General features: G+C 38.2%; 1 protein-coding gene across 2 annotated transcripts; it reads right to left on the minus strand.

Annotated features, from left to right (window-relative positions):
* Positions 1 to 4790: 4790 nt before the first annotated feature.
* LRIG3 (leucine rich repeats and immunoglobulin like domains 3) lies at positions 4791 to 50246 on the minus strand. Of its 2 annotated transcripts, none has more exons than XM_081309683.1 (19): positions 49400 to 50246; positions 43797 to 43868; positions 43533 to 43607; positions 23614 to 23745; positions 22600 to 22743; positions 21417 to 21560; positions 20941 to 21084; positions 20409 to 20552; positions 19436 to 19516; positions 18125 to 18196; positions 16000 to 16071; positions 15333 to 15496; positions 12712 to 13032; positions 11007 to 11288; positions 9601 to 10053; positions 8731 to 8856; positions 7004 to 7147; positions 6633 to 6908; positions 4791 to 5442 (listed from the first exon to the last, which is right to left on the minus strand). In XM_081309683.1, the coding sequence occupies exons 1-19, from the start codon at positions 49642 to 49644 to the stop codon at positions 5201 to 5203; spliced, it is 3333 nt and encodes a 1110-aa protein (XP_081165809.1). In that variant the 5' UTR covers positions 49645 to 50246; the 3' UTR covers positions 4791 to 5200. The 2 variants fall into 2 exon arrangements, with proteins under 2 accessions (XP_081165809.1, XP_081165808.1); XM_081309682.1 differs by having other exon boundaries at positions 8698 to 8856; positions 49400 to 50245.
* Positions 50247 to 72089: the final 21843 nt, after the last annotated feature.

Below are 72089 nucleotides of genomic sequence, written 5' to 3' on the forward strand. Positions count from 1 at the left end.
GGGCCCCATCTCTTATAGGTACTACCACTTAATATCACCACACTGGGAACCAAGCTTCCAACACATGAAATCTTGGGAACAAACTCCTTCCAAACCATTGCACTCTCTTTACTTCCTTCTAGAAAATTTCCTATTGACATACAGATTAACTGTTTTTATTATTTGCCATACGACATCATAGCTGGCTTTGTAACCAACCACTTCCCTTATTTTTGCATGATACTTCCTATAGTGTCCTATGGGCAGGGGGGAGGGGGGAGTTTGCTGTGCTTGGGGTTAAAGTAAATGCAGGGGCAATGATTTTGTCATCTAGGAGTTTCCTAAGGGAAGAATATTTATTTTAATAGTTATCACATCCATAGCATATGACAGCCCCAAGTACAGTAGTCACTCAATAAATGTTTACTGAACCAAAGATGAGATATTTAGCTTGTGCAAGGACATTGTGCATAGGGCTGATAAGGAGGACTGGATGGCTGAGACATTGGGAGTGGTGTGGGGGTAGATGAGGGCAGCAGGGCTTGAAGAGTGGGCTGGGTGGGATCAGAGTGTGAAAGGTCTTCTGTGCCTTAACTAGGACTTGAAATTAGCCACTGCACATTTTAAACAGGGAGGTGACCTGTTTGGGGATCTCTTTAAAAAAATATCTCTGGTAACAGTGAAGACAATGAATGGAATAAGACAAGGGGTGAGAAGAGGCCTAATGACTCGGCTGTAAGAGGCAGATAAGGGTGTGAACTTCAGCTGCTGCAATGGGATAAGAGGAAGCCACCAACAGCCTGGAGAAAATTCAGGTGCAAAATCAACAGGAATGGTGATTACTGATAATTAAACAAGGAAGTACCAGAACTGGAATTGTTTGGGATGCAGGTGGAGAAAACAGATAATCAGCTTAGTGTCAGACATGCTGGGTGAGGTGAAGTAAGGCTTCTAGGTAACTCAGGAAGCATTTTAAATACGAAATCAGTGCCAGTTCCAGTGGTCTACTAAGCTATGACATTATCAGTTATTTAATTATGAAGCTGCATCCTGTGCCACTGATAATTAGGACAAGGATCATTTTACTGATTTTTACATCATCCAGGCAAAAAACATGACCAAGCCTGTAAGAAACTATTTGATAATTGTTACCAAATTTTAACCCTGAATTGTAGATATGTCAAAAAAGCCACATGCAAAAGTTTGAAAATAACCACTGGGGATATTGGGGCTGGAGATGTTACTCAGCAGTAAGATACTTGCCTAGCATTCTTAAGGCCCTCAGTCTGACCTCCACCAAAACCATGACAACAATCTTGTGAAGGTATTAGGTGTTGTATTCAAAACTGATTTTAAAAATACTTCTTAAAGTCAAACTTAACCATAAAACCCAAGAAAAAATATATGAAAAGGAGAAAATACAGAAATCCAAAAATTTAAATTTTAATAATTGTGAATCACTTTATTCTTTAAAAAGTATTCTTACAAATTCTTTAATTTAAAAAAATGTGATTCATTAAAAAACCAAAAAGCTGCACAAGAGCATTAGTTAAATTTTTTGTATGCTCATGGGTATCTAACCTATAGAAGGATAAGGAATCCGGCTTTGGAATTCAGATACTAAATAGAATTGGAATGGATAATGAACTAGAAATCTTGCAGTAAGAACAGACTAGCCAGGCACATGCCTATAATCTCAGCCACTAGGGAGGTTGAGGCCAGAGGATTACAAAGTCTGGGAAAAAATGAAATAAGGGCTAAGGATGTAGCTCAGTGGTGCAGCACTTGATAGCCTGTGCAAGGCCATGGGATCAATCTCTAGTCTCTCTCTCTCTCTCTCTCTCTCTCTCTCTCTCTCTCACACACACACACACACACACACACACACACACACACACACTAAACTGTGTTAAATCAAACATTTTATCAAAAGATATCTCACCCAGAACCAGGTGTGGTGGCACATGCCTGTAACCCCAGCAGTTCGGGAGGCTGAGGCAGGAGGATCACAAGTTCAAAGCCAGCCTCAGCAAAAGCAAGGTGCTAAGCAACTCAGTGAGACCCTGTTTCTAAATAAAACACAAAATAGGACTGAGGATGTGGCTCAGTGATTTAGTGAACCTGAGATTAATCCCCAGTCCCACCCCCCTCAAAAAAAGGATATCTCACCCAGAATCAATTTCTTTAAACAAAAAGAGGGATACCTAAAATATTGAAATTGTTCCATGGATATACATGGACAAACCCTCTATACACCATTAAAATAAAATACCAACTAAAATGCCTCTGTGTCATTTTAGGTCAAATCTGAATTTCTCCAGACTGTAGAATACTCTCTTATTATACATAAAAAAAAATACTGTCTCATGGAAAAGATAAGTTTTGGTAACTGGATATTCTAGAGTATTGAAATGATTCAATTCAAAAGAAATTGTACTCTTCTTTGAAGACTAATAGTTTTTTTTTTGGCAAGACATCGTATAATCCAACGTGTCAATAGAATGCTGTCTTAAAAAACGGCAAGTTCTAAATTATCCTCTTACACAAGGTCAATCGCTGCCGTTTCCCAGAGTGGGAAGGACAGAGCAGGCATTTTGCAATGACTTTGGTTCTTATTCTCTTTGAAATATATTAAAGTAGCCCATCTATTATAATATTGGTTATGAATTACTTCTATCACATCATCATCAGGACTAAAACCCCTCAAGGATGTACAAATACCAAATCACTTTCCTGTTTTATATCAATATTTTAAAAGTAGTGATTGGCTCTATTCTGAGAAATAATTTTGGCTTCCTTCTGTGGAATGGCTATGAAAATTAATTCTACATGTTCCAAAGATATTAACTTTTTTTCTAAAATGTTGCCACTATTAAGTAATATTTCTTCTCTAGTATTTTAAATGGATGAGATTATACATAACTATCTTATTAGGGTCAATGATAGAATTCAGAAAAAAAATCACAAAAGGTGTGAATATCTATTAAGATATGCTCTATCTTGAATGGTCTTCTATTAAGAAACATAGGAAAATTAAACTGAAAATTTAAAGCATCTTTTCTAACAAATAAACCAAGTGATTACAAAGTTGGGGACGTAGCTCAGTGGCAGAGTGCTTGCTTTGTATGTGCAAGAGCCTGGGTTTGATTCCCAGCATCACAAAAATAAAATAAATACATAAACTACTGATCTAACATTTATCTATATTTGGTTGTTTCTCTTAAGTTCATACTATTTTAGGATGTCTTAATACCTACTAGTTCATTTTGTTAATTCAATATGGAGTCTCATATTAAAGACTCACATATTATTTTCCTATAAACATCAAAGAAAAATCAAGCTCCTTTTCTTTCCAATTAAGATTATATTTAATTCTAAGTTTCAATACATAGGCAGAGTTAAAGGGTAAAATCATATTGATGAATTTTTGAATTTCAGGCATTGATTGAACTTTTGTGCTTATGTCTGGAAAAAACGAAATCCTTTAAAAGCAGTTCATAATCATTGTAAAACCCCAATCGATGTTTGCCTCACATCTGGCAATAATGAAAACAAATTAACAATAAGATTTTGAAAATCTGGCAGTACGATAAAGTCAAACATACAAAATTATTTCTCTGTTCTTAGTCACTGGTGGTCCAAGAAAGGATCAACTTCCTGTCTTGGACTCTGGCTTCTAAATTAAAGGAGGAAAATCTTATGGCATTTGGGTTCAGACTTCTGGCTCACAAACAACTAAGGCCTAAACTCACTGAGCAGGAAACCTTTACCTCTAACATATCCTCAGAGAAAAATCTGCTTTTCCAATAGCTGCTTTCAGTTTAGTTCAAAGAACTGCAAATGGCATAGATTCACCCCTTCAAGTTTAGGAGATTTTAAAGCTTAATATGCTATATTAAGTTCTTTCATGCCAATTTAATTTATCCTGGGAAAGAGGGCTTTCTTCAAACTACACATATGAACAAGGATTTACTTAAAGAAAAAAGTCCAGTTTTGTCACCCAAATTATCAAACTTAATAAGTTTATCTCATTTAATTACTTTAAACTAGGTCACCTAGTTTTGAAAATATGACTATGCTCATTTTTCTGTGTGTATAGATAGGTCTGTCATACTATAAAACAAATTTTTGTGTGTTTAAGTAACAAATTTGATGCCTAGCTTTTAACCAATGGAGTAGCAATGACCAAATTAGGAAAATATTTTTAATTCTTAAAGAATGTTGCAGAGTAGCTTGGAAGTGCCATTTATATACAAACTGCTCATATAGCAGAAAAATTAATAAGAACAGGAAAGAATTCTATCAGTATCCTATTATGACCTAGAATAGAGGATGGAATTTCATCTCTATTATAGCCCTTCAAGCGACTGAGAGGTGCCATAAACTACTCTTGTTACAATCCAAGGATGGTGGATATGAACTATTTGGATAGCAGAAGGCATCAGAACACAGAAGGCATTATTGTAATTAAGGAGACATGGGTTGAACAGTGATTTAAGTAATGGTGATTGTTCTGTTTTACACCAGACGACAACAGCAGTTCTTTATTTGTTTGTAGAGCTAAAAATAAATGGATTTTTCTCAAAGCTTTGTAGGTCTGTGTTGTTTACAGTGTGCTTTCAGGGGTACCAATATGATTTGAACCTGTATTACAACAATCCTGAGAGGCAGGCAGAATGGTCATTTTTGTCTTGTCTTTAATGGGCTGGATATAATTTTCATCAATTTGTGATGCAATAATATGGACTAATTAAGTTTTAAGTGTGTTGAAAACCAGAAAAATTACTATGATATAAATGGGGCGTGGCATAAAAATGACATGTTTTATTAAATGTAATGTGCAAAATTAAATGAAGTGACCTCTATTCAAAAAAGGTACAAGACAGGAATTATTTAAAAGGCTTTAGTACTCATTTTCAATAAAAAGAATTCTGGCATTATAAAAATACATAAAATAGTTGTGGATTTATACCATTAATTTACATAAGGTTTTTTTTTTGCATAAAACAAAGTTATAAAATACTTTAAAAGGTATTTTTATATGAAAGTTACTCCCAGTATAAAATTTTTATAACTTTTTGTAATTTTGGTTCATCTGTATAAATAAGGCATTCTGTCCTTTTAAAATTCATAACTCCATTTAAAAACATAGGATTCTTTCTCTTTTAAATAAAGTCCACTTGAGGTAGTATGTTAAAGCTTTTCTCTGATCCCATTCAGTCTATGTGTCCAAGTCATAAGACTGAAAATTTGGAGTCCTGTAGTTTTCTAAGGTCTGTTTATAAGTACAAGGGTGATTTTCTTCCTGAAAATCTGTCCTTTCTTTCTCTTCCTCTGACTCACAGTCCAAGTCAGGGGAAGAAGGAGCTTTCAAGCAAAAGGTTCTGGGCTGAAAATCCGATGTTTGTCCAAAGCTTGAAAAGGCATCTAGGTGAGGTCTCCTCAAAGGCTTTCCAAATGTACCTGAAAGAAAAACATCCCTTGAGCTCGCAGGTACTTTACTAGCATGTAAATCAACATGATACACAGCAAATGAAGAAGCATCTTGCTGCATCAACACAAATAAGCTCTGTATACATTCCACATTTTGCTACTTAGGAGTTTGTACATCTGTGTTATGGACAGATATAAGAATACATTAACATATAATGCAGAAGATGACATCAAAACTCCTTCTTATTTATATCCACTGAACAAGTGCATCTACTCTTTACCATTTTTCATGGCCTATAGTAATATTAATTATTGCACAACAAAGTGCCTGAAACACGCATTCCCCCAAATCCTCCCTTCAGTACTGAAGAGCCCGCAATCTCCACAGAAGTCACATGGATAGTAATGCACAGCTAACTGTGCCTGAATATAGAAAGTTTCTTTTAAAATAACCCTGTGCCTTACCCTTTCTTTATTTTCATTTTTCCAAGAGGGAGAATAAACAATCACACCATGACAAAACACATACATTTCTTAAAAGCTGTGTGAAATAAAATTCTACGTTTTTTCAACAAAAAACCAAAAAACACCAAGGCGAGTTGTGGCTCATTTTCCCACAGTGCTCCTTTCAGTGAAAAGAGGATCTCAGTTCTTTCGTACCATTGTTCCCATGCACTGGACCAAAAAATCCACAAGCTTCTCTTGGTGCCAGCCAATGTCTACCACCACCAGCTTGGGCATTCAGGCTGGATGGCCTCCTTAGGCAAAGGTAGTTCAGCTTGTCTGACTAAGCAGCTGTTGCTAGGTAGGATGCTGTTTTCCACCCCTCTTCTGTGGGTTCAGTTAGGAGCCACCAGACATACCAAACCGCAATCATGCAGAGCACACAGCTCCACCCCAAAAGCTGCCAGAGCCCAAAACCACTTTTTCCACATGGCTGACAAGCTCAGCTCCTAAGTCATTCCCTAAACTCTTGTCTTCTAGATGCCACACACAGAGTTACCCAGAAAGCTCCCAAGTCTTAGTTATAGATTAAATACAGAATCAAGTACCATCCCCACCTCTGACTCTACATTTAGAAACATTTATACTAGCTCTTTGGATATCATGGTAACATCATTAAGGGGAAAAAAAAAAAACACGCTGACATCCAAGCTCTTGCTACATGCAACTTGGAGCCTGGGTTGGAAACTAGGCATCTAATAATTTAATAAACTTACCCATGAAAGAATTACTTGAAGTCACTGACGCTGGCTCTGGATTTGTACTAAAATCTAAAGAGGACTTGTTCAGACACACGTTTTTCATCGCAGGCCCTTCATTCTGAGAGTAGCCGGAGTGAATGACCTTCCTCATGTGAGAAGGCCACCCTAGGTTACTGAAGCTCCGCTCACAGGGTTCTTCTGAGGAATGCGAACACGGGTAGCACTCCTTTTTCTTTATGTAACCAGGCTCATAGTGGTCCATTAAAGCTGTTCTTGGGTCTGGACTGCAACCTTTTTAATTGGGCACGCATATCAGAAGGAGATATAGTTAGTGCTTCTAGAAATCTTTCTAGGAAACAGAAGAAATAAGGATGAATGCCACACACCTGCATGATAGGCTTCAAAGGGATCTGGGCCATACACGTTCCCCTTCAAATACACAGGGCCTGAAGATCCCAAAAAGGGACAGAGGAACGGATCTGTGGCAGCTTCCACGTCAGCTTCACTGCTGTTGTCAATGTGGCAGGTCCCTTTAAAACACAAATCCAAGTCACTGAGTCAGTTTTACTTCAGTGTCATTCAAGGTTTTCTCCAATTTTAGTATTTTACATACTTTAAGATAGAAATTTGGATAGAACATGATATAAAAGAAAAGCTGCATAAATGTATAGGTCCCTCCTCATTTTCCCCAATTTATTGAAGCCTATGGATTATACCCAAGTAATTTGGGGGCAGCTCACTGAAAGAGGGTCCAATTGGCACTGAATAGGGCATCTGGTTTCTAAGGGAAACTGATCTGTGTTTGGACATCCTGCAGCCGAAGCACTAAAGGTTTAAACCACATCCTACAAAATATCACAGATGACCAGAACCAGGGATTGGCATTTGATTCATGACCTCTTAGCACCCAGCTCAAAGATGAGGCCTGGCAAAAAAAAAAAAAAAAAAAAAAAAAAAAATCACTTATAGGCAGTTGAACTAACAGCACAAAAAATGATATGTCAGTTAGTAAAAGATACAGAAGTCCAAGGATAAACAACAATGTCAAGGCTTAGGTTGTCATGATAGGTCACATGCCTGGGAGGCAGAAAGTGAGGGCTTAGAAGGTGGGTGAGGGTCTGAGAGAGAAGCAGACACGCAGAGTGACCCAGCGATGTTGGGCTTCTAGACCGCCCTTGGAACAGACCCATCTCCTGGCTGCATCTGGGCAGCTTGACATTGTGCTCCAATTCTGTCCTTCAGGTTTTCATACATGTCTCTTTAATTAACCTCATTATATTTGAATGAGTTTGGGGCTCTGCTTTTTGCTACCAAATGGGTCTAGCCAGAATATTCATGCCCAGATATTCTTTTATCTCTACAGCGCTAGTACCAACTTGCCAAGCGCCCTGTTATGCTTTATGTAATTGTTTGTCTCACCACTGACTAAACTGAAAAATTGAAAACAAATACTCTTCCCTCCTGACTAGGAAGTCTGGCATAGAGCAAATACTCAATAAATGCTTGTGGTTAAAAAAAATGGTAAAATGTTTGAAATAACATCAATGATTCCACTTGCTGAGTCCTTGGTCTGTGCCAAGCACTGTGTAGTTTTCCATTTTCACAACCACCTCGCCAGTGAGGATTGTCACTGCCCAACCTACATACAGAACGGGTATGTGCCAAGACTGCTCCTGTACCATCCTGCCTCCACCACTACCCTCAAAAACACGGAGCACCTAAAACAAGGGTCAGAATAGATATCTCTAACAGAAGGAATTTAAGTCATTTGACTTTGGAGACCATGTATGAAACTATTTAAGGAAAAAGAACATTCAGGGCCAAATATAAAGAAATATTACACTGCATGGAGGAATTAAATTTTGCTTAACCTGCCTGTCTCCTTATATTGCCAGAAACAATGATTATTTTCTAGTATTTAAGAGAAGAATATAAAACCATATAATTTCAGTTTTGCTAGTGATCTTAGACCATGTCCTAAATATCAGTGTTTCAATTTCTTATAAAAGTTAATATTACAGATGAGCCTCCTACCATATGATTTCAAACAACTACAGTCATGGTTATTTTACACACTCACCAGAACTGTCATGTTGTGGTAGGAAAAACCCACCTCCTGATGAAGTGACGAACTGGTGGTGGCTTCCACTTTCTGAAGAGATGTACCCATCCTGTCTGTCGGCTAATGTTCCCTGAGATGACAAATAACTAGGGATATCTGCTGGCAAGTTGGTCTCATCTGTAAAAAAAAAAAAAAAAAACAGCATTCTGTCAACCAAAAATGAATGTCATTGTCCCCCAGGCTTTCCAGATGAACAGGAGATACTACTGCTTTGGTCACTCCACAAATGAAGTAAGGGAAGATCAACTCTGGCAAAACTATCCAGATGTGTGGTATTCGGGAGACGCAAAGGAGGGCTTTTGGGCTCTGGGAAACATAAGCTGATGTTCTAGTTTATCACCTACTGGACGCAACTCCAAATTTCAAAACAAATATATAAAAAGATAAAAGGCTCAAGAATTTTCATAGGATAGTAACTAAATCTTTGAATGATACTTGATTTGATATCTCAGTTTGCACAAATTAGTCAAGATGGTCCCTTCCTGATTTACAATTACAATCCCAGTGAATTCCCTTTACAATCCCCTTGACAAAAATGCTGTAAAGGGGAATCCTGGGAAGTCTAGGGTCACTCGTGGCTCTCCACCACCGTCCTGTGAGACTATTTTACTCTGATTTAGATTTTATCTCACAGCCACCAGGATAGTCTAATGAGGTTTTAATAAAAAGTATTGATCTTTAAATATTAGCTTTATTCCAGGCTGAGTGTTATTTTTAATTAACAATATTTCTGCAGCTTGAAAGGAATGAATCACCCTTCTGAAATGGGCTCAGAGTATAAGACACACAATCTAGAAAAAATGACCGCAGAACCACAAACACGTGACCACAGCATCCCGTGCCACACTTCTGCTGACGCACCTGTGTTGGTAATGCTGCAGTCCTCGTTCCTCCGCCGGGTGTGGTATATGATGACCACCCACACCAGCGACGTGCCCACCACACAGCAAACCACAGCTATGATCACCACGCCCACGGTGGCCCAGCCATCCTCGTCCAAAGACGGGGCAGTCATCTGAGGAGAGTCGCAGGTGGGAGTGGGGATCACACTAAGGCGCACGTTGCCCCTCTCAGTGCCAAGGGTATTGGACATTTCACACGTGTATTTTCCAGCATCGCTGACATCAGAGTCCACGATAATCAGCAGCTGATTGCCTGCTGCAAAAAAGTGTCTTTCGGTCACCACCAAAGGGCTGTCATCCTTGGTCCAGTTCAATCTGGGCGGAGGGCTACCGCCAGCGATGCACTGCAGCACGGCCGTCTCGCCCTTGGTTACCGTTCGGTCTAACAGAGGCCGCAAGAAGGATGGCGTTTCTGAAAGGGCAAGTTACGGTTTTAATTTCCTAAATGAAATCTGGTTTCCATATCACTGACAATTAGCATTTTTATTCAAATTGCAGCCTAAAATCTTGAGCTCCCCAAAGAGGCTGGACATATCTCTTAAAGAGCCTAAAAATAATGCAACCTTTGGATTTTTGTTACTCTGCTTTCATTTACTCCTAACACCAGGTAAGGAAGATAATTACTACTTTCAGCTCAATCTCCTTCCTTCTTGCCAAGGTTAGGAAACGGGTAGTGGCGGGGAGTTGATAAAATAGGTTTTAAAAATAAAAAAAAAATATGAAAATAATTTGAAGAACTAGAGTGTGTTGGCAGATTTATAAAACAAAAAACAAAAAACAACTCCAGAATGCTTATATTCTTAAGGTGAAACTTTGTATTGTCAAATGCGCTTAGGTCTAAATTAAAATTCTAAAAATGATTTACTTTTATTATTTGATATCTTAATAGGTTACTTTAACTTTTTCAAAGATATGTTATTACTATAAATGTAATCACAATTGTAAGAAGCATTTGTTTAGGTAAAAGATTAAACAAGAACCTTGGTTTCTAGAGTGGTATGGGAGGCTGAGAAGGGAGAACAGGTCCTTCCCAATATGTTCATACATTTATTTTTTGTTCTTTATATATAGTGTTAAAAGACTGTGGAGAATATGCAACATGCCCAGTAGAAGGCAGTAATCCTGGCAAAAATGAAAGATGTCAAAGCTTTTACTTGTTCCCTCTCCTAGAGACGGAAAAATTCACCTCCTGGGCCATTGATGTAGAGGTGCAAAGCTCTGCTGGTTTCACAGCTTCGGGGAAGCCCTTTTTTCTTTCTAGCAACAGACAGTGCCCTATGATTTTCTTCCCACCAAGGCTCTGGTGTGAGCCCATAATATTTGTAGGACTAACACAAACTGCAGAGTGGCCAGGAATCCTCTTACCCAGCACAGTCAGAGTTGCATTTGCAGAAATGCTTCCTGCACTGTTCTGAGCTGTGCAGCTGTACACCCCAATGTCCTCTATCTTTACGTCTACGATGAAGAACACGTCGTCCTCGGGCATCACATGCATGCGTCTCTCCCTTGCGGCAGGAAAGTCAGTACCTCCGTCCTTCTGCCAGGCTATCTGAGGAGTGGGGTGTCCCACGGCTGCACACTCCAAGCGTGCCATGGCCCCAGCTCGGATGGTGAGGTCCATGGGGGTTTTGGTGAATGAGGGAAGCACTGAAATCAAAAGGCAGCGCAGGCATGAGTGTCAGGGCCTTGGGAGGGTCTGCCTGCATCCACCCAATTCCTTCGTATTCCAAATGCCCCTGACAAAGGTAGGACAGGCTTAGTGCTGACTTCAGGACAGGGAAACTGAGACAGATGCAGTAACCTGCTCAGGATTACACAGGGATAGAAGTGAGGGAGTCAGGATGAAAGACAGGTCATGTGATCCTCAAAGTGAAGGGCTCCCTGCTATAATTCTGGCCACTTTTAGTTTAATCAATAACTAAGATCTTCAGCAAGTCAATTGATCTCTTTCTACTAAGAGTATTCATTTCATCTAGTTTTTTAAATTTTTTCTTAAGTCCATCTTAGAGGCCCTAACATTTTAAGACTTTAGATATGTTCTATACTATGATTTTAATTCAAAATATTCTATGTGCCAGGCCTCAATAATTATTTGTTGAATGAACGTGTTAATGAATCACACAAAAAGCTTCTGTCATGCAGATACTAAAGGTTAAATGATAAAGTGATAAGGGTCCTCTTATAAAACTATGCCTGGGGTTGGGGTTGTGGCTCAGCGGTAGAGTACTTGCCTAGCAAGTGTGAGGCACTGGGTTCAATCCTCAGCACCACATAAAAATAAAATTAAAGTTAGTGTGTCCACCTACAACTAAAAACCATATATATATATATATATATATATATATATATACACACACACACACACACACATACATATACATATATATATACACACACACACATATATATATATAAACACACACACCCATATATATGTATATGTGTGCATATATATATCTGTATGCCTAAAACACATAGGAAATAGTGATATAACTTTATTAACAATAGCTGACATTAACTGTATTTATAGGTACTAACTAGATTCTAATGCATTCTGCTAAGTACTTTATACAGAATATTTCACTTAGTGTAAGTGATCATAATATCTATGAGGTGGGCACTATTATCCTTAATTAGAAGACTGGAAACAGAGGTACAGAGAGGTTGAGTAATTTGCTGAAAGCAACACAGCTTTAGCCTGGAGTGGCAGGATTCACATTCAGATCTCTGAGTTAAAAGCAGTGTGTTTTGATGATACACTTGGTGGCCTCTCCAATCAGGGTGGTAGATTGTGAACTCCCACACACCAAAACATGTCTGCTACATTTCTGAGTCTGATTCATCCTATCATATTGAGTGAGGTGTCAACAGTGTAATAACTGCTGGCTTAGATAGAAATAATTGAGAATCTTAATTTTGTGGAGTAAGAGGTAGTAAAAGGAAGAGTTAGGTGAGAAACTATGAGACAGGAAAGACAGGGTTAGGAATGAGAGAGGGAGAAAGAAAACCATGTGTTTTCTGTTTCTACAAGTTGTCTTCCAATGCAAAAAGGAAAAGTAGGATTACATACTATTCACTGTAAGCTTGGCTTTGACAGAGTAGGAGGAACCAAAGTGATTGGAGATGACACACTGGTATTTCCCTTCACTAGCAAATTCCACATTGCGCAGCCGAAGAATGGTGGTGTATTCCATCAACTCGCCACCCTGGGCCCGGAGGTGTGCATAATTTTCCATCTCAGCATCGTGCAGTAGTTCATTGTCTTTTTTCCAGGCGAAAGTCATTGGGGAATCACTGCTGCTGGCAGCTGAGCAGATAAAACTCAGATTGGAGCCTTTTATTGCTGACTGTGTTTCTGGCTGAACCGTGATCTGGGGTTTGGGAAAATCATCTGTTTGAAATGGAGAGGAGGAAACAACAATGTGAAGGCTCCAGAGTCTGAACACTGTTCAAACCTGAGCACCAAGGAGTGCAAAACCAACAGCATCTTAGGCTCAACCTTTGTGTGTGTTTTACAGACAGCCCAGCAGATGCGGCCAAAGCAATAGCCTGGGACAATGTTTGTAAAGCAATCTACTCATGTCACCTGGAGACAGACTGATCTGCCCGCTGTGGTTACCTGGGAAAAGACTGCTGTCTTCAAGCTACCAGAAAACCCAGTTTTTTCCAGATGCCTTGTGCTTTGTATAAATGTAAGAAGAAAGCAGTTAAGAAGTCACAAGGGAAATGAGCCAATATTTAAAACTAAGCAATGTGGTAGGATCACAATGGTTGACAGCAATTAAGTGATTATTTCTAAAGAGCCAGCAGAGAGGATTTTCAATGTTCCCACCACCAAGAACTGGTGCATGTCTGAGGTGGCAGATACACGTCACCCTGATCATGAACTATAATTTGTCCTGTATTCTCCACAAATGAGGAACAGCAAAATTAAGAAAGCAAATATCAATCGTAATAATCAGTATCACCAAAGAGAGTAATTAACACCCCATCTACCAAAAACAGAGCCAATATTAAAAACAAGTAATTTAGGTAGAGCCAAAAAAAACAACCAGAAAAAGAAAAGAAAATCCTGTAGTAAATGAGAAGCATCTCCAAGTCTAACAGTGAGACACTAGTTCTGGCCTGGAGTTCAGAGCAGCCAATCAATCACGCTGCTGTGCTACCCTGTCAAAGCTACATTATAATTAGAGCTGAGCAAGTCTTTCATTCTAAGCCATTATTTTTAGTTCTCTGTTACTTTTTGGAAAAGTCACCTTTATTGAACTTCAGTTTCTCAGAGATGGAATAAACCCAGAAGGAAACTGATCTCCCAATATGTATTATTTGGGTGATCTGAAATAAATAACCTTTTATGTGTGTGAATGAAGCATGGAGGATACCCTGAGAAAGCCAGTACTGCCAATTTTCAATGCTATTCTGCAGGTTGTAAACAAGATTTTCCTAGAATTCTCATCTGATAAAACAGGGTTCAGACTCATAATAATGTATAGGTTAATGTATAGGTATTTGTTTCAAACTAATAAGGAGCTTATTCTTAAGATTAAAGAGCTGAGAAATAAGGAACATGGGAAAGGAGTAACTCAGGCCTTTACAGACGAATGCCAAAAGCTTATTTGGATCCAAGAGCTACATCAGAGATTTCATTTCCAGAAACTACTGATACTATTTAATGCTGCAACCAAAAAAAAAAAAAAAAAAAATATATATATATATATATATATATATATATATATATCGTAGGCAAAGCAGTGTTGAGTAGATATGTAAATGCTAGTGTAAAATATGGTTCTGAAGTATCTTCACACACATGCTTAAATTTAAGCAAATTTGGACTGCATGTTTTATACACACATTTATTTTTATAAAGATTTCCCTAGTAGCTAACAGTGAACAGCAGTGTAGTGTTATATAGTAGATAGAATACTACATCAGAGATGGAAACCTCAGTTTTTAATTGCAATCTGCACTGACTAGCAATGTGAACTTTGGATAAGCAGACTTGTAATGCAGCTATCCTCAAGTGCTAGAACAATGGACCTTAAAATCATTTACCATGAATTCAAATTTGCTATTACTTGTAATGCTTTACTCACCAACAGTTAATTTTAAAGCACCCTATAAATCCTTAGCTACAAAATTTTCTCTTTCTACAAGTTTTACAATAAACCGTAGAGTTGAGAAGAGCAGAAAGCAGTTAAGAAACTTCTAGGCTCCTGGTCTATCTTTGAATGCTACTATCAGGAACTGCAATTTCTCCCATGTTCTCCATAATGAGGAACAGCAAAATTAAGAACACAAACATCAATCATAATAATCAGTGTCACCAAAGACAGTAACACCCATCTACCAAAAACAGAGCCAATATGAAAAAGCAGTAACAGAGCCTTCACTTCATAGATGCAGAGACTAAAAAGGGCTGGGACGATCATTCAGTGCTCTAAGATCCAATTTCATTCCCTTTCTACTAAACTACCCTGATGCCAAAACAAAGATGAAGAAATTTTAGAAAACTCTCTTTCCCATCTGTAAAATCAGAATAATCAGCCAACTAAAGATCCATTTTCGTTAACCTCAGCAGAAATAAAAAGCTTTATTAAGAGAATGCAAATCTATTCAGAACCATTATTTGAACAAATGGGAAGAAAAAAAAAAGAATGAATAAAAATCAAGGGCAATATTTATACTCACCACACACAAAGCCATCTGGGCTAACAGCAAAAATACTTCTTCCTTTTAGCAGCTGAGGATGGGCGCAACTGGCATTTACAAAGCTCTGAAAGTTGTTCTCTGCCACCCACTGTGGGAGCCATTTTAGTTGGCAATCACACAAAAGACTTGATGTATTTAGATGCCTGAGGAGAGTAATTACATTCAATTTGTTTTGTATGAAATGCAGATTTCTGCAAGTAAATTACATTCAAGTAAATATTAACAAAGCAATGAATTTGGAAACCAAATACATATATCCCATTTATAAATATTCCATAGTCTATCTTAAAATGCAAGTTTACCTACCCTGGTTTTTCTTTTTTCCTGTCCCTATTCTTATTGTCTGACTGAAGCAGAAGTGCTGATGTATCGAAATTCCTTACTACTAAAACACTGCCACTATATTTAAGCACCATACTCCATTTGGTACCACAAATTTAAGTTGCAAATTCAAAACAGAAAGAAAAAGAAATTCCTCATTGCAACAAAGAAAGCAAAAAATCAATTCCTTTTCCAGTATAAAAATGAAGTCACGTTAGGAAAGTGCTAGTCACTTTATAGACACATCAGCTGGGATGACACATTACAGGACAGCTGTCCTTGCTATGATTTACTTGAGGCTCTTGGAAGGAAAAGAAAAGCTTACAGTTGTTGAAGTTTCTTCATTTGTGAAAATGCATTTCCTTGTAATGACATAATCGCATTGTCACTCAGGTCTCTGAAAGAACCAAATCAAACACACCATGGTCATTTTGGGTCATTGGGCAAAACACTGCCCATCCCATTCACCAAGCAAATCCTCTATACTGAAATGCAAGAAGGGGGCGATCCTAGAAGAATCTATTACAAAGCATGGGACTGAGGAAGAGGACGTGTGTGTTATAAGCCTCTGTGATGGTAAGAGGTACTTTCTGTCACCACCAGGTTATTTGGCTCCTAAGGGCCTGAGATGTTCTGCTATATTATTTTATTGTACTTTTCATTATTCTAATTAGTAACCTGAATTTTTTAAATACACAAACAAAACTCCTCATAATTATGTGTTCTAAAACCATCATTTAGAGAACATTTTCTATGACCTGTACTTTGTTTAGTGATGCACACATATTATTGTTTTCAATTCTAGAATAACTCAGAAGAGGGAGGCATTGCCCCCACCAGCCCAGTTCTGCCAAACACAGCTCACTCACATAAGAGCAGTAAGCTATTCAGACAAGATGTACTTGTTAAAACAAACACTCCAGGTAGGACATTCAAAACATAAAGAGAATCTTCTGGGCTGGTTTTATTTTTAACTAGCACTTATAAATAGTTTGAATTAACATATCGGCCACAATGATTGCTACTGTTTTTCTTTACGGAGGTCAGAGTATGCAGAAGGCATTTTGAATGAGACGAGTGGCAAAAGAAGACAAAGAAACAAGGTGCCAGACATGGCTAGGGAAAGAGGCTGGGAGAGTCAAAGAAGGTTAAAGAAAATTGAAGCAGAGGTTAATACTTCACTGATCCACTAATTCTACTTTCCCAGAAATGGAATGGGCCAAATGACAAACCCTTTTGGCTAGTTTTCCTTTGAAAATAATCTGTTTCAATAAGTTCAGCAATACTAGCCCAACCTTCCAGAACTCAGCTTTGCAGAATCATTCTTCTACAGTTTTCTCTGCTGCACTGGCGGCAGGGCTAGCAATCCAAATCTCTCTCAAATTAACAGGTAGAGTCAAAAAATGACTACAAGGTGGCGTAGAGATAACACTGAAATCTTTGCTTTTTACGTATGGTCCTAATGAGTATATAAGCCAAATGCATATTTTAAACAACTTATTTTGTTCAAGTTCATAGATATTAAAAATTTTGGTTATAAGCATTTCTTAATAGACACATTATATATTATGTTACCATTTTACTGTACAATTGTAAAATGTATATACCCCTGGGTATGAGCAGTTGGTGGGTTCAGTTAGTAATAACACAGTGTACAGGCAGGTTTGGATTCCTCTCAATACCAGCCAGCTTTTCTTTCCTCATGGCTGAAAATTCTGAACCCCTAAATCTTATTTCAAGAATGTGTGCTGGGAGGTTCCTGAAGAGAGGTAGAGATTAGGCAGGCAAAGGCAGAGGGAGGCCAGGACTCCATGAAGGAGGAGAGAGCCCTGCCTTGAGTCCTACCTTTGCCAGTTGCTAAGTTATGGGTCAATAATGAAGGAGAATGAGGAATGGGGAGATGGCTACACATTTTATACTAAACAAAACCAACAAAAATATTCTGAACATGTGTTAAGATCTCCAACGCTATTCTTGGGGATTAAGGAGAACTGGATTTTTGCTCTTCAAAATGCAGTTCATTGTCTTAATTGTCCAGTGGAATTAATGAACTTCTAGGACTTCTGTTGAACTTAAAGATAATAGGAGCTACTGAATAATATCCTCATAAGGGTTGAATGAGACCATATACAAATACATCTCACCATGTCCAGCATGCATTAAGCACATAATAGGTAGGTTTTTTTTTTTTTAATTAAATGTATCATTACTTAAGAAAAGTGAAGAAAATCCAAGAATGAAGTAGAGCAATGTCCTTAAATGTATAGGAAAACACAGACATGCACACCAGCAGACAGATCAATAGGCAAGCAAATAGGCAGGTAGAAAGATAGATATATAAACACATTTGTGGTCCTGGGAGAATGACAACAAAATTGCACTCTAGTTTGTTTTATCTTTCAAGAAACACCTCAGACTACCTTTAAGGTAACTTAATTCCATCTACTCACAGATGTTCTAATGCATCCAGGCCAGTGAAGGCTTTTTTGGTAATAGACCGGATCCGGTTCCCCTGGAGTATTCTGGGAGGGTGGGTAGGCAGGAATAATCAGAGAACAGAACAGTTAATTACAAAAAGCCACTCTGCTGGTGGAACTCTCATAAAAACAATTGCTCTTTCAGTCATTTGTGAGCAAGTATATTTTCATCAATTCAACGATATATCTTAAAAACTATATTCATTGTATAATATGATTGTCAAAGCATTCAACACTAAAGCTAAAAATAAGAAGTTACTCTGATGGTGACATTAAAGCACTGCTTTTTGGTCTTTTTAGGAATAGGAAGGAACTTTATTTTAAGGAAATTCTTTCAGATAAAGCACACAATAGTGGAAGTTTTCTTCTTCCCCTCCTCTTTGGATATCTTCATAGTCGGCTTAAAACAAATTTTGGCCATCTGTAAGAACGTTTTATGGTTAAATGTGTTTTCATTCTGTATTTTGGGGACCTTCTGCAGTATTAATCACTAGATCACTTTGTTTGAAAATTCATGTGAGTAGAATGTAACACATAGGGTTTAAATGTTCACGTTAGTGTTATGGTTTGGCCATGAGATATCCTCTGAATTGCTCAGGTGGCAGTGCAGTGATGTTCACAGGTGAAATGACTGGATCTTTATCAGTGGATTAATCTGCTTGACGGATTAATAATTTAATATTGGGTAAAAACTGTAGGCAGGTCACTGAGAGAGTACGCTTGGGGATTAAACCCTATCTATCCCTGGCTCCTTTGCTCCTGCATGCCCTCTCTGTTTCCTGATTGCTATGAGCTGGGCAGCACTCCTCCACCCCCTCTGCATCTTCTCAGGCCCAGAGCAATGGAGTTGGCCATCCATGGACTCAACCTCTGAAACCATGCACCCCAAATAATCTTTCCCTACTCTGAATTGCTCGTCAGGGTTATTTTGGTCACAGCAATAAAAAGCTGACTAACAGTAAGTATGCCTACTTTTACCCAATGATAATTCCCAAAGTCTAAGCAGTGAAAATAATTAAAAATGTAGTTATATATTAGTAGACATTGAGATCAATTGTACACCTTAAATGTTAAATTTTTTTCCCCTTTTATCCAAGGAACAAAAGCTAATTATTATATACACATCTTGTAGAACACTCATTTGGGGGAAATGATACAGGGTAGCAACAGGATTATACATCAACTTATAATCTCTTTACAGTGTTAATTTGTGGAACTGACTTCAATTAAGACAAAAATTTTAAGTCAAAGACTGAGCCAAATTATGAGGCAAATAATACTCACAGGCGTCTCAGTTTGTCAAGCCCAGAGAAAGCACCATTCATGTCTTCAATAGTCCATGAAATCTCATTGTTCTTCAGGTCCCTAATTAAAAAGAGCATTATCTTTAGAGAGATGCTTCAGAAACCCAAGATCACCACCCAGGTGGCATGCCCTTTGTAACAAATTCCTCATAATTCCCCCTATCATCTCCACCCCTTTCAAAATCATAAACTCTTTGCTTCCCAAGGCACCTCTCATAGTCTATACTCTTCCCTCAAACTACATTTTAAGTTTCTGCCCCAAATCCAGATAGCTGACTCTGGCCTTATTAATTCCTGTATCAAGATGACTAAATTCTGAAAACTTGAAGAGTCTGAAAACTGCATTAAACTTTAAAACCACAGTTCCAACCACACAAGCAGGAGTTCGCCAAAGCATACAGCATCTTTCAATTATGTAATGCTTCAAACAGGGAACAGAGCACAAATTTCTGACAGCGCAAAAATCAAAAGCCCATTGCACAATGTTAAATTAATATCTGAGAGATTTTTCAAAGGTCAATTAATTCAACTCTCTTTTCTTTCTCTTAGGACAGCTATCAGGTTGTAGATGTAACTGGCAAGAGAAGCAGGCATCATCCTCCACTGCCCTTTGTCTATCTTTTTGCTCTGGGTAATTTTTAATCTGCATTTTATAAAGAAAAGTTAGTGGATTTAAAACTGTGTCCCTCTTCGGCAGTTATCAACTTCCTGGAGATCCTGAGACGGCTAACCATAATCACCCAAAAAATCTGATCACTGTCCTTTGAATCCCTTTATGAAACACATGTGGATAAAATGGATCCATTTTAATCAAACTGTTCTGGGAAAGATTAAGATGCTACTTTTGAGGCTGTACACATTTCCTTGACAACAAAGGAAATCTGCTGGGAGAAAAGTGGGCGCATTTAGGAACCAATTAGGTTCATGTACCGAAAGCAGAAAGTGTAACTTACAAAGTCTTTAAACTGGAAAGCCCCCGGAAGGCACAGTCAGCGATGTAGCTGACTTTGTTGTTCCCAATGTGCAATGTGTTTAGTAGGCTGAGGCCAAGGAAGCTTGAATCATCTAACCTCGATAAGTGGTTGAAAGTTAGGTCCCTATAAAGAAAAAAGGAATTTTAGAAAATGGCTTTGACTTTTCCATTCAACATGACGATTTGCTTCCTGACGGACAGGTAATAAATGTAACTATGACAATCCTTATTTTAAAATCTGACCTCAACAATACTCAGGGTAAACATTATTTTTATTCCCAATAATTAAAAAAAACAACAAAAGAACCATGATTACTTTTGCCCATGCACCACGAAACAGCAGAGTTGGCTTCAACTTATCACAACAATAAATATAAGGACGAGGTTGCATGTGGAAAAAAAAAATCTGTCACCTTGGAAACTTTGTTATGAAAATTTCACAGATCAGTGGTAAGAAGCTCATGCTCTGGCATGATCCCTGCTCTCAAACCTGAGAATAAAAGGCAACTCACAGCTCACTGAGTTTCTGGCAGAACTCCCAGGCATCAGGGCTGATCCTGTTGATGGCATTCTGGCTGAGATGAAGTTCCTGCAGCATCAGCAAGCCATAAAGCCAGCCTTTGGTAATCTCTGTTAGGTTGTTGTGGTCCAGCTGCCTACATTTATAAGAAGAATCAAAGGCAGAATCCAAAGTTCATTATTGAGTCTCTTCTAAGGGGACAAATGATTCCATCCGAGGACACATTCCTATTATTTAATAGATATTTAGCTCTTGCTATCAGAAGATATTGGCAGAAAATACTCTAAAATCTTTCTTATAGGTTTATGTGCTTAGGAATTTTCAACCAGATTACCTGAAACAAAACTCAATAGTAAATTATAAATAAGATTGTGCACTATGAGATTTTAACACGGTATTTCAAGTGGGAACTACTGGGTGTTCTACCTTCTTGCTCGCTGAGTGGGAACTGTGGGAACCCACACTTACAAGATTTCCATGTTGCTGAGGCCCCAAAAAGCTCCATCCATAAGTTTTGTTACTCCGTTCCTTTGCATTTTCAGAGACTTCAGAGCACTAAGCCCTTGGAATGAGAGTCCGTCTACATTTTTAATCTTGTTTCGGTTCAGTTCACTGCATTGGATATGACAAATTAAACGGTTAGCTTATATGACAATTAAATTCTGGAGGGAGTAATAAAATGTGTCATTACTACAATATATTTAACCCAGTCAGTGTTAAATTACATAGAACGTTTTAAATTTCTAAACATTTTTACTGAGAGGAATTTCAGTTTATTAGCAGTGAGTGAATTTCTGTCTGAAATATGTGATGTATTTTTGGAATAATAAAATATTGAAACCAGACTGCACTTGAGTTTCTAAACCACAGTCCACTCAGCATAGAAGCATATCAATTAATATTTGTTTTTAAATGATCCAGAATGAGGACATTAAACATTCCACTAAAACGTGAGGTCTTTTCAGGATCAGGGCCTTCAATAGTATCCTGCTCCGTCTGCTTACAAAATTGGTTACTCTCTTCCCTGACTTTTTAGGTTTAATTATTTCTTTTAAGGCTGTATGTAGTTCTCAATCTTGGCTGCACACTGGAACCACCTGGGGAGTTTTAAAAGTTACTGAAGCCTGGCTCTTACTCCCAGAGGTTTTAATGTAATTGGTCTAGGGCGTGGCCTGGGTGCTGGGATTTTTAAAAGCTCCCCAAGTCTCTGTAATGTGCAGCCAAGGCTGAAAACCACTACTGCAGGAGCCTGTTCACAGATCATTCTCCCATTATTAACAAGACAGTTCTTTACAGCCTCTTAAGCTATCGGGGCCTCCTGGAGTTGTCGGCATTATTCTCATAAACCGCAGCTGTTGGGAGCCCCATGATTTCTTTGGTGCCACAATGGCACCTTTGTAAGGAGGCCATTCAATGATAACACTGTTCCCTCCTTCATTATCAATCTACAGTGTCTTATCAGGCAGCAGCTGGTAGTGGGTGATGACTAAGGATCCTCCCAATTCAAAGATTCTACAACCCCAGCTCTCAGAGGAAAGGTGGCCATGTGCTTGCTTCAAAATGCCTTTTACCAGAGTGTGAAGTTTGGAATACAGACATCAGGATTTGGAGGAGGTGAGGGAAACAGTATCCAAGAGGACACTGGACTTACAGGTGTTGCAGCTGGGGCAGTTTAAACATCTTGGGTGGAATAGTTGAGATTCGGTTCCTGTTCAGCTTCAACACCAAGAGTGTGTTGGCCAAATTGTCAAAATACCCAGGTTCCATGCATGTGACTCGGTTGCTGTTGATATACCTGTTGAACGTTTGAGGATGAGCTGCTCTTTCTGGTTTCTCTGGGAGTTTAAGTGCATGCAACCGTGCATTATAAAGAATCTCCAGAGAGCCTAACATTCAATGGATATTTACAATAATTACCCTTAGGTCCTTGTAGACAAATGTTGATGTGAAGATTCATACACATGGGCTGGGGGGTATAGCTCAGGGGGTAAATGCATGCATGGCATTTGTGAGGTCTTGGGTTCAATCCCAACACTCAAATCCATAAGCAAATAACAAGAATATCACATGTATTGCTGGGAAAAGAGTGGGAGGCTTGAATGTTACAAAAATCTGTTAAGATAAGCCTCTACTTTTGTGACATTCATTTATTAATTAAAACACAGCAAGCCAGGCACAGTGGCACAAGCCTATAATCCCAGCAGCTGGGGAGGCTGAGGCAGGAGGATCGCAAGTTCAAAGCCAACCTCAGCAACTTGTGAAACCCTGTCTCAAAATAAAATATAAAAAGGACTGGGGATGTGGCTTAGTGTTTAAGTGGCCCTGGATTTAATCCCCAGTACCAAAATAAATAAACAAACAAACAACCCCCCTAAAAAAAACAATAACAAAAACACAAAACAAAATGGAAAAAAAACCAGCAAAGTTTAACTTTGATTTTTTTTTAAAGAAACATTTTAACACAATTTTTTATATAGTCAAAGATAATCCCAAAGTGTCAGAATAAAATGGAGATTGAGGTTACCACAAATCTCAAATCAATAAGAAAGTTATATTTTTTGATCCATCAGTAGTTAGGCAGTGTTTGTTGTATCTTTTTTTTTTTCATTATAACATGATATTTTCATTGGAGATAAAAACTTTTGGTAGATAAAACTTCACTTACAGATATTTGAGTTGAAGGGGTGGAAATGCAGTTTTAAGTTCCGAAATATTGTTGCTGCTTAGATCCAAAGTTTCAAGGGACTGAAATTGTTTCAGATGTTCAGGTAATATCTCTGCAATCCTATTTCCAGCTCTGGAATTAAAAGACAGCAGAGATAACTGGTTTAATGGTACAAAAAAATGAAAGGAGAAACATATTTCCTATTTCTGCTGAAGAAAGAAGAATCTTCTCTGTTCCTAACTTGTTCTTAAAAAATATGCAACGGTGATTAAAACAGTACTTTTGAAAGTTAAACAGTAATTCCACAACCACTTTAATTTATTCACTGAATCTTAAATCATATCATATTAGAACATATGAAACACATTCCTATAAGTCTGATACTATTTGGCAGTAGCTGTCTAAGCACTATCCACTTAAGACAACATGCTATTTTTCAAAATAGTTCTTCTTCATCTTCTTACATGGTAAGTGAAAGTCCTAGTATCAAGAGGGATATAAGCACTGATGAAATTATTTCCCATTTCTTCTTCCTGATTTATAATCTAATTCTTCTCTTGCCAAGTACCCACACTACAGGTGCCAATGAATTTCAAATACTCATGAGAATGGGGCTTTTTTAAAAACCATTCTGGAAAGATGTTTTTTTTCCTTTTAGCAACAGCAAGTTTCAAGCATTGCCAAAGTTTCAATGCCAGTAGAGATGTTCCAGGGCTTTCAATACTTTCAATAAAAATATTATGTAAGATCATACTAGTCTAATCCCTGGGCAGTTAGGTTAAGACAGGTTTGACATTAACAGTCTAAACCAAGATGCACAACCCAGGAGCCACTAGTCACATATGGCTCTTTAAATTGTAGTCAATTAAATGTTAGAATTTAGTTCCTTGGTTACAGTAGGCAGTAGCTATCAAAAGGGACAAAACTCACAGTTCTGTCCCACCATCGTGGACAGTTCTGATAATGTTACTGGACTTTACATGGCGGGAAAAACAGGAAAACAAACCAATAAAATAAAAAGAGGCCAAGTCAAACTTCTTAAAAGGACATCAATACTACCGGTCCCAACGGGAAATTCAGCTAAATGGCAATTTTGTTAGAAAACAGGAATCGAACAGACATGCAAGTCATCTCCACTGCCAGGTAGCTTGGTCATCTGGGGGGGGGGGGGATTAACATATCAAAGCAGAAAAGTTGGGAAGATAAGAGCCCTCCTACAAATCATGAGAAGGTCTTCTCTTTACAACCCAAGGAATGGTGAAACTATCTGTATGTTGTAGGCAGAGCTGTTACAAAGATCACACCTTGTATTTCTTTGGTCTGCAGTTAATCTTTACTTAACAAGAAAACTTAGAAGATATATCTCATATCTGTATCTCCTTTATCAATAGCTGGATTCTATAACACTCTGAGTTTATTAAGTTCTTCTGTATTAGTATATGTCTCAGGCATCTCCCAACCTCAGAAGTTTCCTGAGTTAGGTATAGCACTTACTTATATTCACCAAATCCTATACTGCATTCTGACATAGTATGTCCATAGCTGGTCTTCTTTGCCATATTGCAAGTTTATTAGAAGCAGACATATATCTTTATCTCTACCCTGGAATGTGTATGAAATCTAGTAGTGTTGAGCAAAGAATAGGGGTCAAGTCCTATGCCAAACACTTCTCATATACTATGCTATTTAATCATAAAATAATTTCTCTGATAGAGATATAATAGATGGTTTTAAAATTTAAAAATCAGGGCTTTTCATGTAACAAGCTGAGTATTTCTAAGCCATCTCAGAGCATAAGTCTAAATTGGTCCCAAAGCAATTCCTGAAGGCTTGTCTCAAAGAATTCAGAGTATCAAAGATATTTTGGCAATTAAATTCTTACTGGAGATGTACCTTCAGAAAGATCTAAAATGTTTCACCTTGCAAAACTGCTCAACAGAAGTTGAAGCCAGAAGGCTTGAAGTGAACATAGGACTCCACCTGGTTCACCAAGCCTTCACCGTGCCAACACTCACAAATGCCCTAGAACAGGACCTCTCCCGTTTACACTTGACCCTCTGGAGTTAGAAGGTTGTATTCCTGATTATGTGCAAATGTCAGGCGCTATTTTCTCCATAATAAAGAACAATAAGGAGGAGAAAACAGGCCCTAAGTTATGTATTTAAACAAAAAACTAACACAACTTCTCAAAATATTGCTAAACCCCACAGCAAATGACTTTTATGTCATTTTTGATCTTTAAAAATCCAAGCCAACAGAGAATTTAACTCCATTTTTTAAAAAGTAATCCTATACAAGCCTAGAAATACATATTTTAAGAGCTGAACTTGGCAATTAACAACAAAGTTAAAAACAAAAAGTATTAGCAGTTCTGTGTACAAATCACAAATTAGCAAACCCCTCAGATTCCCATAAAGTCTTCCAGAATTTGTTTAGAATCAAGTCAGCCATGACCTCTGATTTTGACCATTTCCCACATCTGGATTCGCCAGTGCGTTAACTCCTTGATCTAGTTGTGAGGTAAAGGGTAATGCAAGAAAGACAATTAGTCAATTTCTAGGTCCCGGAGATGGAATCAATCCAAGGGACAAGCCACAGGCCTTCAGGGTCAGGGTGTGTGGGTTAAACAAAACCACACTTTTGGGGCACACAAATTTTTTCTAAAATACATAAACCAATGTTTGCATTATCAGGATGTCCTCCCACCAAGAGTGCAGTAACCCTGAAATGTCCAAGTGCCCCTTCTCTCCAGACCTTGCTCTGTCCCTAGCTACATCTCCTTTCATAAATCTGCATCTGGTTTTGGCCCCCAGGCTGTCTGGGTCTAGTATAGCTACACTTACACAGTATTTAAAAACAAAAGAAAAAAAACACTTAGCCAGAGATTTTTGCAATAAATAGAGCAAATTAGGGTTTCAGGGGAGGGAGAGCGAGACTCACAGGTGTCTATCACCCTGGTCAAACAAGGCTACAAGATAACAGACCATACAATCTTTGGTTTATATATTCGTTTGTTTATAAGGCAATTATGAACAAGGTATTAAAACTGCCAATTACTTGAGTGACGAATAAAATTTTCCTTGCAGTAAAAGTATACTCCAGCCAAAGCCAGCAATTTCCTGAACTGCACACCTCCTAAATTGCAGTGTGAAAGTGCTCAGTTATAGATGGAGCATGCACAGTACAGTCTTTGTCAGCTCTGCGCCCCAGCACAAAAATCCCTTACAACTGCCAGGATAATAGCCCCTGTATCACAAAAATTTAAATCTGTCCTAATGGAACTGAATTAAATCCAAATGCCAGTTTCTTATTAGCACTTAAAGTAACTGGCAAATAACCACCTGATATGTACCAGTTTAAAACACAAAACAAACCCCCTCCTAAAAAAAACTTGCTTTATATCATGAAAGAAAGGTAAAAAAGCAAGATTACAGTTAAAAAAATTAGATTAAAAAAATTTCTATCATCTGAAACTTCCAAAATAAGTTTATATCACAGAGTGGGTCAAAATAGCCACTTCTAGGAGACAAAGATTCAATTCAGCTCCAGCTTTCATTTTTCTTCAAATATGGATAAATGCCAAAGTCGATCAACATAGTAAAAAGCATTGCAGTTAATTAATATTTTTGGCAGGATGTGTGCAACACCTGAACAAAAATAAAACTGTGTCAATACTTTTTCTGTTATTTAAGCCACGTAGAAATACCATCTTTCCATTGTTCAAAAAATCAGAACATGGTACTATAAGCACTGAAAGGTGCTTTAGGTTCATGCAAACCCACCTAAGAGACTAGAAATATTTTGGTCTTCTCTGTTTAGAGTACAGGGAGTTCCACAGTCAAATCATTACTGAGATGAAGTATAATTAATCCCTGTGGACAAACAGAACTGGGGGCATGGTTGTGGGGGGAAGCAGAAGGTTCCTTCAGGCTTCTAAGGCCACGGGAAAAAGAGGAGTCCCAGATATTTCAGCCTTGGCTTCTTAGGTTCAATAATAATGGCTTCATTCTCTTGCCAATTCCATCTTTCGACCAGCTTTGCCAAATACCTTTTTAAAATGTGGAGGCAGATGTGGGTACCCCACTGCTGTCTGATGATGTAGGGCTACAGGGAAACCTATCTATTAACCAGGATGGAGATGCCTTTACCCCACCAAGCCTGAAGTCTAGGGGAGAGAACAGGCAAACAGGAGAGGTCAATAGTGTGGTAAGCGCTGTGAAAGGAAGAGGGAGCAGAGCAAATAGAGAGGGCAGACTCCTCAAGAGCAGTGGGAAGAGTGAGGGTGGGCATGGGTCACAAAACTTGCCAGGGGAACTATGCTAAGACCTGAAGGATGAGGGGTTAGCTTGGCGGCAGTGAAAGTGAAGCAAGGCGTCTTTTCTTTGAGGAAATGAAAAAAAAATGTCTCGATGGCTGGAGTTCGGAGTTCCCGGCTAGATACTGGAGAAATATGAAGCTCAAGAATGAGTTGGCCGAGAAGAGAAGAAAGAGTAGATCAAGCAAGGCCCTGGAAACCATGTCAGGCATTTAGCCTCTATCTCAAGATCAGCTGTGAGGAGAAGCCAAAGCATTTCTAATAGTGGGGTCACATGTGCTACACAGTGGCTGCTCTGGCAGTCATGGGTATAAAGACTGGATGAAGGACAGACAAGAACAGGTGCAGGGGCACCATGTAGAAGGCTCCTAATTTTTGTGGGTTTTTTTTTTTTTTTTTGGTCAGAGGATTGAACCCAGAGGTGCTTTAACCACTGGGCCACATCCCTAGCCCTTAATATTTATTTTTTATTTTGAGATAAGGCCTCGCTAAGTTGCTGTATTACAGCCTCACTAAATTGTTAAGGCTGGCTTTGAACTTGTGATCCTCCTGAGGAGGCTCCTAACTTGATGTGGTGGACACAGAGACTATGCTAGCACCAGGGTGGTGGCCTAACTAGACACAGGCTCTGGGGTGGGGACCACTCTTCCAGTTTCCTGAGCTCTTCTCCCCTGCACATAGGCCTAGTTTTTTTTTTTTTTTTTTTAAGATCTGTAGCTCTGTCCTTGGGACTAAGGTCCAGAGTTGCCATTAACTCTATTCTTTACCATTGTGTTCTACATTTTTAGTTGTTTCTGTTGTTTTGGTTTGAGGCCTTCTAAGGCATGTGGGGCAGACTAGCATCTCCCTCTTACTCAGGTGTAAGATGCTACTGATCAGACCAGCCCAATTCCAGCATTACAATATGATCATTAGGAAAATGAATTGTGTTATTCTCATATATTAGAAATGCGCTCATTTCACTAGCTCTGAATGCAAACCTGGACTAAACTAATAAAGGTAAAATATAACTGAAGAAGCTAGTAACAGGACCACTTTTTGACTCACTGTAATCATCAGGAAGCAGAAGTGTCTCAAAAGCACTTGTACAGACTTAAGTGAATATAAATAAATAGTGCTATTTTATTTCTGAAGTTTAAAAGGAGACCCCCGGGAGGAGATAGTTTTTGTTGGTGAGGAAGCAGAATATCAGATTTTTTCACACTGAATTTTCTGAATCAATCAAGCTCTAGCTTCTTAATGACAGTTTCAACAGTCTCCCACCTATTGCACAGACAGCTCAAGATCTTGCAGTTGTGAGGTGTATAGACATACAATCTTGTATGAAGAAGGTATGAGACAGTGTGGTGGTGCACGCCTATAATCCCAGCAGCTCAGGAGGTTAAGGAAGGAGAATCAAGAATTCAAAGCCAGCCTCAACAATTTAGCGAGGCGTGAAGCAACTCAGACCCTGTCTCTAAAAATACAAACAGGGGCTGGAGATATGGCTCAGTGGTTAAATGCCCCTGAGTTCAATTCCCAGAACCCACCCCCCCCCCAAAAAAAAGAAAGAAGGTATATACATGTGTACACTATGGCATCTTCCACTTGGAGAGGATGTGTGCATGGAGTTAATTTGAAATCAATTTTTATACATTTGCAATGTTCTCACTTCTTATAATGTACCAATCTAACCCTACCCCTTAATTCCAATTTAGTTATTGCAACTAAGAATTGCTTAACCTCATCCATTCCATACAAATAACTATCATGTAAGCATATTAAATGTATTGACTGGTATGGTCTGGCTGAGTCAAGGAAATCCTGATTTCTACGTATAATTTGCAAGCAACCGGCTTAGCACCATTTATAAAGAAGTTATAAGTTGTTAAGGAAAATACCACATTTTGCAAATACATTAAGGTCTAACACTACAGCATTAAAAAAAAATGGTATCCTTAAGGCTCCCTGAAAACTACTTTGGCTGGAATAACTATCATCCCATAATACCAGGCTTCTTTTAACAGAAAAATTTGGCAAGCAAAGAACCTTTCCCATACAGATAAAAATAAACTGTCTCTGCTCATCTCTTTTCTAAAAAGATAATTAAGAAGTTTCATTAAAAGAACACATGTTTGGACTGGTTCACCAGTAGTGTGGGATCAAAGAATAAAGCCAACTGAGGAAACTTCTGCAAGGAGACAGATTCTTGATTAAGGACTAATGATGCTAACCAGCAACTGAGCCATGGTGTAAGGAGCAAAGACTCAGTTCTTTCAGCTCAAAGCCAGGTCAACATGAAATGTAATTATCTCTTGGATCACAAACAGGATAAAGATGGCTACAACACAGTATTTTAATACTCAGGTCCTACAAAATCAGGACCCTATTCATGTGCCAGTTAGAACACATGTTAAAAATGAAAAAAAAAATCATACCACATACAAAATAACCCTTCTTTGATCAACAAATGTAAATTCAACTTAGTCCTCTGTGTAAACAGAAATTTACAAGCAAATCCTAGAAGACAACAGGATGATAAAGAAGATAATTACCAAAGATATTTTAATCTGAAATAATTTATGTACAATAAGAAGCTCTCCTTTGATTAAAAATATTTTTAAGTTCTCCCTATTTTGAGGTAGAGGCCTTCCCCAGCCATTTTCACATGACAGACCACTGGTATGGTTCACCTGTTTGAGTGTCTCCACTATCTCTGATTTACTTGTGAGTGGAGAGAACCTCTAATTTGTTTTTAGAGCCCCAAAACTCAGGATAAAATGAATGGGTTCAAGACCCTGAAGGAGACAATCCTGACTAGTCCAAAAACTTCAGATTGGCTTTAGATTGGCCCATAAGCATTGATGCATACATCCATGTGTTCAAGATGCTTATGCTCATCAGGAAATATTATGTCCACTATAGCTGCCAGTCAAAAAAGTAAACACAAAAACAGTGGTTCCCTACATGAATCTAACTATTAAAAGTAAGATCTCCAGTACGGTTACCTAGAGAGGGCATTTTGATTCGATTCTCAGTTTCATGTCTTGATCTACTATATTCTCTGAATCTTGATTTTCTCCTCTGTTAAAAGGAAGAAAATGGAATGATCTCTTCCACACCGAATGAACTGAGATTCTAAGTAAGCACTGGATATCACCAGATTTACTAGACACAACTGCATGATGTAAAAACTGTAGCCTCTTCTAGAAGCTACCCTCCCTTTGGGAGGATTTATCTCACCTCTCCCCTACACTGGTGTCCCATCACTTGAAGATTAGTTCTCATCTTTATTGGTTTAATCCCTCATTTTCCTGGGTCACATCTTCCAGTAGTTTCCTCAGAAACCAAGTATACAAGCTTTTTGGTACCCCCACCACACACACACACACACACACACAATTCTTTATAGGCTGACAGTTCAGGTGTGCACTGAGATTAAATCAGCAACCCTTTTAGTACAGAGAAGGCACCATTTTGTTCTATCACAGCACTCCCGGATGCAGTTTGATGAGCCAGGGGCCTCAAATGGCAGTACACATCAGAACTGGAGGGGCTTCTTGAAGCACAGGTTGTTGAGCAGCCAACAATTCTGGGGTTTCCGTTTCACTGAGTGTGGGGAGGGGCTCAAGAGTCTGCATTTCTTTTAAGTTCCCAGGGGATACAAATGCTGCCAGGAGGACACTTACAGAACCACTGTCAATCCTAGAGATCTGCATATATGCTTCCCACACCCCATCCCAGAACCTGTTTTACCCCAAGTATTCTGAAAACATAGTTTACTGTAGGTTTTTTCCTTCTTTTCAGAGTGCTGACGCTTAGCAGACCCTTTCAATCTAGACAAATGACCCCTCCAGTATGGGAAACTTTCTTTTCTCTTCGAAAATTTCTTCCCTTCTATTTCTATCAATGACTTTGATCTAGGGAGGTGTGAAGACTTCCTTTGTCTTCTAATCCTCCCACTTGCTCACTTTTTCTTCTCCTGTTTTCCATCCCTTGGTCCTTGGGTTTTTCTTTCTGACAAATTTTTTTCAACTTTTTCCTGACACTTCTATTGCCTTGCTACATTGTTTTTTTTTTATTGCATTCTTAAATTCTATTTTCAGCTAACTTGCTGAATATTCCTTTTTTTATTTTTTTCCATGCTTCTGGTTTTGTGGATTTAGCATCTTCTCTTCTCGCTCCAAAGATATCACATTTGTTCTTAAGTACCCTTTTCCCACTGCCTCTGACTCCATTTTGCTGTTTCAGACTCTGACTTTGTTGTTAGAAACCCCTTCGGATGTCTGCTGACCAATGGCCATTCACTCAGATTTGATAAAAAGGAGCACTAAGCAGCTTAGTGAGGGCTGCATGTGACATGGGCTTGCTAAGCAGTGAGTCTCTGCACTGGTGACTGTGGTATGTTCACATGTCACTTTCTGTGGGTCTTCCCTCTTGAATCCTCAGTCTTCAGTTGGTGGTGGGGGGGGGGGGAGCACATCTCTTGTCATCTGGGAAGGCTATCTGGGAATTAAGTTGAGAGCATGGGTGTCACCTTCAGTATTCGGGAGTGACTTAACATTGCTGATTTCCAAAGAGGGTGTGCACAATCCCTACCTGAATTCCAGAGACTTTCTTTCTATTCCAGTTTTCATGAAAGTAAACTTCCAGTCTTTTGTGCTAGGGAAAGGGCTCTGCGTTCTGGAGTAGGAATGTGAAGGGAAGTCTGAATACTTCTTGTAAAAGACTATTAACTAATTCTCTATTTTCAATTCTGTTCTGCACCTCACCTTTATAGGTTCTGAATTCCAGAACCATTCTGAGGATCTGCAGTATACTAAAAAAATAAATAAATAAATAAAATGCCTGTGTTTTGGGGAAATCAGCTGCTTTCTCCTTCTAAGTCAGTTGTAATTTATCCATCTGCTTGCAAAATTTTTATGGCATTTTTTATTTCGACTGTGTCCTCTCTTTGTTCTCTATTTTCTCTTTGTTCCTGTTGGTATAACCCTTCTTTTTCAATTCTTTTACTTTCATTTTAATGGGGTGCAGGAAGGAGCAGAGTAACATGAATGCACTCAGCCCACCATGCTTAACAGGAAGTCTCTACCAGCAAGCAATTCAATCCATCAATAACACCAGTTTCACTTTAAATCCCCAAATAAGCAAACTCTTCCCTCAAAAAATTTACTGTAATTTGTTTCTCACTGAAAAGTCATTTGACTCAGACTTTTGCAAGGTAATTTAACAAAAAAATTTAGTCTATATAAAGAACATTCACTTGAGATGATAGTACAAATGAGAAAATACTGCATCACTATTCTGAACCTCAAATTAATAAACAGGCATACAGAGCATTAATTCAGTATGAACACATCAGGCTAAATTCATTTCATTTTATTTTCCAATATGGCTCACAGAACAATGAACCAGAAACATCACTAGCATAGATTTTCTTGATTTCACCCAAGTATTTAACTTGTCCTTGTAAATAGGACAGAAAGTGTGGTGGTATGATCATACAGGCTGGTGAGCTCACAGTGATCCCTTGTCTTTATCTTCAGAGAGGGGCATGAAGCTCTAGGGATTTCCTCCACCACAGAAAGTGCTAATAGACAGTTGAGACCCCATACTATGCAAGAAATGGCCTGAGAATCTGAGCCAGGAGAAAGGGCTTTGAGAAAACCTTGTATTTTAAGATATGTAAGTACTATGATGCCAAAAATAGAAGGAAATTGTTTTCCCCACCACACAGAGCTTAGGAGAGCAGTCAGAATCTGCACAAGAGCAGAGCTCAGCTTAATTTACAAAAGTCCTGGCAATCAGAGCTACAGAATCAGCCAATGGGAAAGGAGCCTCACCAGGAATGAGCTTTGTCCCCTCAAGGGAGGGAGGTCCTATAACCTCTCTTCCAGGGATTTCTCCACAGAGATAAATGTCTCTTCTAATTCCAAGTTACAAGACTGCCCATAGACACTTTGAACCAATGAAAATGGCGTTGTAACAGTTTTATCATTTAGCAAACTTTAATTCCTTCCACCGTTTCTTTGATACTTACATGTGCATAGCGAAAGACAAAGACAGATTTTACACAATTAGTTGACAATTACCTTGAGTCCATCAGCATCCTTTCATCTTTGAAGAGTACAAGGCCATTGCCCTTTGGGGGATCAGACAGTGATCAGTGATCAAATTCAAAAGCATCATATTTTTTAAAAAAAGTGCCCATTTTTGATGTTATTCCATAATGTATTTATTTGCTATTAAAATGGTCAAACTTGTTCATGCACAATAAAATTGACAGTCCACAAATGTGTACCAGACTTATCCTATGTTTTACAGTACTTGCAGCAGGAATTCTATCCTACTATGTCAATTTATCTTCCACCTTACTCTAGAGGCTGCTCTATCTGCCTGAGAAAGCTACACAAAGAGGGAGGGAGACAGCAGACAAGGGCTGATAAGTGCTAGAAAGGAGGTGTTTATATTTACAATTGCCTTTCCTTTCATGTTTTGAATTTAGTACTTAAGGAACTTTCAGCCAAAGAAAGAAGAGATGGTATTGGTTAGAAGTCTGATTGTTTTGGTCTCTACCCAACCAGAGCCCCAAACTTCTGGCCTGTGGAAGCCATCAGAGAAACTATAATAAGGAAGAGAAGAAGGAAAAGTAACTAGACCAGAATAGAGACACATGTTGAATCTTGCCACCCTAATCATGAAAAGCTACTGCCTCTCACTTTATTGTTGTGTCTGTCTTGGCAGAACAAGCCTCATTCGGCAAAGAGGGAAGTCTCTTAGAAGAAGCTGTACCTGATACTTCAAAGCAGCAATGTAAATGGCTGGTACGAAGGTGGGGGAGAGACTGAGAAAATGATTCAGATTCAGGATAAACACTGATAATATAGAAGTTTCTGATGCAAGATATACTGGAAGGTTAAGTTCAAGGAGTAGGAGTCAATGTTATGGCCTTCAAGAAGCAACACTGGAAAACCAAAAAAAAAAAAAAAAGCTGATCAGTGAGTCATTCCATCGATCTAGAATTGATGTTACTTTGGAAAAACCAAGTTTTATGAATGAAAAAAAATTTTTGGTACATGGAAAAGTTGGAATAGAAAAGCTTACTATGTATATGAATTTGGACTAGGTCATCCATTCATTCATCCATCTAACCAAAAAACATATACTGAGTGTCTATGTGTGCCAGGCACTGTGCTACATGCCAGGGTAGTAATGGGGACAAAAACAGATGGGATATCAACTTTTGTGAAGTTCCATTTTGGTGAGGGAAAGACATTTAAGACTCCACAAATACATAACTGAAAATATGATTATTTATACAATAACAAGGTACATTGTTATAACAGAGAAGATATAAAAATGCAAAAGTGACACAAGTCTTATCTATGAAGGGTGAAGGGAGGGTGGGTACTCTAGACGGGGAAAAGCATACCACAGGAACCTAGGGCAGCATATCCTGGCCTGCCTGGGACACAGCAATGACTCTAGAGAAGGTTCAAAGGGAAAAGAGGATGCACAGTATTCTATATCTTGAGAAGGACTGTGCTCTTGACTTAAGAGCAGTAGGGGACCACTGAAGGACCTAGAGAGCCATGTAAGGATCACGAATTTATGTTTCAAATACAGCTGTTTTCAAACACCTAGTAAGTTTGTATTCTGGGGACCAGTTTGAGATTACATGTGAAGATAAACTGAAGAGTGTTTGTCACAAATACAACTCGGTGAACAGTAAACTCTCTTTTAAGTGCAAGTTATATATAAACACTTTAAAATTCAATGAAAGAATACTACTTATCGTATTAAGATCCTTATGTGTTTATTTTGTAAGACCTGCATTCCGTGACTTATTTCCATTAAGCACAACAGTATGTGGCTTCTCTGAGCTAGTGAAGGCTGTAGCCCTAAGAGGCAGAGTCTGACAAGCAAAGAAGACTCCGCCCATTCATCTACAACAGGGCAGCATATACTTGGGGATGAAATCCAGGTTCCTCTTACCCAGATGTGGGCAAGGACAGGATATGGTTTGTGTCCACTTACTCAAAACAAAGTACTTTGACTCCCTCAGAACCTTAAGTTCTAATTCTAGCAAATCTGCTCCCCAACTTCCTGAATTAACACAACAAACTGGTGAACTCTTTCCAAATATTGACTTGAAAAGTACTGGATAAGACAACTATTTGGGCTGTACTGCCTAGTCACAAAATTACTCAAATATATATCCTTACTTGAAAGTATTATAATACTTGCAGCCTTCCCTATATACAACTTTATCTCTGAGCTATGAACCTATTAAAATAATTAATATTGTTTGAAAGGTTATAAAGACAGTTTGGTGAATAATTTAAATAAACTCAGTGCCACAAACCAAGCAACCATTTCTTATATCAGTGTCCCCCAAACCTATTTCTTTAATAGTCTGATTTTTGGAGTGTAATGAGAAATGCTTACTTTTAGATGAAATTCTCACTTAATATGGTGCTGGGCAGAGTAGGTAACTAACTATGGAGATGCTCCTCCACCTAAGATGCAGTTACATCCCAACAAACATGTAAGCTGACAATATCGTAAGTCAAAAATGTATATAGTACACCCAACCTACTGAACACAATGGCTCATCCTGGCCTGCCTTACATGTGCTCAGAACATGCACACAAGCCTACAGAGAGGCAAAACCATCTCGCACAAAGGTGTTTATAATAAAGTGTTGATTACCTCATAATTTATTACACTGTACTGAAAGTGAAAAACAGAATCGTCGGATGGGTATACTTTTACACCATCACAAAGTTGAAATATCAAAAGTTCCTAAGTTGAACCATCCTAAGTCGGGGCGGTCTGTATTGCAGTCTGATTTCTATCACTTGTTCAACTTGTACCCTCCCCCCTCACTCAGAAGTCAATACTCATATGACTCCCACCCCATGGCCAATTTCCCTTTGTGGGGTAAAAAAAGGTATGTGGCCCAGCACACTACAGGGCTCAAGGTACAGAACAACTCTAGGGATTTATAGGTAACAAGTATTTGGCAAGTCATAATTGTTAATTCTCAAAGGCACATTATGGCACTTGATTTTGTAAATGAACACTCCTTAATGCTATCTCCATAAAAGAAGAAAATCATATTCTGTGATAAACTGTGTAAATTCATTGCTCTGCTAAAAAAAAAAAAAAAACCATAAAAATTCAATGATTCCTCCAAACTGCAAATCACCTAAGCATGGCAGAAGCCTCATGAGCTGATTCTACTGACTTCCTAGATCTCCTTCTTCCTCCAGACCTTCCCTGCCCTCCCATCCCTACATTCTAAAATCTTATGCACTGGCACACCCCTGAAAATCCTTCGTCACCCTAGACCTCACCTCACTTGGACAAGAATGTCTTTATCATCTGTCTTCTCACTATTCGGAGCCCCACAAGAGCAGAGATCAAGGCCTATTTTTCTTTGTTCTCTAGTGCATAGTTAATGTTATTGTTGGGCACTTAAGCAACTCAAAATATACCTTACAGATACAAGACTTAGGCTACAAATATTGCTATTATTAATTATAATTTTGTGCTCCCCCTTTTTTGTTTTTTAACCAGTTAAAGAAAGCAAAAGTTTTCCTGTTAATTCATCTACTGCTGCCAGGATGATTTCTAAACCCTGTCTTCCTCCTGTGGCCTTTCCACTCAAGAATCCATTTTGGCCCCCTGCCCCAATCCTTTGCTCCTCTGCCAAGCCCACCACACTGCAACTGGAGCAGCTGCGGCCGCTCACACCCTTCAGAGCCCTTTCATGTACACGTGCCATTTGATCCTCTGCCGGAACCATGGGAGATAGATGGGCAGACATCTCAGACAGTACAGATAAACAAAGAAGAGTTAATTAAGTCTGCCTAAGGTCAGAGAGGTCATTAGTGTGAGACAAGACCAAAACCTGTGTGTCCAATTCCCAGCTCAGGTCCCTCTCCTGTTGCACAAGGGCCCACAATTGCTCTTGTCCATTCTTCTGAATAAACCTCACTCTCATTTCTTAATGGATACCTTTTTTTGTGCCTGGGACTCTACTGGGCTGCTGAGAGGAGAGAGAGCTCAGTCAGATGTGAGTCCTACACTGGAACAAACTGTGACAAATGCCATTAGAAACTACATGCACTACATCTGTAGACCTTTCAAAACTGAAAGAAAAATCCCCATGATTCTACAAACAAGTTCACACCACACAGAATACCATTCCCCACCACCACTGCCACCCAGTGTTGTTCTCAGTAGTGTACAAACTGCCTGAGATCTGAGGGAAGAGCACCACTTTTATACTTTCCTGCCTCCTCAAAGCATCTCCATTCGAGAAGACACATGAAGTGACAGAATCACATCTCACATGCATTAGGTTCCAAGGTCAGCAGACAAGGGGAAACATCTATCATCAGCGTGCCCTTGAAGTCCTCAGGACACAGCCAAGCACTTTTCGACACTCTCCCTCCCACGCTCCATGAATCCAACGTGGCCAGCTGCCTTCAGAGTGGGAGCAGATCAATTTTGTAGGGGAAGACTATGTGTTTTATCATTGTTTATTATATTCTGAATTTTTAAGTTCAGGACCTGATGAAGAAGTCCACAAGCGTGAAGGGCACATGTGCTATGAAAGCCGTATTTCTGAATACCAGAGTCACCCTTAGTGAGCTGAGACATTCAAACTTACAAAGACAAATGAGAAAAGGGGTTCTGATTTCCCACCTCCCACATACTCCAGAGCAGGTTTCTCTCTTGCTCGAGTGGTGAGGTGAATCCTTGAGTTATTGAAATTACTTCTCTTGTTCTCATTTTTTTTTCTTTCAACCAGTATTATTGTAATAATTTATAATTATTATTATTTTACCAAGTATGCATAGTTGAACAGTCTCCAATAGTAAATCTTTAGTCACAGGTTTAGACTAAATGTACATGGATCTCTCTGAATTATCCTAAATGCATATGAATATTTATAAATATTCCTTAATTCATGCATTAAGCATTAACTAACTATGCCACACACCTGCATTAAGGAAAGGAACTTCGACCACAGAGGCCTCACAATGCAGCAGAGGAGAAAAGCAGCAGCAATATCATTTTATGCCTATATATGAGTTGGTCTACAAGGCAAAGTGGGCCTCAATGGAGCAGGGCGGTCAACTGGGAGCCCTCTGTGACCACACACCCTCCTCACACTTCCTGGTTTGATATCACACCAGGTGTTTTCTGCCTTCCTCCTTCCAACAGGTCAGCTCTCTGGGGGCAGGGATTTTCGTCTGTTCTGTTCACTCCTCCTCTGATCCTAGAACTATGACCAGCACAAGGTGGAACTCGGTCAGCATTCAGTATTCACCTTCACTGACCACATCAAAGGACATCTGCCACAGCATTCTAATCCCTTTTCACGGCCTTTATCATGGACTGAAGTCATCTTTCCTTTTAAAGTCTGTTTGCCTATCTGTTTTTCTCTCTCTCCTCGATAGAAGGGAAATTTCACAGTTTTTCATTACTGCTCTTCACTTAAAACAGAGCCTGGCACACAACACGGAGTCAACACATTTTAGTTGAATGAATCGTCTCCATCACCACCGTCATGGCTCAGTCGCTGAGCACTCAGTGAGTACCAAATGGCTTTACTGTATCCTCTCTCTGAATCTTCACAATAATCCTGTGAGATAGGCACTATTACTATTCTCCTTTTAAAGCTGAGGAAAAACAGAAAGAAAGTAACTTGCCCAGGGTCACAAAACTAACAATGCGTGGAGCCAGCAATTAATACCAGGCTGTTTGACTTGAGCTCTGCTTTAATTACTGTTCTATGTGACCAAAGCAGCACTGTAGAATGGGGCCAACACCACTCTTGTTGCATAGGTTCAATCCTCTGCCCCCTTCTCCCCACTCCTGCCACCTCCAGGCCATTCTCCATACCAAGGCCAGAGTGACACTGTCAAATACCAGAACTGTTGGTCTCACAGCTTAAAATCTCTACAATGGCTTCCCATTGAATGAGCACGTTTTGGAGGGCTACCAGCAAAGGTAATCAGTATTTATAATGACCCCCCCCCCAAAAAGGGTAACAATGTCATCTCTGGACAAATGACAGGCTATAAAGAAAATGACAGACTTGGAGGAAATGTTCTACCTGGTAAGATAAGAGATAAGGATAAAACGGTTATTTGTGATACTGACCTTATCAGTAATTTCAGAAATTCTTATGGAATAGCTGATCAGACTGGAAGGGCAAATACTTTAAAATGAATAAACCTGGGCCCTACCCAAACCCACTGATTTAGAAACTCTAGGAGGGAATCTACTAATCTACATTTTTTCCCCTTCTTCTGTGAGTGTGTGTGTGTGTGTGTGTGTGTGTGTGTGTTTGGTTGTAATAGGGATTGAACCCAGGAGTGCTCTACCTACATCCCCAGCTCCTCCCACTTTTTTTTTTCTTCTGAGACAGGTATCACTAAGTTGCCCAGGTTGGTCTTAAACTCTTGATTCTACTGTTTCAGTCTCCCAAGTCACTGGGACTCACCAGGGTAGGCCACAGTGCCCAGCTCCGTTTTTAACAAGCACTCCAGGTAAAACTTTGACAGCTACTGACCTAAACACTTTTCAAAACCAGACAAGTGTCTGCAAGTTGGGAAGTACTATATAAACCATCAGCATCACAACTAAGACCCAACTCACCTATTTAATAACCAACAAGGCCTCTTTCATTCAACAATCATGTTGCACAAGTCACAAACTCAAACTTCCCTAACCCAGGTCTACATGTTTCAAAACTGCCCAATGCTTGAGCAGGTCATGTCACAATGGCTTTCCACTGAATGAGCACATTTGGAGGGCCACCAGAGCCAAAACTAGCATATCAGTAAAATTGGCTCACTTATGCCAGGTCAACTGTTTCACTGTATGTTCATTCCCAAGACTGTTTCATTTCTTTACCTAAAAAATACCATCCTGCCACAGTCATGAAATTGTGAGAGAAAAACAAGGACACACACAAGTCATGCCTTGCCCCTAGCACAGGGGCTGACTTCTGAGGCAACTCTGTGTGGGATTCAAAGGAAAGCAGGTCTATTCAGGTCTTTTATATTCTCAAAGATCCCTGAAAAGGTTAGAGATGGGTTTTGTACATGAGCATGTTCAACCAGCATCCCAGGTGCCTGGCATTTTACTAGGCTTCCCCGATGTTACCAGAACCAGTCCCTAACTGAATGTCTCTGGACATTAGTATATCATTTGACAAGATATGAGCTCCTGGTTCCTACGACTAAGAGGGAGATCTTATCAGGTACAGTCTTCTCTGTATCCAGGCCCTCCAGCTGAGAGAGCACAAGGCAGCAATGGAATGAAGCCTGGATATTAAATCTTATGCTGAAAATTCAGCTAATTTTTCCTTTTAACACAAGTTTTCAAATTATTTAACCTGTGTAAATAACCCAGAAAAAAAGTTTTCCTCTAGACAACAGAAAGAAAAAAAAAAAAAAAATTCAAAACTTGATAACACAGGGGTCTAACAGTCTCAGAAACTCCTTTGAAAAATATGGGTTTAAATTGTGACGCTACACCAAGTATCTAATCTGAGTCATGTCATGTGGTTTAGTAGATTTTTTTTTTCCCTAAAATTTCAGAGATGTATTTAAATACTGATATCCAGCTCTGATTATTTTCAAGTTCTTCTTTAAAAAAGAAAATGTTTCAGCCTAAGCAATAGAACATGGAAACGGTTAGTGTTTTAGAAACAGTGGTTGTGCTCTGCAATATCCAAGAGACTGCAAGAGAAAACTAAACATTGGTAGAAGGAAACAACCAGAAGTAAAATTCCTCAAGATATTTCATATGTATGAAAATAAATTTTCACTCTCCACATTGCCTGAGTAAGCCCATCCTACAAATTACTCTTGGAGAGTCTACATAATCTAGTTAGTAATTGGTTCTATCATTACATGAGAACAAAGCAATCACTGGTCAGATGTACTGCAGCAGATTAAGGGGAAAAAGAGTGAGATTATTCAGGCTGATTTGACACAGCTCTTGCTAAAGCCAAACACAAATAAAAACAATATGGACAAAAATCCAAATTTTGACGATTTCTAACTTTTTATATGCTCTTCTGGCTTTCTATTTCCAAATTACAGCCTTAAAGGGTACAACCACTGTTATTTATTTCCAATAGAATTTTCTAATTTCCTCCCAAGCTCTAGGCTTCCGACTCTATGCCAGGCCAAAGTACACACTATTTTCCTCACCCCATCCAGGCTACAAACTGGCCCCACAGACCCCTCGGCAATGAAGTGTACCATGACCCTCAAGGCCCTCTTAAGCATGCTGACAGAACCTGCCAAAACACAAGACCAGGAAAGCAAGTGAGGTTTAAAAAGCTCCCTTGGCCAAAGGAGAATACCTAGTGAGATAACAAAACCAAGATTCCATTTTAGACTCCAATATTTTAAGCAATGGTAAAAGACAAAGAAAATGGGTATTAATGCTAGCATAAAAATATTTTTTAGACTCAGTGTTTGTCAAATACCAACTGCTTTTTCTTTCATTCCTTTCTGTTTCTGATCTTCGAAAAAACCACATCAGTATCCAATGTCACTTAGTTCTTATTCAAACAGAAGAAAGCAGACACAGCGGCTGCACCGTGACTTGGCTGACCTGGGCCCTCAGTAAAAACAAACCTCTATAAATCACCAGATGTAAGCAATTGGGTAGTGATCACTTTAATTAATTGAACAGCTTTCCTGAAATTTACTGTATAATTTCAACCCTCCCAACACCTTCACCAGAAGCAACTAACAATGGTGATTTTTCTCTTCAGGTGTTTAAAGAAGGAACATGTTTTTAGCTTCAATGGCACAAATACATTTTTTAATTATTCAAGATTAAGATGGTAAATTACTTAATTTAAGAAATTAAATCAGGAGCATTCTAAATGCTACTTTTTAAATACTCAAAAATCAAAAATTATTCTACAATCTACCTCAATACATGGATATAAATATGTTTATACTCTACAAAAATGCAAAAAACCACAATTTTAATTGTATTTGAAAACTCTTATTTGCAAAATAACATGTGATGATGTTTCTAACTTCAATTACATATTTAATTCTCACTGCCTCAGTTGATATGTCGAGTTGAGGTTTCTAAACCCTGACCTTCCACTGCAGCTGCCTCACTTTAAAAAGGGAACCTCAATGCCTTACCACCAACTCTCAAGTATCCTCACAAAACAATTCTAATCATTCTCCACTAGGAGATATGTAATCCACAATCCACGGATTCCATGCCAACCACTGAGCCACACCAGAATTAAAATCCTAACATAGAGAATGTCATCAAACACACATCTCTATGGGGCTCCTTTGTATGTTGAAGACCAACTAGTTTAACAATGACAGCAAAACATAAAGTATGTTGTTAGAAAGTACATGGACACTTGAGATTCAGAAGTGGCACTATAGGTTGAAAAATAAGTTAACCAAGTTAAAGAATCCTTCTTTATTATATCCTAGAGGAAATATTCATACTTTGCTCTTAAGAGCTTTACGCTAGCCCACATGAACCATGGAACATCTAATACCCATGGCTCTTACATACACATGAAATTTTGTTGGTATTCACTTACAAGGAAAGAAGTGTAATATTTGCTGAAACTGGTCCCAGATTTGGAATGGTCTCCAATTCATTGTTGTTCAGTTTCCTATAAATGTGAGAAAAGGGGTGGAGGCTAATTAGGTCATCTGTGATTCAGATATGAAAACTTAATAAATTATTTAAAAATTCCTTCCAAGTTCAAAGTTTTAAATAATTTATTATAATCCAAATGTTCATACAGTGAAAAGGTAATATAGTTTATGCAAATCTCAAACAAAAAGTAACTAGGACTCACACTTCTCGAAGGCTTTGAAGGTGGTTCATGGAACTTGCCTTGATGGATGATAATCTGTTGTGACTTAGGTCCCTTTAAGAAAATGAAAATTATTAGTTTCTAAAAACCAAAATTGTGATCAACAACATGCAAGACAGAGTGGGCTTATGAACTAGTGACACTATCAACCCGAGTGACAACTGAAGAAATAATTGGTCCACTCTGGCCACAAACTAGACGGCACCCAAACTCAAAAAATACAAACTCTAGAGGACAAAATTAGTTTAAGAACCGGCAGATTCAAATACTTTAAACCCACAAATGTTTTAAGAGATGTTTTTGGCACATGGTGAACAGATCTTTTGTGAACTGGTAGTTTTGTTTTACCCTCCCAAGTCCCCACTCCCAACTCGATATGGTGACATCATGGCTCATGAAAAATGGCTAATTAGGCAGGTTGCTGAAACTATAGCTTCTATACAAACCTTTTTATTATCACAAAATTAAGTATCAATGTTTTTATTACAGTCAGACAAAACAGAAATTGCTTTTCACCCAAAACTGTTTGTTTTGGTTAAGGCACAAAATTGTATTAAAATTTTGTGGTGTGTGTGTGTGTGTGTGTGTGTGTGTGTGTATGTGTGCACCCATGCCTGTCTATTAAAAGGGTACAAAACCACCTGAACCCTCTGCTTTCTGGAGCTCCCCAAATCTAAATATCTGGTAATTTAACATATAATTTAGATCACATCGACCATCTTTTAACAAAGTTAAGCAGACTGTACAAGCACCTGTGAATAGAATAAATCACTAAAATGAATGTGTTTCTCACTCAAACTTAGTGTTTCCCAGTCTAACTTAGTAACAATTTCACAGAATATCAATCCTAATATAAAAACAACAAATTCCTACATACATGATAGTCCAAGGAATTCATCTTGTCACTTCGATTCAAAATTCGAAACGAAATCTGGCAAATTGCTTGACTACAGTCCCAGTATGTTCCAACAATACACTGACTATGTGCCTTCAAAATGGTGTAATGAAAATAAAATGGCTGAGCTGATACTGCAAATGGGGCTGATCAGCAGTATGGCTTACAAGGGCCCCACTCTAAGAGGTAAATTGGCTCTTCCTAAATTAATTCTTTGTGTTTAAAATTTAAGATTTTTTAAATAAGGAAAGTTTTCCAACAACTAAAGTCCACTGAACAAAAAGCATGAACTATGTTACATGCATAAGTATGTTCTCCCAAAATAAATAACTAAAAACAGAGAGAAGAAAAGTGTTACTTGGTGCCTAGTTAACAATTAGAAATCAGAGATCCTTTCACAGTTTCCAAGTTTTTATTTTGAGTAACCCTGGATTTCTCTATTTCACCTTTAAAAGAAAAAAAAAAAATTGCAAAGGTTTTATTCCAAGTATGTTTGCCTAAAGACCTACCAGACAGTAACAGACATGAGTAGATTTGTTCTGGTAGAGTTATAACATGAAAAAAAAAAAAAAATCTGGCACAGTCTTTAAACTATAAAAATCCTGCAATTACAACCACTGCTGTGCATGCTCACCACCGACTGGAGCCAGACACTTTCCCTCACAGTCCGGCCCAAGTCCATCTGGAGTTCATCAAGGAAACCCTGAGCCCAACAACTCACGTTAGGATTCAAACAAAACCTGTGTACTTTTAGCGCCCCAGACAGTCCCAGATTTCCCACATGGCTTAAAAAACAACCAAGGAAAGGAGTCCTTCACCTGGGAGGCAGCCAGAATCCTCAGAGAGTCTCATTTGAACTGACATAACTCAGGAACATTGAACCTGCATTCCCCCATTGTTTCCCAGTTTTAAAAGCAAAGGGGGAACCAATCTGGCATTTACATTTAATACAGGTGATTTTTCCTTTTAATTAAAAAAACTGAAACTGCACTCTCCACTTCATTGTTAGGATTATTCCACAGGGCAATCCTGTGAGAAATGAGATTGAGTGCTTAACTTTTTTCTACCAGTAATGGGATGAGATCCTCAAACAAAAGACCTTTAAAATGAGAAACTACCTTCAGAGACCAGGGCACATGCAGGGAACCACTCATTTCTGATCCAGAAGCAGGAGCTGGCAAACTTAAATATTTCAGTTATTGCAACACACTTGCATGCTTGAGTTTTGTGTGCTATTAAAACCACATTATATGTGGGAGAAGAAAAAAATCGCCCTGTAAGTGACTTTTACTGCTAAATACTTAAAGCCATGAAAATTTAATGTACCTAAATTTAGATTTAATATAGTTTACATTTCAGCAATGATTACTTTTCAGTTAAAGGATGTCACATTTTCCTAAATTTTCCTTACATTGTTTGTATGGCTACATCACTCAGGAGAGATTCACAATTGTACAATTCTTGTGTTTTGTTAAACTCAGAACATAAAGCATTCAAAGAGGAGGGTAGATTAATTCTAAAAAAAAAAAATGTTGTAGTGAAGTTAACAAATGGGAAAGGTGGTATGGGAGAGAAGTGTTAACTATTTTCCCAGAACCAAATCCTCAAAACTCAAACTCTTTTTACACAACAGAGAGAAGATTCTCTTCCTGCATATTAGCAAGCAAATAAGTAGATATGAAAATAATTAATTTACAACATGTGGTTCCAGCTCTCATTTTCTTCCTTTTAGCATTTAGGAATCTGACTTCTAAGTCAAATTTTAAAATGCAAATACAGCAGAGCTTCTTAATCAATCCCACTGGGCCTGCAGGGCTGCTAATTCAGCAGAAATCTGGAAAGCTGAAAAACAAAAAGCCAGGCTGTAGCTGTTTTAAGACACTGATCCAAAGTGACTCATAAATCAGCCGGCTATGTTCGAGTTTTAGTCTGGAAAATATAGAAAAACAGCTGTGAAAACTATAAGGACTATTACCTCTACCCCACCCCCAATTCTAGTATGGACCAGAAGATTTATAACAGGCCAACACTCAAGGAGTCACTCCAGCAAAATCTACCTTTCTGGCTTTTGCCTGAGCCGTGGTGCTAACCCAAACTTTTCTACGAGATAAAATAAATAATTCTGACACTTCAGTGGGAAAGTAGTAATACTTGGAAGCTCTCATCAGCAATTTTTCCCTCTTTTGGTTAAATAACATTCAAACAGTAAGTTTTCTTTAGGTTCAGAATTCTGTTAAGCACAAACTCCAGAGCAAGGCTCCAAAGCGTTACTGTTTTAACAGCCACTTTCATTAAAGTATTTATTAGGGGTTACTTTTTGAAAGTAGAACTAAGTGCAGTACTATTATTGTGTAACTCAAACTATTCAACTGAATAGTTGGAATTTCAACTGATTCAAGTGGGGAAAATACATATTCACATATACATGAAACAAAAAATAGACCACTGTGCTTTTTCTGAACAATGCTTTCATAAGCTAGTCCCAAGACAAACTTTTACTATTTCAATTGCCTAAGGGAAGATAAAACATGTCGAAGAATATCCTTTTTTCTACTTATTTCCATAATCTACTTAAGAGCTTTTTCAATCATGTGAAAATTAAGTAGCATCTTCTTACACCTCCTATTCCAATATGCCAAATAACAGAGAAGGTAAAACTCATTTCCACATTTGTTTGTTTTTTCTTCTTTCAAAGGTGAAGAAGACAGCTGCAGAGCTTTAGGCACAAACAAAAGAAACATTTACAATAAAGAACTTCAACCACATGGTTTGGTGACACCTACAAAGATGGTTAGAAGACACAAAAGTACAAGAATGACAGGGCTGTTCAATGAGTGATCACAGCAGGGCGTCTGACAACAGACCAAGTGCTTATTTATACAAGTGGAACTTATTTTCACATACATTTAAGGAATGTGGACTTGTATTGAGACAATTTACTGCTGGCGGAAATGTAATTAAAGACTGTGCTAACCAAATAAACTGTAATTTGTTTTTAGTGTGCCACCAAATTATCTGCAAAACAAAATCCTAATTAGGTCAGCTACTTTAAAGACAATGTTTAACTAGGTATCGAACTCCTTTTGGTTCAACTCAACTTCTAATCAAAGGCAAGGAGACACAGTTATTTCTTTAGTGACATCTAAATTCACAAAAAGTATGTTGCACATTGGCATGATCCAAGAGCCCACTTGTCCTTGAAAAACTACTGAATACAGTTAGATCTGATGCTGAATCCAAGCATTTCTAAACATTCTAGGAAGCACTATCTTCATTTTCTTTCCAGTCCCTCTATTATTCATAGGTGTTCACCTCTCCAGTCATTCAAATGTTCAGTTCCATATGTTGTCAATAGAGCCATTCACATTTCATGAATGCAGCAGCATGACCTCCACAAGAGGCAATTGAATGGAATTAGCCACAACTAATTGAAAGTCTTTCCTGCTTTGGGTTAAGGCCCTTATCTCCTTCTTCACTTGTAATAAAAACTACTAAGTAAGACATCCCATGATAAGCGATTAAATACCACCCCAACACTCCTTAAATCTATTTTCGTATTAAATTAAGGTTTATTCAACAATTCTAAAATTCTAAATACAAATAAAGGAATTTAGATTAGCACAATGATGTAAAAACACAATTTCTTAAACCACCTAACTAAACCTTCAACCGATTATTACAATGACAGGAAAGTCTGCTACAATTGTTTAAGAACTGAAAATTTCCATGGCAATTTTGCTAGGCCCAAATCTAAGATTATAAAGAGTCTAAGATATTCTTTCTTTTAAACAAGATAACGATTTTTAAAAATAAATAAATAAGGTTTTTTGGGGGGAGGGGGGTTGTTACATTTTACAGAACTCTTAATTTTAACAAAACTGGGGACTAGGAGAAACAAAGGGTTAACGTTTACAAAGGACCAGTATTTCCAACTAAATTTCATTTTCTTTCTCCTTCTTCCGTGCAGTTGGCAGTGATTTCAGATTTTCAGACTTCACAGCGAAAATACAAAAACTTGCATAAGAGCACACTGCATTCTCCCCTAAATCGGCTGTGAGAGACCACAGAAATCACGTCCTTGGTTCTGAAAAATCTAGTGTCTTCCTTTCCACATCTCCTGATCAATCTTACCACCCAACTTCTTAGCGAAAGGAGAACGGGTCACTGTGTGGCCCAGAAGGTAAACTCACAGCTAGCTAATGCGAAATTATGCATGGGGTAAGTCTGCCATAGCTTGAGCAGTGACTTGAGGGGGCTTCCCAAGTCAAAGTAGTAAGTGAAATTACTGGTTGGAAATAGGAACAGGGACAGAACCAGTCAGAAGGTAAAGCTGGGCCACTCTCCCACACAAACTCGGAGGAAAAACTGCAAAACTCCGGTCATCCGTGTAGATTGCCACCTCTCCCTCCTGGGCCTGGACAGGAGCTCCTAGAAGTCTGGCTCGGGCAATTGCCCGAGTCCCCTCCCCAACTCCGCCAGCCGCCGGGTGGGGCGCCCCAAGCGCCCACCTGCGCAGCACTCAGGAAGGAGACTGAGGCCCCACAGCTCCTTTTCCACCCCCACCAAGCGCCGCTAGTGGCCTGGGCCAGTAAGAGCTGCCCTGGGAGAGGGCGCAACCAGGCCCTGACTGTCTCCCGCTTTTCCGCAATCGAGCGGTCCGATCCCCTCCGTCCGCGGGAAGAATACTTACAGCCGAGTGACCCAGGACGGGAGTGGCTCGGGAAGACTAGCCAGCCGCTGGCGACTGCAGTCCAGCAGGTCCCCGAGGCAGCGGCAAGGAGCTGGACACGGGCGCTCGGCGGCAACCTCCGAGGGCTGCCCGAGTGCACCGCGGCCGCCAAGAAGACTGCCTTCGCCCGGGCTCCCGCAGCCCAGCGCCGCGCACAGCAGCAGTCCCAGCGCCGCCGCGGGCGCACGAAGCTTCGGCGTGCACATCGTGGTCCCGCGGCCTCTAGCTCGGCCAGGCGCTCCGCAGCCGGCGCGAACTCGGGCTCGGTTACAAACTTCCAGCCACGAGTGAACGCCCTGATTCCAGCCGCGTGCTCCTCTCTCGACCTCCCAGGTAAACTTCTTTTACTCTTAGCACCAAAGCCCTCTCATGCCCCGGAGCAGCAGGACAGAAACAGAAAAGTACCGCCAAATTGTGGCAGAGTTGTAGCCCGAGCAGCGTCCGCAAGCTTGCCCGCAAAGAAACTTTTTCGCCCCCTCCAAGCGGCGAAGCACAAAGTCCCAGAACTGCGGAGCAACGAGGCGGGGCGGGGCGGGCAAGGCCCGCGTGCGCCCATTGGCCCGCCAGGCCGCGGGCGACCCCGCGGCCACGTGACAATAACAAGGCTCCAGCCGGGGGCCGGACTCAGGAGAAAGTGGAGCGAGATTGTAGGAAATTTGGTGTTACATTTTCCAGCCTCTCCAGCCAGAAGTCTCCACTACGTCCTGGGAACCATATATCAAATGGAGTTGAAGGGCTTAAAGGGAGTGCGCAAACAAGTGAGCAAAAACTAGGCTAGTTCTCAGAGTTGGAGGTATTGAGGGAAACTTCTGGGAGTAAACTTCATTTTGTTATCAAGAAACTCTTCAATTCCAAATTAAAGAAATGTATGTTATCCTACCATTCACAAATAAAACAATGATCTTGAAGAAAATAAAGTTCTTCTAATTTTAATACCGATTTTTTTTCACCCCTGCATTGGAACCAAATGTAAAAAGAATTTTAAAAAATGTGAAAGTTGTGGTTTTGGAAATGGTATATTGAATTACAAATAGCCACCCTCAGTGCTCTGGATGGAGCTGGGGGAAATGCTCTTCTAATAAACCTGTGATGACAATCATAGATTCCAGGCAATAGCCAGGAATAATAAAATAATCACAGTAATACTTACTAGGACCTTGGAGGAAAGACTTAATATATGCATCTTAGTCTACCTGGTCTTTGAGTGGTGACAAATCTTGATTGAGAATGCTACCAGGCTAAAAGTACTTGCCTGCCTTTGGTGGGTAGAGCTGAATAGGATGAATTCAGGCATTCAAACTTCCTAGTGAATTCAGCCCTGACTTAATCTTTCAGGTGACTAGAACCACAGGATGTTGAAACTGATGGAGACCTTGGAGATCATCTGCTAACCCTTCTTTCTCTGGGCAACATAATAGAACCAGAGGAGGTTACTAATTTGTTTGTGGCAAAAGAAAAAATTGGAAGCTTATTTTAAGCTCCTGACCAAGGATGTCTGTCCTTGGGACTGTTTAAAGGTTGCTGTTGAGAGATTGCTTATGGAGTTGAGACTTTAACCCCCACTCTAGTATCCACTGATTTCCATTGTAACAAACCACTGTATAAGTAATACCATTCAGGGAAAGGAAAAGACTTGCTTTGAAGTTGACACACCTTATTTTAGATAAGATAGCTGGTCCTTTTCTTTTCAACTACCACTAGTATCAAACCCACCACCTTTTTTGATAATGTACAAATATGATACACTTATGACAGTATATCAGTTTTTATTTATAATTTTGCATGCTTTGAAGTGGACAGGATGAATGGTAGTCACACTACGCACTTTTCAGCTCAGTATTACCCACTTATTTCACATAAGGGAAGTCAGCCATAGTGCGTTGGAGGCTTTTTAAAAAAGATGTCATTATACACATGTCATTATGCCATTATGTGTAAGCATTAGTATGACTTACTCCTGAGACATCACTCACATGACATAGGTAATCAGAAATTTTCCACCATTTGGCTCATTTTCTTCTCCTATTGTACATTCTTATATATAATTTCATCCTCTTCCATCAATCAAACTCACATTTATACATTGCTATTTACAACATCCATATTTCCCATCCAGATCTTTTCTCCTAAAGAAAATTCTTTTTGTATATGTATTCAACTACCCACAGGTCATCTCAAATTGGATGCTCAAATATGGCATGTGTAGAATTATATTCTACCACCATGAAACTTACTCCTTTTTCTCCTGTCTCGAAGAATGATACCTCACTTTATCCAGATGACTGTCCCCCAAACCTAAGAGTTACCCTTGTCTCTTTATCACCACCTCCATATCCAATCAATTAGCAAGTCCTATTGAAACTAGCTCCTAAATGTATCCTGTCTCTATCTCCACAGACATTATGCAAATTAAGGCCTCCATCAGCCCTTGCTTCTACTACTGCCACAGCCTCCTTCCTATCTGGCATTCCAGCCCTTTCTCCACAATGCAGTCAAGTGATATCCGTAAAGTTCAAATCTGAGCCTGTGACTCAACTGCCTAATTCCTTTCACCCATTCCCATTGTCCTGGGAGTAAAGTTCAAATTCTTCAGAGTAATGTAGGCAGCTTTTTGTTGTATTTGGCCTCTACTTACCTCTTTAAACTCATCGTATTTAAATCATTTAGAAACTACTCTAGAAACTACTTGCTGCTCTCTGCCCAGTGGTGTCCTTGGTTCAGATCACTGTCTCTCTTCTGCTTGATCCAACACTTCTACTTGAGCATCCTTTCTTTGGAAAGATGTCCCTAAGTCTTGCTTCACCATCCCTCCAGTGCACTGGGAGTGCATCTAGAATTCACTGGATTTAGTTTCTCAATCAGTATATTGAGAATACAATAAAAACTATTTTATTTGACTTCCAATTTTCATTTCACTGGATTAGCTGTCACCCTCTGTTCCCACTGTAAGGCCTGCTGACTGATGGCTATGACTTGCTGAAATCTAGAGGCGATCAGCCCCTCCCTGGTCCACCCTTACGTGTATGCGCCTACCAGTCAAGTGCTGAGCTACAGTAGTTCCAGACCGGTTTATATCTATAATTACACAATTAAACTAAATATTGTGTAAACCAAATATGAGCTCAACAAGAAAATAACTTCATTTGTATGATAATGAATTTGAAGAGTGAGTAATAACCTTTAAAGCTAATCACTAAAACAACACTATCAAATTAAATGAGGGCAAAACAATGGTAACAATAAAAGTGAGGTCTCAGTCCACTTTGTGCTGATATAATAGAACACCTGCAGCTAGAGAACTTATAATGAACAGAGATTTAGTTCTTATACTTCTGAAGGCTGGGAAGTCCAAGGTCAAGGGACCCACATCTGCTGCATCATACCATGGCAGAAGGCAGCACCTGGGTGGAGAGAGAAAGGGGGTGGAACTTAATTCTTTTATCAGGACCAGATTCCTACAATAACTAACACATTCCTGCAATAATGACATTAATCACCTCTTAAAGATCCTGCCTCTCAATGCGGTTGCATTGAGGATTAAACACGAAATACATGAAGTTGGAGAGAAAAAAAATATATATATATATAAAGAATATATATATATATATATATATATATATATATATATATATATATATATAAAGAATTCTTCACACAGACTGCTTTACAAGAATCTTAAAAATTGTTCTACTTGAAAGTAACTGGGGTTCATCAACAAACAATGCTTTATGACTGTGGCTTATGCTTTCCCAGAAGTTCATGTTGTTATTGAGAAAGTAAAAGGGAATGACGTGGCAGGATAAAACATTAAATGTGACTATTCTCCTTCTCGATACGTTCTTAACCCTGTAGTCAATAGAAAGAGGAGCTATCCTATGTGGAAATGGTAAATCAAGATAATATTTTCACAGACTTTCCAAATCCTTCATGAACCAAAGCACAGAGAGCAGTTCTACTGGGTATGTATATATTTGGGTAGATGAGGACTGAATAGCTTAATTTTGAGGCCCCTTAAAGCCTTATGCTGATTCCTTTAGAGTGTACAAAACACAGAAATGAAGGTGGTGTTCCAGGAAAGATAGTCTTCAACAGAGGAAAAAAGCTCTATGATTTTTTAAAAATATGTTTCCCCAAATTCCCATGTTGGATCCTTTACCCCAATGCAACAGTGTTGAGAGGTGAGACCTTTAAGAGGTGATGAAATCATGGAGGATCTGCTTTCCTAAATGGATTAATGCCAATATGACAGGAGTGGGTTTGTTATAAAAGTTTGGTCCCATTCCTCTTTTCTCTTTCACTTTTACTTTTCCTGCTTCGATTAAGGATGATGCAGTAAGAAGACCTTCACCAGATATAGGCCCTTTGACTTGGACTTCCCAGACGTCCAGACAGAGCACATCTCTGTTATTTATAAATTACCTAGTCTCAGATATTCTGTGAAAACAGCATAAAATGAATTAAAACAGAAAATGAGCATAAAATTATGATTCTTTCCAAACTTTATCAGTAAATAACAGGCTTAGTGTAGTATTGTTGATCCTCTGATGATATATATATTTTTTGTGCACACACACATATACGTACACACACACAACTGGTACAGTGTTCGATTCTCAGTTTTTGTGGCTAATGTCTCATGAATAAAGATTTATTGTGAGGTAGGATAATTCAATTTGACTGATGGTCATTTAACATTTCAATTAAAATGAGATAAAGTGTTGGATTTCCCCACTCCTTCAAAGGTTTACAATGGTTAACCTGGTAGGCGAAAATGGACTTTCACCATTGTAAAGTGCCTAAATGATAACAGTTTCTCACTTATAACTTTGTTCTGGTGAATGAAAAGTACCATCCAATTTCAAAACAGCCTCCTACCATCCATTCTGTGGTTAATATAGCCCAACCCCTGTGCTCTTTTTAGTTTTCCTGTTTTTTTTTTTTTTTTCCTCCCCCTGCCCCTGGCAAGTGTGAGACTTTCTTATCTTGAGTGCTGGCAAGGCCAATGACTCACAGATAAAAAGTAATAGAGGTGCTAAGCTGTCAGTTTTAACATCCAAGGACAAGAATGAAAGCTAAACACTCAGTACTTGCTTTATCATTACAATGAATGACACAGTTTGTGTACCCATGAACTGTGAAAAGGGGAAAGAGATAAGGGGAAGGAGGAAGAAAAGCACAAAAATCCTCAGATAATGATGCCAAAAGCAACTGTGGCTGTACTCTGTAACCTAACCGGATCTTTTCCCATTCATTAAGGCATTTTAGAAGATTTAGATAACCCCCTTTCTCACACTCAGACACACACAAAATGCAGACTTTCACACAGACAGCAGGAGAGCAGAATCTTACTTTACAAAATCCCTCCTATGAGCAGGTCTTTACTCCTTAGAAAATAGAAAAATGAAGATAACCACCTATCTGTTTCTCTCAAACTTACCAGCTGTGCAATATTACTTGAACTGAAAACAAACACTATTATCTGAACGTTCAGTTAACCACGTATTAAATATATGCTATTTCACATTTCACTCAATTATCAAGTCACCCTTTAGGAACATGTGCTCCTATGTAAACTCATACTGTGAATAAAACTAGCAACCCTGGAGTCACCTCAGCTAGCCTGAACCTGTGAGGATGGGCAGGGGATAGCTGAAGGTAAAGGGGGTCTTTGAACTCCTTTATATTCTCCTCAATGAAGGATATCCTTCTCCAGCAATTGACCCTTTCAGTGGGCTCCAGTTTCTCTTTTTCTGTGAGGACCTCAGGATTCTTTCACTTCTTCCAATCCTTGCTTCGCTTATTTATTTGTTTGTTTCCTGTAGCTGACATCAATCCTAAACCTCCAAAAAATCTCAACACATGTAAAATACTCTACCCTATCAGGAATACCAATGCAAATTCTTGAGGAGAGTGGTCAGAAAGTGAAGGGCTGTGCCTTTGGCTCACTTGACAACACTATGCTTCATTTTCCTCATCTGGAAAATGGGGTGAAAAAATGATCCATTACTGCCCAGTCATATTTTGTACTTTCAAAATCTCAAATAAATTCTAGTTTCTACTTAATTTCCAAATTCCATTTTTTTTTCATTACTCAGAGACCTGGTAACTTAGCAAGAGGAACATTTTGTTGTGAATAGAAACATTGTTATTTACCAATGAAGATGTTGAAATTCAGTAAACCTCAACTATTAAATAACATTTAATTTAAAATGGAAAAACGCAAAGTATTTTAAAATGTTCATTTAAGATTCTAAATCTGTTATGAGAGCATGCTATGCATATTCTAAGATTTTTTAGTGGGCATTTTATTAAGCCATTTCAAGAAGTTTGGTTTAACTATTTGTTATGGTTTATGCCATGAAGTCAAAAAGAATCATTAGGCAAATTTACTAAGAATATTCATATATCCTTCCTGTTCCTCCTGGGAACTTTTCTGTAGAATGATTTTTTTTTCTCACTTCTCAGATGAACACTTGACCTATGCACTATTCTAAGAATTAATTTGCATATCGAAACCATAAGAGTGCTCATAAATGAGTTCATTGTTTTTATTTACAATTTCTCTTACATGTTTTATATTTAACCAGGCCTATCAAATTACAAAGGTGACATTGTCCTGAATAGTCTCAGAATCAAGTTTCCTGCATTAAAAACTGCATTTCTATTCCTAAGTATACGGATTACTGTCAGACTACTGTGCTCAGAATATCATTCTATGTCTATCTTTTCAAATAGAGAAGTTATTTTGGTGGAATGCGGATGGTTTCAACATAAACTTTTTGCTTCTGTACAAATACTTTCCTTCTAAAATCTTAAAATTTTAGCCCAAAGCTTTACACACTTGTATGGCATTTATACATTCGGAGAAAAAGATTTCCACTGAAATACTGACATGGAGTACAAAGAAGCTCTAAAGGGCACCTTGCTCATCCATTTGCCCAGAGGCACATCTGTGTCTGTGGCAGGCTGACTCCTCCAACCCTGTGGCAGTTCTTTCAGACTTGAACAACTTTATTCAGTCAGGGCATTCATCTTTACAGCCTGGTGTAAATGAATCCTTCTTGCTCTCTTGCTGCCATTTGAGCTGTTCTGTACCTCACCTCCCCTAGGGAAAATAGAAATTCATCAGCAATATCCCTGAACTTTCTCTTTGCAAATTAAATAATTGCAGTTCTTCTAAACACTTTCTCACAAACACCGCTTTCTCTCACATGCTCATTAGAATCAGAAATGTCTCTCTTCTGTTTGGGTGCCTTGTGGAGATGAGTATGCAGAAGTGGAGGTAAGAGATTCTTGAAACTCCTAAATGACAGTAGTCAGCATTTATCAAGTTCTTACTATTTATTCGTTAAATTTATTAGAAGTAAGCAAGAAAAGTTCCCGCAGCACAGGACGGGTCCCAAAGGGGGTACCATCTGTGGCACTTGGTCAAGAGGCTTTTATATTGTTTTGACGAAGAATTAACCTTTCATTGGAGAGTTCACCTTGATTGTTCCCTTTCTCTGACTCAATTGAAAGTGTACAATTTAAATTTCTTATTCCCATGGTTTAATGTGCTAGTTTTCCTGTATTTGTCCTGTACTTGTTTCTTAAAACAAAAGAATTGCTTGGGTTCAAAACAACTCTTGGGATTAACTAATGTTAGGATAGTCAAGGAAACCTGGGGCAAAAACACAATGTGTGGGCATCCAAGCATGAATGGGCTCTTCCAGTCAGATAGCCAAAGACAAAAAGCATCCTCTAGTTTAGTGTTTTAATCTGAGGTGGTGAGATTCCCATTCACCAACGTCCGTATTTCCATCTCCTGCCTCATTACCAGATAAGAAAACTGAAATGGAGAAGCCAAGAATTTTGCCTGGGATTCAAATCCCTTACCCACCATGCCTCCAGGCTTTCCTCCAGAGTTAGAAGAAGCAAGATTTCCAATGTCTTTCTTAAGCTCAAGAGAAGTGGTTTACAGACAGCAGGTGGGAATCAATAAGGAAAGCATGGGACCTTGCCCAGTACTTCTTAAAGGTGGTCAATTGCAATACCTGTCTCTCCTTTCCTTTCCCTTTTCCCTCATTGATACAAGTTTAGGAAAAAAATATTTGTCTTATGCAGACGTTTGAATCAATCCCTTTAGAGTTTGATTTGCAAAGGTTGATGTCCTTACCTGTGTATTAGCCTGGGGCTTGTCAGGGCTCACACATCACTGTTTTCCTTAAGTTCTCCACCATCTCAATCCACTTCTGCTTCCAGGAGTGTTCCAAAAGGTATCACTGACACTTCAGAGTCAATGTTCTAGAAAACTAAGTTTGACATGCAGGAGAGCCTACGTGGTTGCTAATCACAAGAGGAAAAGGATGCAGGAAGGGAAATAAGCTTTAACTTTATTACAATTTGGTAGATCTTTACCTCATTAGGGGATCACAACTGGGATGCATGTGACCCCAGAAGCCCAGAGAAATGAAGATCATAGAGATCATATTTCAACTGTTAAGATACTTTACATGTGATAACAGAATTTTCTTTCTTTTGGGTTACGGGACAATGCTAATTTTTATTCTTTTCCATCTTTTGTATACTATAAAAAGAAATTTAAAACAAAACAAAGCAAATGGTCTCGGATTGCCTAAGTTCTATTTTCCCAATCAGCTTTTGTTTGAGGCTATCCTTCAAGTCCGTTGCTTCAGGAACATGGAAGAGGCTTTTCTTAATGTGAAATTACTGTGAAACTTGACCTGATCACTCAGTGATGCTCCAGTTAGTCTTTCCTTAAATGCAAAGACCCAGGATAGGAGTGTAGTTCAGTGGTTGAACACTTGGCTTAGCAGGTGTGAGGCCCTGGGTTTGATCCCCAACACCACCCAAACAAACAAACAAAAACCCAATAAAACAATGATCCTATTCAAGTTATGAGATCAACTTCGTTTTAATCTGTTATCTATTAAGCCATTCAGTGCAATGACAAATAATTTTTACTATGAATAATATAATAGATATTTTGAAAATAATACTGATAAAAACAGATCTATGTTTTCTAATATTATAAGAGAAAATGGTAGACATGTACACTCCCCCCTGTGTTAAAAGTTTTCAGTTTACTTTTGAATTTTATTTTGTTTAAATGTTTATTATCATCTAATATTAAAATACTCATCTATGATTTGAATAAACAAAAGTGACTCATATAAAGATATATGAATTTTTAAGATTTTTAAAAATGTTATTAAAAGTAATGATTGTTTGAGCAGTTAGTCCCAGAAAATTAAGTTATTTAATGTAATGGAATTGTTTTGGTTTTGCTCTTATTTTTGTTTTGTAGTGCTGGGGATAGAACCCAGGGCTCCTTGTATGCTGTGTGTGTCATTTACAACTGAGCTTCATCTCCAGACATTAGTTAAGATACGGCAAACATATCTTAAATACAAGAATTTGAACAAAATCCTTATTTAGCCTAATGAAAGTATGCCATGGGAAATTAAGGGAGATAAGAATAATTAATTACATCAAATGCCAATGAGGCTGTCCCAAGAGGATTCAATAACATTAGTAGTTGCTGAACATTTGTGATTATTCATTGAAATTGATATGCTTGTGAAGGAAACACTAAAATGTATTATATTTTTTTCCTGTAATTTTGGATCTTTTCCTACAGTGTTAATGAAAGTACATGATGAATGTCTCAAGGTGAGGATAGGATTCGCCATCTTGCTACTAATTATACTTGACTTCTTGTGATCCAAGACAAGAACAGTGGAAACAAAATTATGCATAATGTGAGCATCCTGATTGCAGTTACAAAATCTCTTTTAAAAAGTTTTTCCTAGGTATTTTTTCAAAAATCTTTTTTTTAAAATAAAATCACTCAAATGTAGCATGCTTGCCTCCATTAAAAACAACTTAAATATCCTAAGGCAATCCATATTTGGTAACTATAGTTACATCTTTAAGCTATATTTTATATGCGACTAGATCTGGATTAAGAGCTATCAGCTTCTTAAAACTCTAATATTTAAAATAATGAAAGGAAACTTAGGTTAGAGAACATTTATAATGTCTTTCATTTTTCATCATATTTAGTTGCAATACTTTATATTGACTGCGATTCCTCTGCAGTATAGAAGGCACAGGCACACATATAAAACTGAAGAATTCTAGATGATTGAGTATTCCCAATAGTGGTCAGTGTTACTCTAGCATCAGAGGTTTATATACATAAAAACTATTCAGCTCCATTCCAAGTTTGCGGAATCAGAAATTTCACAGATGGATTCTGGTGATGTGTACTCTAACATACCCTCCAAAGTTTGAAAATCTGCAAGATGCTACTCTGAAATTGTGAAGAACCATGTCTCCTATAACCATATACTCCTTCCTTTTGTTACTTTCCGTGGGTGATGGACCTCTTACCTGAGTTTTTGGAACCACTTTCTCTCCCACCCTGGTTCATGATAGAATATACACAAATCTTAAGGAATACAGATAAACATATTGTAATTCTATCTTGAGTAATTATGGTACCCTGGCACCAATGAGAAAATTTGGAAACATAGAGGGCCAGTTTCCCATGTTTATATGAACAAGGAGAATACCTTCTCTGATTATGAAGCAACAGATACTCACATGATAAAAACACTATTTAAAAACTGCTGCTGTACAAACTAATTTGTAGAATCAGCCAGGACTGAACTATCAGATAATAAATACACCAGGCCACATCATTCACTTATCTATGTGAATGGCAAAAAGAGAAGCACTTAGGTAAAAGTTATGAAAACTCTGGAGATCAGGAAATTCCTGTTTACATTTGTATTACAACACTTAATGTGTGTGTGTGTGTGTGTGTGTGTGTGTGTGTGTGTGTTGATTTTTTCCCAGTGATGTGAGCTCCTGGTGCCCTGAGGACAGGGACGGTCAGTATGTGAATACCCATGTCAAGAAGTAGCATTACCTTTCACACTTGTTTATCCAGTCTCCTAGTTTTCCTTGACTCCCTCCTTCCCTTGTAGTTTATAACCCTCCTCTCAAATGAGAAGTCCTATCAACTCCACTTTTAAAATATATGTTGATCCTGACTAATCCCAACACCTTGACTCCCACAACCCTATTCCAGCTACCATCTTTTTTCACCTTTTAATGAAAAGATTCTTGATCCATATCTAATGCCATTCTGGAATCCCCAGAGTTCTCCACAAAGCAGTCCACATGTTCTTTTTACACACAACAAAGCTTCCTCTACTCTCCTGCTCAAAATCTTCCCATGATTTCTGTCATTGGAAAAAAATCCATAGATTGTATGCTATTCTACAAGATTCCCCAAGACTGTCCTACTCTCCCAACCTTACTTCACACCACTCTGTTTTGATCCTGTATAGTTCTCCCTCTAATAATACCACTCTTGTTCTGCTTCTTTTTATTTCTAGAACATACCAAAGTTATTCTCATCTGAAAAAAAAGTTTTAATTGCTGTTCCTTCTGCCTAGATCATGATCCCCCATTACCTCCTATCTCATTCTCCCTCATTAAAGTCTTTGCTCCGATTTCACCTTCCAGGGAAACTTTTCCTACCAGATCCTCAGAATAGCTTTCTACCCCTCTTTGTTTCCAGACAATGTCTAGTCCTTACTTATTTTTCTGTGCTGAATAGTAACTACCTGAAATTACAATATGTCGCCTGGGTCCTCCCCCAGAATGTAAGTTTCCTAGGGGGAACTTGGTTCTGTCAGCTACTAAAACTCCATGCTCACAACATAGCTCAGCATTAAGTTCTCATCAGAACTTAATAGAACGTCTGAATCCCCAGAGCTGACACATAATTAGAGCTTTGTATATCTGTGTTGAATGTCTAAGTGAATGAGCAGCAAGTGGAAGCTTCCTCTCTCTGGTTGCTACCCTTCCCCTTGAGCAGAATGCACTCCATGCAGATGGGCATCCTTGCCCTGCCCTCACCTGTGTTTATGACCGCAGTCTCCCATCAGAACAAATTAACGTTTCCCTGTTTGAATGAAGGAAGTCAAGGAGCAATCTAGTTCTTAATAACTGAAAAGCAATTGGAGGTTTATTTCATCCTGTGAAATGCTCAGAAAATTAATAGTGTGACATTCTGGTTATCACAAAGCAAGTTGACATCAGAGATAAACCAACAGAGAGCTAATAATGGGCATTTTCTACTTGTTTCTAACCCCAATGGCCTCTTCACCACTAAGAATCTAATACTTTGAAACAATCTCCCTACTTTGCTATTCTTCCCATTATAATTCCTCAGATTCCTAAGAGGCCCCACTTGGGTATTAGGCAATGGCTGTCTCACTCTCACATTTCTAAGCAGAAGTCCATGTCACAAAGCTCATGTACCTGAAAAAAACTAAGGAATTGCAAAGCAGTACTCTGGTCAAATGGAAAAAGTGTCTCGAAAGTATCATCTGCCGTCAGAGGAGGAAAAGTACAGTGTCTAATGATATTATCCAAAATATTTTGGAAAGTGAGATTAATGAAAATGTAAAGGAAATCATAGATAGCTTCACTCTACAGGCTCTCCCCAACCCCCACACCTTTGAATCAGTTGGAGAATAATTTCAATTTGTAGACAACAGCTTCCCACATGTGAATTAGAGTTAAATTATAACAGTGATGTCATTGATGTGGACTATAAAGTGCTGTGAATTTTAGTGATGGATATTTCACCACAGCTGTGAGCAATGTGTTTCATAAAGACTGGTCTAATTCTCCTGGGAGCCATATTAAAAACTTCACTCTCGAAACTATTTAGCAACATATTAATGCTTAAAAATGGATGCAAAGACACCCCACAAGGTCACTATTTTATGTATTTCCTAGTTAACAAGTTAAAACTAAGTTTTTGTAGTATTATGCACATTGTACATTAGGCAAAAGTCCAGTGTATGCTGTGTAAATAAGCAAGTCTACAAATTAAATTAAGAGGGTGATTGATTACTATAAGGGTATCTTTCTGTTTCTGAAATAAAAGTATGAGCTCATGATGAGCTTGAACTCTAAATGTTTGAAGAAAAATAACCTGGGTCAAAGGTAGGATTTGATTTTTCTTAAAAAGCTTTAAGATTGCCTGCTCTTATTTTGGTTGGATTAAAACAAATCATTAGCATTACTGAAACCTGGGTCAGAGCTGGCCTGGTGGAGGAGGATGGCTGTGTGCCCAGCAGACCCACTCTGCAGGGGAACTGCCATGGTGGCCTTCTCCACAGGTGTCCTCCACCACTGAGCACAGTTTTCTCCCTGTGGGGTCTCCATGATTCACCAAAGAATTTTCACTGAAGGGAGAAATTTTCCCAGAAAAGGAATGCAACAATTGGCACCTTAAAACAAATGGTTATATTTGGCATGAAGTGAAATCATTTTTTATATTCTGAATCCTGTATGCCCCAGATCTGATGTGATGTGCTTCATAGCAAGTTGCCCAAGACATCTGTCTGAGTCCTTCCTGGCCCCATTTTGAAAAAAAAAAAAAAATGTTTATTCAAGTCATTGCAAAAGGAGAGCCTGGTTTAGGTTATATGGGGAGAAACCCATGATACTTTAAAGTCATCAGTGGATGTGAAGAATGCCTTTGTTCTGTGTTCCCTACTATTTATGAGATCTGAAAATGCTGAAATTATTTCTAAATTGTTTAGCACATCCTACATGTTCAAGAATGGTGGGCCTACATGTTTGTAAAAAGTATGTAAAATATGTAAAAAAATATGTAAAATATGTAAAAAAGTGAAAATTGAACATAATGCCAAATATCAGGTCTAAAGGGTGATATGTAGGTATGTTCAGAGAATTATGGTGATCCCTGAACCAGAAGAGTCATGCTGTTGAACACAGGACAGACAAGTATGGTGTTAGATGAAGAAGGTGGGCTCTGCTAGGATATTGGATGCTGTCCTCACAGCATGGAAACAAGGCTGGCCTAAGTGCCTGTGAACTCTGACAGCCATACCCGCGCCCCCTGCAATATGAATATATTCCCTCCGATTGTAAGTTCCACTTAGTAACACCTCACTCGCTGGCCAGTGCACTGTTTCCTGCAGAATCCTCTCATGTCCTCCCCCACTAAAATATACATAAATCTTAAGAACATCATGGATCAGCCTCTAGGCCTGGAAGACAGACTGGTTTCCAAAGACACTTAATTTGCAATCAGGAAGTAGTTCAGACATCAAGCTATTTTTGCTTAATTAAGAAAAAAACATCTTTGACAGCTACAAGTGGAAAGTTCTTGGGATGGGACAACCTTTAATAGCCCCAGAGTTGGCATGCTTCAGCAAAGATTCTGCCAGTTCTTAATTTTAAGCTAAGGCTCTATTTATGCAACATTTAAACAACTGGTGAGTTCAGTGAAACTATCATCACAACTTAATTTGATGACATGTAAATGAAGAGACCTTTGATAACTAATTTACCTTCCAACTCCTTGTCATGATTTTGCAAAAGTGGGCAGACTTTTGTTTTATGCTGAGATTTATGACATCATGAAAGAGTTAAGGCTCAGTGACTCTAATTATGCTTGAATAATGGCATAAAACAATGTCTTATGTTAATAATAGTGGGAATATGAAGATTTGCTTTCAAACAACATGACATTTTTGGCCTTAGTTTTAGTGACATTTATCACAGGCAAGTAAATGCTCAACTGTACTTTTAATTAGGCTTTTGTTTTAGGATCAGAAAAGTGATGAGAAAACTACAGGATTCTCTCTCTCTCTCTCTCTCTCTCTCTCTCTCTCTCTCTCTCTCTCTCACACACACACACACACACACACTCTCCATGGTACTAATATTTTTCCTCCAATCTATTCTTTACTACTAAGGAAATCTTCCTAAATATTATTTCATAGTATAATTTTTCTTCTCAAAAGATCATCAATGTTATACATGTGTGCAAATCTCACTATACCCCATCTAAGTGGACCTATTAAAAATGATAACATATATGCATACCTAAGTTCTGCTCCACAGCGGTAAAGTGGAAGGTTTGACAGCATTTTGAAGATTCTTGTTTCCCACTTGTATTTTCTTATTTTCTAAAATATGCTTTACCTCTGTAAAATTTTTTTAAATTTATTTTTAAAGTTTCAAATAATGTCCACATCCTGCTTTCTAGACCCAATTTGCAGCATCATGTGCACATCTACTGAAATAAATACAAAAGAGAGAAGAAATAAAATAAAATTTTATTGTGGAAATTCCCTCCCAAAATTGAACACCATTTTTATGTGAAACTGTGACAGCCATAACCCCGCCCTCCTGCAACATGAATATATTTTCTCCGATTGTAAGTCCCACTTAGTAACACTCACTGGAACCATGTGCCTGGCACCATGCAAATAGCAGCTGCCTACAACTTGAAAAGAGGGAGAAATGCTGTCCACTTACCCATGGCAGATGAGCATTTGGGTTCAAATTCTAATTGGTTTTTGGCCACATTTGAATGTTTCTAAGGTCCAGTTTTCAATCTGTAAAATGGGTGTAATGATATCTATTTCAGACAGTTTTTATGTGACTGTGGGGACAGTTTCGTTTTTTTAGTGTGCTTATAATATTGCTTAGCATACATAGTGACAGGCAACAAAAATGCAATGATTTAACAGAATTTGGAGCAATTGTGTCTTAAAAAAATAACTAAGCTTTTTTTTTTTCTTTTCTCTCTCTCATACATTATCTTGGTCAGTTTACAATGTTTTATGCAAATGGAACTATGGTCTACCTGATCTTTCTGCTTTGCTTTGCTGGTATTACTTTTCCTCTGTCGCTTTAAAGAAACACTGGATAATATATAGAATTTATTTCAGCTCATGTTTTAATAATATGCTTTTCTCTCAATTACTGTTGAAAGGACAAAGTCCGGATTTTAGAGAACAGTTCTCCCACTTCCCTGACTTTGGTGCATATCTTTAGAAAGAATAAAAATTGAACGCATAAACCTTAATTCTAGCCATCCTCAAGTGAAAAATTGGGTGTATGTATCTTTAATTTCTGACTCTTTTGTGTGTGTGTGGGAAACACAGATGAAAAGAAAATAAAGAGAGACTGAAAGAGAGGAAGTCAAAATTGAGAGCCCTTGCTAAAGAAGGAAGGATATCCCTGTTTAGAGTGAATAATTTAAATAAACTGCCTTATCAGCTCAAAGCTTAAATTGAGTTGATAATGGTTGAATTTCCTGCACGGCTTTTTATAGAGTACATTCAACCTTCAAAGTTTAAAACTTTTTGCTCATTTAATAGAAAGAACGATAAAGTCATACCTTTACTGTGTGAACGGGGATTATTTCAGGATTTTAAGATGTGGATTGCCTTGGGAGAAAAACACAGTCTTCAAGGTGAAACTTGAAATATTTCCTTTAAATAATTAATTATATTTTATAGACATCTATTTCAATTTTACTTGACTTTTGAAATCGATTGTTAGGTGCTTGGGGCTATACACAGTTACTGTAAGAAATTAACTTCAAATATATTTTCAAGAAAAATTTTAAAAACAAAGTAGAAAATTTTCTATGAGAACTTAAAAATCTCAAACAGGGAATCTGTTAATTTTCATATTTGTAATATTTTAATAGTTATGAATCACCAAACTAAAATATACATAGTGCTTTAGCTGCAAGTAGTTTTGTTTTACATAATATGAAAAGTTATTTTTTTCTAGAAACATAATCTTTTCCATATTTTAGCGGGGGGAGTAGTCTAGTCACTTCTAATTAAAGTTTCTTTCATTCACTTGATCATCTTCTGTAAGTTTTCAGAAGTCAACCTAAGTAATCAATGAGAAAAAGGAAAGACCAAATATAGACACATGAAATATGAGAGTCATTCTTGCCACAGAGTGCATTTATTAGAAAAACTTAACAATAGCATTTTAACTCTTCCTTCAAAACTAGGAGAAAATAAGTGGTAACCAAAGCCATAAGGTTAAAAGTATGAATAAATTCAATTAAGAATTTAAAAATGTTTTTTCAATTTGGTAAAGTTGAGTCAGTGTCATTCTTACAGCTTTTTAAACAACAACGACAACAGAAAAAGATTTTAATATATGTTTTGCTGTTTGAGAGTTGTGTAGAAAGGGACAACCTCAGTGTCAGGTGGGATGTATATCATCCTAAAAATGAACGAAGTGGTGAGTGACGTGAGATATCTGGAACCATGGGCTGAGTTGTGATTCCTGTATTCAAACTCTTTACTTTTTCCCAATGGTGAAAGATGTGGGAATATGGTAGTTAGGAAAACCTGAGAGTGCATTAGTAACTAAAGCAGAAAATGGAGGTAGGCCCAGCCTTATTAACTCCACAGCAATAAGAACATAAATGACAGAGTCTAAACTTTACTCTCTTAAACAGATGAATGCTTATAGTGGTCAATCTTTTTTTCTGTTTTTGCTCTATGCTAGACACTTGATGAAAAACTTTATATATCTTATATCATCTTTTTAAAAGAATTTTTATATATTTGTTTATTGGATCTTGCTAAGTTGCTGTGGTTGGCTTTTAACTTGTGATCCTTCTGCCTCAATCTTCAAAGATGCTGGCATTACAGGTGTGTACCACAATGCCTGGCATCATATCATTTCTTGATCCTTCCAATAACATTGCAGAGTAAGCATTATTATTATCACAATCTTATAGATGAGGAAACTGGGGCTGAGGGAGGCTGAAAATATTGGCCGCAAATCACAAGCTAAGTAATTGAAGGAACTAAGTTTTGAACTTAGTTCTCTAATACAACAGCCCATATTTTAAAACTTTTACTGTGATTTTGGGGTGAAGGAAGACTTTTATCAACTCCCTAGTACAGGAATTTCTACTGAAAGACCAGGATTAAGTGATCACGTACGTAAATATAATAATATTTTCTGTTAAGTTGACCTAAGAATCTAGTAACAATACCTACATCCTTGGGTAATCAGTGGCATGAAAGATCTGATAATAAGTGTTGGCTGTTATAATTTAGATAAATTGATGACAACATGTAAGCTAGACATTTCTTTACAAACATTTGTCAAGTTTCTAATTGCCTGTGTAGATTTAGCAAAGATATCAGAATAAAGGTGTTCCCAGAGAATTCATTTCAGGGAAGTTCTTAAATATGTGTGGAACATGCACTAGGTTAATTACTGAGGTCTATGTACCATCGTGGAGAAAAATAATGAAAATGTTAATTGGCATAAGTAGAATAAAAGTTGCATGTACATTACAGTTATGACTGTATTTAAAAATGAAATTTTAAAATAATTAGAGAGCAGAATACTAACAAATGGTTGTATCATATTGTTGTGTGTTTTTTCTTTCTGTAATTATAAGCTTTAAAAAGTGTAGTTGGGTTACTTGTTTTTTTGTTTTTTGTTTTTTGAACCAGGAATCCCTGGTTAAACCCAGACATTCTTAACCACAGATCCACATCCCTTTTTATATATTTTACTAGAGACAGGGTCTCACTGAATTGCTTAGGGCCACACTAAGTTGCTGAGTCTGGCTTTGAACTCATGATCCTCCTGCCTTGGCCTCCAGAGTTGCTAGGATTACAGTGTGTACCACTGCACCTGGTTTAGATTACTTTTATAATAGAAAAGAGGAAAAAAAACAAGAAAAGAAAAGCAAGAATGTATTTGGAAGAGATAGTCCAGGCTTATAGCCTACCGGGCTTCTCATCCTGTGCATGTGGTTGATGATCAACTAGGAAAAACTGAAGATGATTTCAAGTTTTTCCAAAGAGTCACGTGTATTTTCCAATGTGAGAGAAGTAGGTTTGGTTCAGTTCAGACATGAGTTCAGTTTAGACATGGCCAAGGATTGCCATTAACCCAAGTACTGAATGTAGAAGGGAGGAGGGGACAAAGAGGAGAAGCATGGAGGAAATTTTTGAAGAAGAAAATCCGTTAAGTTTTTGATGCCAGGATTGTTATATGCTGAATCTTGGACAAACAGCTGATAATTTGATGCTAATGTTGGGAACAGAAATTAGGGGCAGTGATCATTAGTAGAGGAACTATCTGCTGATACATAATGATTCCAACTCAGAGAGTGTGTGAAATCATACAGAAAAAAGAACCTAAACAGAAAACTGAGCCTTGGTAAGAAGCTGGAAAGAGTCCATGAGAGGGATGGACTTACTCAGGGTTGTGGGGACAGAGAGACCATGTCAAGAACTAAGGCTGCATTTTTTATGTGAGTGAGTGAGCACATTAGGAATGGTTAGGCACTAAAAAGTAAAAACCATTTAGGTGTAAAACTGAGTTTTAGGGATGAGGAAGAAAGGAAAAGAGGATGGCTTTCAGGTGATTACTGGTTCAAGTGACTGTGTGAATTTAGCTATCCCCAAGCCAATTGATAGAATAAAGAGAACAGATAGACTTAGGGGAAAAGCATGAGTCTAGATTTTGAGTCACAAGGGCCTGTGGTACATCCAGGGAGAAACAGCCAGTCAGGAGGTAGATATGATCGGAGCCTATGAGTGAGATCAGGGCCAGGAATAAAGATCAAAGTGGTGAAAACCCTGGCAGTGGGTGCAATCTTCCAGAAAGTGGGTCATACAGCAGTGATGGCTGGAACAAGGACTGACAGGTGGCCGCTGATTTGGCTATGGAGAAGGTAATTGATACTTTGGTAGGGAACAGGACAATTACAATTACAGTGGGTTGGTAAATAATGAGAATTGATACTGGCAACAACAAATATAAACCTCTTTCTCAAGAACATTGGCAGACTTGCAGTCTAGAGTCCTTTAGAGAAGGAAAGAGATTCATGGCATGTCTTTGGAATGTAGAGAAGGAGCCAGAAACGAAAGATGGTTGAAAATACCCAATTGGAGATAACAGATAATATAGGTCCTAGAGAAGGTGAAGGAGGACTGGAGTTTTCATAGAAAGAACAGGGATGCCTATTGTTCTGAGAAGACCACATCGAGGGGCTTTGCAAACACCCATCAAAGCACTGTCTCTCTCTCTCTCTCTCTCTCTCTCTCTCTCTCTCTCTCTCCTCTCTCTCTCTCTCCTCTCTCTCTCTCTCTCTCTCTCTCTCTCTCTCTCTCTCTCTCTCTCTCTCTCTCTCTCTCTCTCTCTCTCCCAAACTTAAATCCATGGTTTAACTAGTCTGGCAATGTTCCAAAAAAATAATTATCAATCTTCAAATTAATAAGTCCTTACTGCTCTTCAACTTTGAGCTAGCTATTGGAGTCTCCACGTAAGGAGCAGCTCTATTACCAATCAATTCCTGAACTTCAGATTGTCTGCCCCTTTGACTTTGAATCACAGTCTGTTTTCTCTCAATCCTTTGGTAGTGGAGACCATCTTAACTTTTGTCATAAGGCTTCTAAAGTGAATATTTCATGGGGCTTATATATTGTCCGATCACTCCACAATGTCCTACAAGTTTGGTAAAAAAAAAACAATCATCTAATTCTTTTTGTTGCTTTTGTGTTTTGGAAGAGAACGTAGGCAGGAATCCAGTTGTTTATCCTTAAGTCTTAAGGTAATAATAAATAAAAAAAGCTAATTTCATTGACATATTTTTAAAGCATATATTACTTAGTTTGCACAAATTGCCCTGAATTGTCATTTTGGGAATGAAGAAAAATACCTAAGACCTGGAGGGGTGAATACCATGTTCGGGTTCATAGAGCAAGTCAATAGCACAGCAGAAGTTCAGAAACTGAAGTCCCTTTTTGAATATCTATAGTCATGTGGCATGCAGTTGACAATTCATAACAGATATGCATGCTTTTTTCTTTCTTTTGATTCTTTTTCTTTACACTTATATATAAACTTTGCTGTCTTTGGGCTCAAACAGGCTCATCCTCTTGTTACTGTGTATGATCCAATGTGGATCTGTTTGGAAGCTGTGACTACGTACATATATGACAGAATTTGGCTGCCAAATAAATGAAACGGTATTTCCGCTTGTATCATCTGTGATCCTATAAACCAACTAAAATTGGTTTATTTTGTAATTATCCCTTTTGTCAAGAGAATTAGTTTGAAGGACTTCTTCAGCTTTAACATTGGCATAGTACAATGCACCATGTCCTGAATAATGCATATGTAATAAAGAATAAAAATAAAATCAAACAGACCTATCTTAGAACTGGTATATTATTTGTCCCAGAAGTTGGTGGGTTCTAGTTTTATAGATTTAAATGTGAAACATATGAATGGAAAGATTCTTTTGAAATTGAGCCTTTAAGGTTTTCATAGAAGAGGAGATTCTGTATGTGTCAATTGAATTAAACATGACATGGGATTCCCAGGGTGGAAATTTGAGCTCTTCAGAGAGTGTTAGGTGGTTGGACTGAAGGGACAAATAAATCAGAGACTTGGAAAGCTTATAGGTCTTATCAAATCTTATTTACACTCTTGAGGGTGGCAGCTTGTAAAACAAATTAAGATGTGTCGCCGTTGGTATCTAAATCCCAGGATAGTTTTTGAATTTTCCTCTGTGGTAATAATCCTACATATTTAGTTTGGGTTGATGCCATTTTGGTTCAGAATTGGAAGTTCTTTCCAATATCATGGACCTTTTCCTTGCATTTGAATAATATTTTATGATGATAGAGGGAGCAGAACTAAATAAAACAAGCCAATGCTCTTGGCTGGTTGTTATATTTAAGGGTATTCCTTCAAAGACAAGACATAAATAAAGTATATTCATTAGGAAAGGGTTGGTCTGACTTTAGCAGTTATGTGGGCAAGAACAGACTTAAATTATAGCTCAGCAGTTGGGGAAACCCTTCTTATTCTAAGAAGTTGAAGTCACTCACTTACAAATAGCACCAGTGTTACAAGTTTGCCTGTGACATGTGTTCCTTATTTGCTGTGGATATCACTGTAGTGCATACCCTACAGCATTTCACGGTTTGAAAATTGTCACGATAGTTTTTTCATGTTTTCATCAGGTGATTTTATTTTTCATTGATTTTAAAAGTCTTACATACTTTTGTCTTAAGTTTATAAAAAACAGGAAAAAAAAGGTAAAAAAGAGAAACTACTAACTAGCTTCCATATTAAACCATAGATGTAACCACTATAAACATTTGAGATTTTTTTTCCCTCCTGGATTTAAAAAATGTTAATAATAATAGTGGTAGCAATTATATCCTGATAATATAATAACAGTAAATCAATAGCAGTACTTATAATAGTGGCTGATGCTTATTGAGAATTAAATACTACTCTCAGTGCTTTATAAAAATACCTTCATTTGATGCACACAAAAATATTATGGGGTAGGTAAGATTACTATTCCTAAATTACAGATGACTAAGACACAGAGAGTTTAAATAACTTGTCCAAGAACACACCAAGTAGGAAGTATTTAAATGTAAATTAAAGTTACTCTCTACACTGCCTCTTATACATGCTCATTTATATATAATTCAAATGATAGTTTAGAAACAATGTAACATTCTTCCTTTTCCATAAACTTATAACAATTTCCCACATTAACAATTTTTCATAAACGTAATTTAAATAGTCATCTCAGTTTTTCATTATGTGCTGTTTCCTATTATAGGTAATTATTCCCTCTAGAATCTTTATAGGGTTTTGATATTATAATGATGAGCATAGGCTTATATAAATCTTAGTTTAACCTGAATATTTTCTTCGGATGGTTTTTCTAGAACTTGAATTATTGCTTGATATAATGACATTTTTTTTTAAG

This window comes from Spermophilus citellus, assembly GCF_964194105.1.
Source record: "Spermophilus citellus genome assembly, chromosome: 10".
NCBI classification, from domain to species: Eukaryota; Metazoa; Chordata; class Mammalia; order Rodentia; family Sciuridae; genus Spermophilus; species Spermophilus citellus.

What these genes read in the sequence shown, in the direction of transcription:
- LRIG3 (XM_081309682.1), bottom strand. Translation starts at nt 49,644, where the DNA reads ATGTGCACGCCGAAGCTTCGTGCGCCCGCGGCGGCGCTGGGACTGCTG. An exon ending in CTTGACAAACTGAGACGCCT is followed by an intron (nt 18,197 to 19,435) that starts GTGAGTATTATT and finishes CCACCCTCCCAG; the next exon opens with AATACTCCAGGGGAACCGGA. An exon ending in CTGCAGCATTACCAACACAG is followed by an intron (nt 8,857 to 9,600) that starts GTGCGTCAGCAG and finishes TTTTTTTTACAG; the next exon opens with ATGAGACCAACTTGCCAGCA.